The sequence below is a fragment of the Urocitellus parryii genome, chromosome 1 (genome assembly GCF_045843805.1).
Source record: "Urocitellus parryii isolate mUroPar1 chromosome 1, mUroPar1.hap1, whole genome shotgun sequence".
Lineage (NCBI taxonomy): Eukaryota > Metazoa > Chordata > Mammalia > Rodentia > Sciuridae > Urocitellus > Urocitellus parryii.
Window position 1 is genome coordinate 36945801 of NC_135531.1, and position 72089 is coordinate 37017889.

The following is a 72089-nucleotide window of genomic DNA, read 5'->3' on the forward strand; positions in this document are numbered from 1 at the left end:
AACAGGAAAAGTATTTGGTTTTTTGTCTTTGCTTCCTGACACAGAGCTTCTAAAACCCTTAGATTTTCCTGAAGAATCAGGGTGATAGGATCATCTTTTGTTCTAATAAGGCGACTCTTGGTGGCCCCTAGAAATATTCAGAATGTTCTTAATGTTACCAGGAACACTAAGCCTTGATTAGTAGCTTGGAACTTTCAGTGCCTCAAACTTCAGTCTCTGGGAAAGAGAAAAGGGGCTGGAGAATGAGTTAATTACCAATGGCCACAATCAGGCCTATGTAATGAAACCTCCATAAAAACCCTTAAATGATGGGTTTTGGGAGTTTCTGAATTGGCAAACACATCCAAGTGCCAGGAGGCTAATGCAAGCTAATTCCATAGAGACAGAGAGTCATGTGTGTGGGATTGTTCTGGACCTTATCCTATGTACTTTATTTTTGGTGCTGGGGATTGAACCCAAGGCCTTGTGCATGCAGAGGCAAGCACTCTACCAACTGAGCTATATCCCCAGCCCACCCTATGTACTTTTTAATCTGACTATTCATTTGCATCATTTATAACAAAATCTAAGTACAACATTTTCCAGAATCCTGTGTGTCTTGTAGCAGATATTTTTTTCCTCAAAGACTGGGGTTGGAACCCAGGGCCTCATGTATACCAGGAAAGCACTCCACCTCTGCACTACAGCACTAACCCTGAAAGATTTTTTTGAAGGGTGAGTGTGTGTGTGTGTGTGTGTGTGTGTGTGTGTGTGTGTGGGTATTATGTGGGGGGCATGTGTTGTGGGAGTTTCTGACCTTATGGTCAAATTAGACAAAAATATGAGTTACATACAACTGGTATCTGAAGTGAGGGCAGTCTTTTGGGACTGAGCCCTCAGATCTGTGGAGTCTGACACTGGCTATGGGCAGTTTCTATCAGAATTGAATTCCAATTTTAGGACATCTAGTTGGTATTGGAGAGTTGATGGGCATGAGAAAAAACTATTCACTGTGCTTGCCCAACCTCTAAATACGGTGTTTCATGATTCAGTCTTGGATCTCCTCTATTCCTCCCATCTATTAGCGATTGCATCCTCTTTTGTGGATTTAAATATCTGGACTCCAAGATATGGATTACTGGCCTGAATTTTACTTTCAATTCCAGATTCTTTTGTCCAGGTACTTTTTATATACCTCTACTTGGATTGTACTAGGTTTCTCAAACTGAGTATGGATGAAACCAAACTTATGTTCTTACTTCTTACACTTCTCAAAGTTTTTCTTTGTATAAGGTAAGTTCAGCCTTCTATCTGCCACAGCCAAAAGGCTTGTCTCTTCTTTTTCGTGATCTCACATCCCACATCCAGTCAGTTAACAAATCTCATGAACTCAGAATTAGACGACTTCTTATCCTTCCCACTGTTGCCATCCTGGTCAAAGTATCTTTTATCTTGAATATTGCAAAATACATAATATAAGCCACCTTTCCACTCTTGACAGAATCAGGTTGATTCTCCTATGCTTCCTGTTTAACTCAGAATAAAATTTGAACTCTTGAGATGTTCCATAAAGCCTTGATGTTCTAGCCTGTTTGTCCCACCAGTCTCCCACCCACACATCCAAGCCACTCCGTCTCCAGCCTTCTTGCTGCTTTTTCACAGGCTTGTCTAAGGCGTGTACCCTGGTTCTCTCCTCTCTATGGAATGTTATTCCCCTAGTTATCCCAAGGGGTCTTCTCACATTTTGTTGAAATATTTTCAGAAATATATCCTATTCTGAACATCCAATTTCAAAGTGCATTCAGAATCAACCCCATTGTTTTCTGTCAACCTTTCTTGCTTTGCTTTTCTCTACAGCAGTTATCCCCAGATGTTAAGTATATATTTTACTTTTTTAAAGATTTACATTCCTCTATGAACATATAGGCTTCATCTATATTTTTTTTGACTGTTTTGTTTACTATTGCATCTCTAGCGCCTCTAGCAGTAGCACATAGTAGATATGTGACAAATAAGAATAAGGAAATTGTAACTGGATATCATTCTAAACATTCAGAGATGCAAAGTCTGGCTGCTTTAAGAAAGTGCCTTAAGTGGCAGTATTCAGGGATATAATGTTTCAGTGAAAAATAGTGGGGAGTTCAGAAAAAGGCACCAACAGCTGTTGGCTATTTACTCTGTCCCAAGCCTTATGCTGGTTTCTTATATATAGCATCAAATTAAATATGCAATATTTCCTGTGATATAGGTATAAATCACTTTATAGAAATAGTAACAGGGCCTTATAAAAATCAATAGTTGAAGGTCACACAATTAGGAGGTGGAAGAAATGCTTTTCAAAGCAAATACTAATTCTAAATGTTATAAAATTTTCAGCTTTATACATAATGCACAGGAGACAGTGAGATGGGTTATTTATGCTATACTTTCCTCTGATAAACATTATGTAGTTTTGATCTTTTTTCTTTACTTAAAATATTCATATCTTAAAATAATCATATTATAGGATTTAGATACTATCCATAGAAAATAATGATCACGTATTTCAACAATAGTAAGTGTGCTATTAATTGCATCATATTCTTTATCATACATACTCCACTGGGAAAATCACCTTAAGGTTATTTTGATATACAGAGTGAAATCACATTGAAATATTAATTATAACTTGGCAACATCTTTTTTTGAAAGCTGTAGAAAAACTTTTCCTGAAATACTTTTCTCAGATTGTATCATGTTACATCCTGAGATAACTTCTGTTTTCTGTCCTACTGCAACTGTGCACTACACCAAATGTAGTGTAACAATATTCACTTTCTTTTGAATTTGTTGTGGGGCTCATGGAGATGTTTCCTAACCCCTTCCCTCAAAAACTCCAAAGGGGATTATGTGTATCTTTTAACAAGGAAAGTGAAGAGTAGATCATTTTTAATGAATTCAGTTAATTATTCAGTTTCACATGGGAACATGTAAAAGGGAGAAATTTGGTAAGCCTTGTAATACATAGATTTATTTTAACTGATAAATAAAATTATATATATTTGTGGGTTATCATGTGATTTTTGTAGAATATCTATCTATCTATATATATATATATATATATATATATAAATAATGCTCAAATCAGTGTAAACATATCTGCTTCCTTAATTTATCATTTCTTTATGGCGACTACATTAAAAATCCTTTCTCATAGATTTATAAAACTATATAGTACATTATTGTTATCTATAGACACACAATTGTGCTTAATATAACATAAAACACTTTTCTCCTATCTAACTGTAACACAGTACCCATTGATTAGCCTTGCCTCCTCCCTGCCTTTCCCCTACTCTCCCACCTCTGGTAACCAAACTCTATGGGATCAATTTTTCTATTCCACATATGAGTGAGATCATGAGGTGCTTGTCTTCCCATGCCTGGCTTATTTTGCTTAGCATAATGATCTCCAGTCATTATTGCATGATCAGTTTACATTTCAACCCACAATGTGAAAGTATTCCCTTTTCTTCATATCCTCTATAGCACTTGCTATTTTTAGGTTTTTTGATATTGTCCGTTCTTACTGGATTGTGGTTGGTATCTTGTTGTGGTTTTGATTTGCATTTGCCTGATGATTAGTGGTGTTGGGCTTTTTATTTTAATATACTTATTGGTTATATATATATATACTTTTTTGAGAATTGTCTAGTTTGGTCTATTGACTGTTTTTTTAATCAGTTTTTTTTGGGGGGCTATTGAGTTGTTTGAGTTTTGTATATATTTTGGATATTAAACCTTTGTTAGATGTATATTGGCCAATGTTTTCTCTCATTCTCTAGGTATATATTGTTTTGGACTTTATCATCAATAAACCCGTTTTGTATGCTAATAGAGGTCACAGAGTGGTTATGTTTGATGATTCACACTGGTCCTTTTATTTTGTAACATTTTAAAGGATATTTATTAACTTTCACACAATATATTTCTATTGGTTGTGAGAAAGGTTTATAAAATGTAACAAACTCAAAGAAAGATTAACTCATGTTAATCACACAATCAGTGGTCCGTTTCTTTGAATAGCAGCTGTAGGTCAACAAATAACTATGATGAAGAAATGATCCTTTTCCTACAATAGGATCACAGAGCTCTTTGGGTCATACACAATCTGATCTTTTAGAAATGAAGGCCATATAAAATAAAAACATGAATGTAGTATAACCACAACAGGGGACACTAAAGAGTCATTAAAAATTGCAATCTTGAAAGATTCCATGAACGTGGAAAATAGTTCATGATATAGTGCCAAGTAAAAAGGCCACAAGAAAATGTGCACCTAGGATTTATTTTCTGGAAATACTATGTTAGAAGTATTTATCCTTGAGAAGTGGTGTATTCATTAATGTTGTCATAGTAACTCCAGTCATTTTACTGAATCTGGTACTGGCTGGAGAGTAGCAGGATGCGATGGAACTATTCCACTTAATCATTCAAGCACTCAAGACTGACAAATGCTTCACCATCTTTACTTCTGGGTTTCCAGTGTCATCTGAGCATCAACAATCAACTGGTAGATTGGATAAAGAGAAAAGTAGAAGATCTCTGGAGGGTATGGGCCAGCTAAAAGTGGAGAAAGTCACTTCACCACAGTAGCCAGAACTCTGTTGATGCCCATGTGTATTGATTATAAGAGGGATAGAAGGTGTGGTCTGTTTACCCAGGAGAAAAAAGTGATGGGTTTTGTGAACATACCTACATCTAGAAGGCTGATCTCCATGGAATATTTTTTTGGCAGGCACCTTTGACCTATAGGTTAGGCCATATGGGTTTTGGTACTTCTAGTTGAGGAAATACCAAAAGAGATTGTATGGTGGGAGGAAAAAAAAAACATGAGATATTTATTCCATAATTTCTTCTCTGCTGGTTTTGGCAGTGGCTGTGTTCCTCTACCACAGGATGTAACTTCGGTTTGGGAAGTCTTCCCTACAGTAATTGTTTTCTCCTATAATGGATCCCTTCCTTTGCCCTTTCAAGCCTAAGGATGGTAGTGGTCTCAGGGTTGTTAATCCCTGGGTGTTTATATCATCTCTTGCACTTGCCTTTAACCCTATTCACACCTTTGTAAATGGTCCCCTCACTAAAACTCAGATCAATAACCCCTGAATGTGTCATCTGTATCTCATTCAGATTCTGACCTATACTTAATCCATTTGTGCTGCATTGCCACACTTAAGAAAATTATGGTGGTTAATTCATGAACCATAACAAGAGAGATTTCTTCAGAGATGAGAGGGGACTTCATATTTGCTATGTGTGTTATGTTGTGGGAACATACATTAAGCCTGTATACAGGAAACCGAGCAAAATTCCTGACATTTAAGGCATTAAAATTTCACAGACAGCAACTTAGAAAACTTAATAAAAGGGCATATAAACATTGAGAAATTCCAGATGCAAATTATTTACAAGTTGTGTAAATATTGTGCATGCTCAATAATATAGGACATTATGCATGCAACCATGTAATCCAGGTCAGCTCCTAAACAGAAGGTTCTCTAGTTCTCTCCAGCATGGGTAACTTTTGGTCAAACCCTCAAAGAAGTTGTGTTATTCCTCTGAAGACTTCACTTTTGGTGTTCTTTCTTCAAAATGTCTCTTTTGCATAATAGAGGTTTAATATATAATTAGGTTGATCCCACATCCTAATCTGACTGAGTCATTTTTAATTTAATTAAGTACTGGTTTAGTTATTAGTAGTATCCCCTTACACTCTTTAAAGTTTCTCAGTTAGGATGATGTCCTAATCTGTTTTCAGTTTTTAATAACACAATACCACAGATTATATAACTTATAAACAAAAGAGGTTTATTTTGGCTTCTGGTTCTGGTCAAGGTTGAGGGGCTATATGTGGTGAAAGCCTTCTTGTTGGCAAAGTCCTGAGATAGCACAGGGAATCATGTGGCAAGAGATAGGAGTGCAAGAGAGATCTAACTAAACAAGCATTTGTAGTAGACCCACTCTTGAGATAACACATTAATTCATTAATCATAAAAATGGATTAGTCCATGAAGAAGAGCTGTGTCCTAATCACCATGTAATGATCTCACTTTGTCCCACCTTTTAATATCACAACAGGGATGAGATTTCAATATGAGTTTCAGAGGGGAAAACCATATTCACACCACAGTAGATGATAAATTATATGATTTTTTATATATAACCATCCTTTATTATTATTTGTTAACTCTTGGTATATAAGCCACATGTAACTGGGGGCAAGTTTCAAATACAGTCTAATTCTTCTGTACCACTTAGTTTATATAAACTCTTCTACGGCCACCTGTGGCTGTTGATTTGTTTCTGATTGGCTACCAAAGCAAGGTAGATTTAATTATTTGGTCACTTCATTTTTACTTCTTGGCCCCAGATTTAGAATTCAATTCCAAGTCAAAACAGCCTTCTTTGTGGGCATTTCAATTTTATAAGTTCTGTGCTCATTCCTTTTTTTTTTGGAGGGGGTAGGAAGGGATACCAGGGATTGAACTCAGGGGCATTCGACCACTGAGCCACATTCCCAGCCCTATTTTGTATTTTATTTAGAGAAAGGTTCTCACTGAGTTGCTTAGTACCTGCTTTTGTGAGGCTGGCTTTGATCTCGCCATCCTTCTGCCTCAGCCTCTTGAGCCACTGGGATTATAGGAGTGCGCCAAGGTGCCCAGCTGTGCTCATTCTTAAAGCAGCAAAGTTCTTTGTCTTTTTAACTCCAAATGTTGTCTCATAATTTGAATAGCAATTGTTCTTCCACTTGCAGAAGTCATTCTTCATTAGTATTTTTTCTTTCACTGTCTCATTTTGTTCTCCAGTTTTAAATGTATAATTAGATTTCTCTATGTACCATAAAGAATTTCAGTTTCATATTCTCTAAATTCTTCATGATTTTAAACTCTAAAAATCCTATATTTTATTATTATACTCCCTATTTCAAATCATAAATATAGTTCTCCCATATTTTGCTAATTATAAACATTCATAAATTTAAAGCCCATTCATCAACCTTGGAGGCAGTAGAATTTTGATCTCTTATGGGAGTTTGGGAAGAGATTCTTTCCCCATGATATATCATTGAAGATTTCTGAACTATGAAATCGTGGGCACAATTTTATCTTTTGTAGTCATGCAGAGATAAAAAGCTTATTCCAAGATATAATGTATAGAAGTTAAACAATCTGGCAAGTGCATGGAATTTTTTCTTTAGCAAATAATATTTGTTAAATAACCATCTAGTCATGAAACACACATCATTAAAATATTAAACACTAAAATGATTGCTTCCATCATTTCCTCTAGTTTCTATGTATTTAAAAGGTAAATAAATAATAAAAGATTTTAAATAATAAAAGATTTGTTATTTATTTATCCATTTGCTCATTCAGTCAAAAAGCTTTTATTGAGTCCTTACTGTACATCTGGCACTGTGCCAGGCAATTGGGAATAAAATGGCAAATGAGAAAGACATAATCACTGCTCTCAGGGAGCTTACAGATGCATGCAAATCAAACTTAAAGAATAACGTGATGAGGAAATACATGTAAAAGTGCATCTAACAGAGATCTAGGAATCAGATAAGCCTTCTTTAGAAGGGTCCAATAAATGAGTATGAGTTATTTAGGGAAGGAATGGAGGAACTGGGAGAGGAAAAAGTCAGAAAGTATTAGGGGAAGACAAGCTAGCATGTGGATAGGCTCATTGGTCAAGAGGGTATGACATATTTAGGAAATGAAAGGAAGAGTGTAAAGGATGGAGAGAGGTGAAATCAAGGCTGGAGTGTAAGCAAGTTGAAAGTTAAGGTAAGGAGTGGGGACATAATGGTGAGGGTAACATGGACATATGAATAATCTTATTCAGAGCCTTCTAAGCTTTGGTCAAACCTACTGGAATATAGTCCAGCCATTTACCAGTATGTGCTCAAGGGTTCAAAGTAGACCAGGCGCTGTTGTTCTTCAGGAGTTTGCCATCCTCCCCTGAAGACTGTACACCTCTCTTATGTGACTTAACACAGAGCTTCATGTATGTGACACATATAGCTACTGCTAGAGAGTGTCTTGAGGACCAGGGTTTGTCTTATTCATCCACTTTACCTCCCATAGTGAGCACCTAAGAATTTATATGATTTTGTTTGGTTCATGTCTCCAATAAATCTATTTCACTTTGGAAGCATTTAACTTCATGCAATGAATATGTGGACTTTTAAGATCTTCTTCATTTTCTCTATCTTAAATGTAGTTGTAGTATTTGTTGCAGACAGTTAATAAGAACATTGAACCTCTGTGATCTCACTGCAAATAAGGACAGACATTAGTGACCAGCTGTGCTTTTGGGGACCAATGGTGGCAGCTGCTCTTTTGCTATTGCAGTGACTAAACATGTCACCATCTTGAACTGGTGTAGGAGAAAACTTGATGCTAAGGACTGGTAGACAGCTCATTAGACAAGGTTTGTGGACTCCTATATCCATTTGGGAGGAATTAGAAGAAAAGTGTTTTTGTGAGCAAAATGCAAATTAATGTAGAGAAAAAAATCTTAAGGCAGCCTTCATATATCAGATTCTACCCTTGTATGGGTGTGTATAACACACATAAAAGATCTACATTATATTTCATTTATTCCCTCAGTGCACACAAAAATGATGTACAGTAGAGGGATCCTTAATCAATGGGACTTTGGAGCTGCATGGTTAGGAAGCACAGGTTCATTCCCTGGTGTGATTAGGAGTTGGAGTTCAATACATATGAGATTGCAGAACCTTTCTCCTGCTCTATACTGCCAGCTGTGGTGGTTGCCAGTCCCCAAGAGTGACCTGGATTCTTATGTACAAGTCATGTAGTCACAATTCTATGAAGTGACAAACTCATAGCCAGATTAATGTCATTAGAATTGAAGGGAGTACCAGGTCTTTTTTGACATGATAGGGGTCTGGGCTCCAAGTTTTGTTACTAGCTAGTTTTGATTGTTTTAGCATTTGGCCATGGAACTTGGCAGACCAACTTGTCTCTGGGAGGTTAGCTTACAGGAGACAGATCTTGGACAAGTTATTTCTAGCCCTCTATCATTATGAGCATGTGAGGTCAAAGATGTTGAAATTGTTTAATAAGGACTGGGAATATGGATCAGGTTTAGGGCACCTGCCTGGCATGTGTGAGGCTCTGAGTTCAATCCCCAGTACTGAAAAAAAAAATCATTACCTTTTATATTTTAGTATTTTATTCTGCCTGTTTAAAGCTTAGCTCTATAGTAGGCACAAATTAATTCTTAGTTTTTTTTTAACTTTAAATATTTTTAGTATGAGCTGTAGAAACATCAGAAATTTCAGATAAAAGAAGAAATTAAAACAGATAATAATCTCCTATGCTTTTTCTCTTTCTTGCTGAAGCAAGTATCCACATATACACGCAAATTATACATATACACACTGATGTATACATTTCACATTTTCATTGATAGATTATGGATTTCTTATAAAAATAGTGACACCAGATGTTTGAATATGCATGGTGCATGTGGACATTTTATTAACATAGATGGACAGATATGGACAACTTTGGATAATATTAAGAATTAGATGATTGAATTAGATTAGTTTTAGAATTAAATTAAAAATTTATAACTCAAAATAAAGAAGCCCCGTGTAAATTATAAAACAATTTTGGTCAAACAAATGTTAACAGCATTGTAATGAACTCTAGAAAATTCTATGAAGTGGTTAAATTTATGAATTAGAAAATGGTGTTTAATTATCTAGAAAGCCCATACCAGCTGAGAAGCAATCGTGACCAGGATCACCATGTGATAATGACATAAGTCATGTTTATATTTTCGTTGGTGCAGTGCTTGCCCTTTTCTATGTTGACTAAGGCTTTTAGATAGGTCAGAAAAACTGAAAAGAGTCATAATCTGGGATTTCACTGTTCTGTTTGGGGAGAAAACACTTCACTGGGAAGACCATTGAAAGTCGTCTTAAGTTTTAATACTATTAATTAATGCTCTAAGCAGTGTTTAATTTGCTTCTTCAAAGCAAGGAGTTGGAATCAATTTGTATCAGATTCAGGGATATTGCTTGAGAAAGCAAAAGTAAAATGGATTTTTATTATTCTTTATCAGCATTAAGGGTTTTTGAGAAAACTCTTAAGTCTCAAAAAAAAAAAATGATTCCCAGCTCTCTGAAAAGAAAATCACATGAATGTGTGGAAGAAATAATTTGTTGGAAGATGAGGCAATTCTATACACAGAGATCATCAAAGTACTATTCTTGGATGGTAAAATTTCTTGGTGGCTTCCAAACTCATATGGCATATCATTGATATTTAACATTTATTATTGCTGACAAGGCATGAGGTCTGGACAAAAGCATTGAGAACTTCAATCTAAATTAAACTATTTGCTAACACCGAGGAGATTGTGGCTTTAAGAGCCAAAATGATTCAAGATGAGATGCCTACACACAGCTTACAATCATCAATTTCTCAATTGCCTTCAGGATAAAATTTTGTAGCATAAGTAAGATATTTTAGATAAAATGTTCATTTTCTGACAGCTGGTATGTGAATAGCTTGTGTATATGGAATGCAATATGTAGAATTCAGTCAATGTTCCATATAAGATAATTTAACATATCAAGACTTTTAACTCTAGACATTTTTATTATTCTGGATTATATACCTAACCAGGGATTTCAAATACAAAACATTTTAATGATGATTTAATTCTTTTTTGATCACTTGGAGTCACAAATGTTAATAGCTATTATGCTATATAAAAACAATACCTTTAGAAACTATTTAAAAAAAAATTTTTTTTGGTACTGGATATTGAACTCAGTGGCACTTTACCACTGAGTCATATCCCCAGCCCTTTAATTTTTATTTTGGGACAGAGTCTCACTCAATTGCTGAGGGCCTCAATAAGTTGCTGAGGCTGGCTTTGAACTTGTGATCCTCCAGCCTGTCCTGTGATTATGGGCATGCACCACTGTGCCCAGTAGAAACTATAGCAGTAGCTAGTTTGTTTTTTAATTCTTTACTATAAATGACTACAGATCCTTTCTATCTTGTCTTTGTTATCAGTATGATTTCTCAATGTTGTCATGGTAATTCCACTTCTAAAATAAAATTTTTATGAATTCATTTTTTTTTCTGAATGGAACTGAAAGTAATTTTATCTCTTTAAAAGAAAAAAAAATACCAAAATAGTGAAATGTTTGGGGTTTTGCATTTTTTTTTTGCTGTTTGAAGACTTACAAGTTCATGAGTATGTTCTAGTTAACTAAAGATTTAGAGTTAGGACACAAAAATAAATAGCTTTGAAATTATTTATGTTTTCTAGGAAAACTTCTGTGTAATGCATAGAAAATCATCAGAGATAAAAGGTAAGCACTGATGATTTTGAGCCATCATTGGATATAACCACAGGTAAATGAGGCTATTTAATTTACTAAACTAAAATTTATTTCCAGCTTATTCACATTGGTAACTAGAAAGACAGTTTATTTGGGGTTTTGATGAATTAATGATACAAGCAAATAAAACATAATTAAATGTTCTTAAATTTTAACTTGTTTGAATTATATTCTATAAATTACTGTATTTGTGGTTTATACATGAGGTGTCTCCAAAGCTCATGTGTGAGAAAATGAATGAATATTCAAGAGTGAAATCATTAGGTTATGAGAACTTTAACCTAATCAGTGCATTAATCCACTGGATTAACTAGGTGGTAAATGTAGGCAGGGAGGGTGTGGCTGGAGGAAGTAGGTCACTAGAGGTGTGCCTTTGGGGTTTATATTTTGCCCCTGGTGAATGGAGCTCTCTCTTTCCTTCCTGGTTACCATGTCCTGAGCTGCCTTCCTCCATCAAGCCCTTCTGCTATGATGTTCTGCCTCACCTTGGGCACAGAGCTATGGACTTGGCTGACCAAGAACTGAACCTCTGAAAGTATAAGCCAAATAAGCTTTTCCTTCTTTAAGTTGGGCTTGTCAGATCTTTTGGTCACAGTAACAAAAAAGCTGACTAAAGCAACTGCACATTATTGCCACTGTATAATATTAGATATTACTCATACGTGTTTCATCTATGGTATTTGAATAAAACTAGCTGTGACATATCATGGTCAGATTTGTCCTTTCTCTCCTTTTTTATTAGAGCATTACAATTACATAAAGTATTTGGGTTCATTTTGACAAAATCATACCTGTAAAGAACTTGATTTCAATCCCCAAACCCTCCCTTTCCCTTCCTTCCTCTTTCCGCTTATTCTCTCTCATCTCCTCTATTGATCTTCATTTCACTCCTTTATTTATTTATTTTTGATTTTTTTCTTCATATAGATTTAGGTGAAATTTTTTTGGTACATCTTTATATGTATATAACATGTCATTTTTAAAGTCATTACATATTTCTACCATTTTACCTTCTTTCCTCCCTCTTTGTACTTCTTCTATTACTCTACTGATCTAATAGCTTTATGATATCCAATCTCCTCCCCTGCCATCTTCTTTCCCTTACTTTGCTGTAGCTTTCACATATGAGAGGAAACCATTCATATCTTGATTTTCTGAATCTGGCTTATTTTGCTTAGCATGCTTTTCTCCATTTCCATCCATTTACCAGTGAATGCCATTATTTCATTATTTTTTATGGCTGAGTAAAACTTTATTGTGTATATATATCACATTTTCTTGATCCATTAATCTGTTGATGGGCATCTGGGTTAATTCCATAATTTGGCTATTGAGAATTGGGATGCTGTAAACGTTGAAGTGACTGTATTGGTATAGTATGCTGATGTATATCGAGGAGTGGTGTAGCTGGGTCTTATGGTGGTTCCATTCCTAGCTTTTTGAGGAGTCTCCACACTACTTTTCATAGTGGTTGTATGAATTTCCAGTCCCACAAGCAATGTATGAGTGTACCTTTTCCCTCACATCCTTGCCAGCATTTATTAGTGTTTGTGTTCGTGATAATTGCCATTTTGATTGGGGTAAGATGAAATCTTAATGTATTTTTTATTTTAATTTTGCTGATTTCTAAGAGAACTTTTTTTTCACATATTTATTGTCTATTTGTATTTTTTGGTGAAATTTCTGTTTAGTTTTTTAGCCCACATATTAATTGGACTATTTGATTTTTTTGGTGTTGTTTTTTAAGTTCTTTATAAATTCTGGATATTAATCCCCTATCAGAGAAGCGGCTAGCAGAGATTTATTTTCCATTCTGTAAGCTTGCTCTTCACTCTCTTAATCATTTCCTTTGATGTGAAAAAGCTTTTTAATGATGGCATCCTGCTTATTGATTTTTGGTTTTATTTATTGCGCTTTAGGGGATTTGATGAGGAAGTCAGTGCCTATGTCTATATCAAGGAGTGTTGACCCTACATTTTCTTCTAACAGTTTTAAGGTTTCTGATCAAATTCCTAAGTCTTTGATCCATTTTGATCTAACTTATGTGAAGGGTGAAAGATAGGGATCTAATTTCATTTTTCTATGTATTCATATTCAGTTTTCCCAGAACCATCTGTTAAAATGTTGTCTTTTCTCCAACATATTCTTTTTTATACATAGCAGATATTTGATTAAATGTGTTTGAATTCCAATCCTTTGTTTCTGATTCCTCTTAATATCTGATGAATTTATTCTGGGTCCTGTGTATTAGGTGATCTCTATAGGATAAAGTTTGCTGACTATGTCACAGAATTACCTATTCTGGTGCATCTTTCCTGCTGACATTTGCCAAATCTCTACCAGTAGGTACTCTAATTTCAAGTGTCATTATCAACTCAGTTTGATGTCTCTGCATTATAAATATTATACCTCTGGGGCATAAAACTCATATTTCTGAATAGTGCCAGTTTTATTATTGAGCACAGCTCTAAGGCAATGGATGGGAGGAAAACCACATTTAGATAGAGATTGGAGTTGGGAAATAATTTGAGCATAAGTGATTGCCCTGAAGAGCTGTCCAAGATGGTACATATGCATTGGCACATGATCTATTTGTGTCCTTTTATAACTTAAGTCTCTTTATTCTCCATCTCTTCTCAGAGCTAATTTTTATGTTGAAATTTGCACTTTTTATTTCCATAAGAATTATAGTTTAGTTTTGTGTGCTTTTGGACCTTGTGTAAATGAAGTTATACTTTCATAGCTGACTTTTACCACTTGACATTATCTTCTTGAGATTCATTCATGATGATGTATGTAACTGTAGTTGTTTCCTTCCTTCCTTCCTTCCTCCCTATTTTCTTTTCTTTTCCAGGAATTGAGCCCAAGGGTTCTCAACCATTGACCCACATCCCCAGCCCTTTTTATTTTTTTGAGAGAGCATCTCACTAAATCCTTAGAGCCTAGCTAAGTTGCTGAGGTTGGTCTTGAACTGGAAATCCTCTTGCCTCATTCTCCCGAGTCACTGAGATCACAGGTGTGTGTCACCACATCTGGCAGTTTGTTCACTTTTAATGCTATGTATTATCGTACTTATGAATACATAATAATTCATTTATGAGTAAACTTAAGCTTTATCTATGAATATAAAATTGGATTGTTTTCTGCAATTATAACTAGTACTTCTATGAGTATTCCTGTACATATCTTTTGGTGCATATATAGTGATGCTTTACTTGGGTGGTGTTTTCCAGACTGGTTTCTGACACATTGCTGGATTATGAGACCAATTTAGTAGGTTATGATTGGCACTAAAAAATTTTCTTAGAGTAGTTTAGAACAGAATAGAAAATGGCAAAGTGCATTATACAAAGAGTGTCCTTTATATGTACATTCTATACATAAGGGTGAGGATTGTTTCATAAAATTTTGCTATAGTTTGTGTGACTATATATGTATGTGTCACATATATACATGAGGGGATTGTGATGTAAAATATATTATTTGTTGTGAATCATGCCCCCAAATGTTGAAAGCTCCTGCTCTATTACAGATATTTAGGAATGGATTATGGGAATCATTACTGGAACAATTTTTTAAAAAATATTTTTTAGTTGTAGATGGACACAATACATTTATTTATTTTATCTTTATGTGGTGCTGAGGATTGAACCCAGGGTCTCACACATGCTAGGTAAGCGCTCTACCAATGAGCCACAACCCCAGCCCCTACTGGAGCAATTTTAACAAATAATATCAAATAGTTTTCCAAAATGGTGCTACCAGTTTGCTCTTATTAGCAGTGTGTAAGAATTCCAGTTATAGTACATATTAGCTAAGCTTTAATATTTTGAACTTCAACATTTTTGATAGTTTGATGCATGAAATATTACCTCAGGGTAGCTTAAATATTCAGTTCTCTGATTATAGTTAATATTGTGCTCTTTTCATGTTATTGTTAGGCTGTAATTTTCCACATCCTTCATAAACAGCAACTTTTGCTTCCTTTATAAAGAAATAGTTTTCTAAAATAAGACTGATTCTGAAAAATTCTTTTTTATAAACTTATGCTTTTTATAGAAAAGTTTCTTTGAGCAGCTTGATGGATTCTAGCTTAAAAATACAGTGAATGTGATGAAAGTTTTAGATATTTTCTAGCAACTTGGTAATTTTAATTTATGTTCACTTTCAAAGAAGTACGCATGTGGATTAAAGAGAAAAATTTCAAGTTGAAGTTGTTCTTATAAGTTTTTTGAGATGGTGCATTGCTGCATTTATTTTGTGAGATATAACTTTGATATGGGAAGTGGTTTTATCATATTAGCAACTATAATTCTTTTTTTAAAAATTTTTATTAGTTATTGATGGACCTTTATTTATTTAGTTGTTTATACATGGTGCTGAAAATCGAACCCAGTGCCTCACGAATGCTAGGCAAGTGCTCTACCACTGAGCCACAACCCCAGCCCCAGCAACTATAATTCTTATAGACTGCTTTTCCTCTCTGTAACATGAATTAAAAAGTAGCTTTTGTTTCAATGTGATATAAATATGTAACCAAGGATTATTTGTCACCTTTCTGATTATTAAATATGTCAGATTAAGGAGACATATTTTTGTGGACAGCTGAGTGATGTCCTCAGTATTTCTACATGTCAGTCTCAATTTGCACTGAGATGTGAACCACTTACTGCACCATATGCTGCTGTTCACACCATTTTTTCCTCTAATAGTGGGAGGTCCTCACATGAGAAATTCTAGTTCAATATGCTTTAATTTGTCACTCATCATCTCCATAAATAAAATTATTTCATTTTAAATTTCCCAAATCCAAGTCAGTTAAGCAAATTATTTTTGGTCTTTGGTTATGCTTTATTAGTCCTGAATTGCTAGGCTCCCCTCACGTATATTCCATCTCTTAGAAGGACAGGGTGAAAGAGAGATAGATAATTCTTCTTGTATAAAAATGCCTTTCAATTCTGATATGGTTTGTCAGCCAGCTTCCATATATATGCTTAAAAAACCCTTCTTATATCTACCCCTTCCAATTGTCACCATTGTTTTCTTATAATGTGTTTCATCATCTTAAAAAAATATTCCAAATTTCTATAAATTCTTTTCAGCATTCATTTTATTAAAAAAAATCAATATTTAATGTAAATTCCTCATGTGGAGTCAGGGCACGTATATTTTTAATAGTCTCAGATTTAGAATCACTAAGAAATCACTATTTCTTATGTGAAATATGCAAGGCTATTAAGTGAAGGAATTTCATCTGGTATATGGTGTGGCGTCTGGAGGATCTAAACCATAGCATCTCCTAACAACTTTATAAAAGTTTGAGATAGTTTGGATCAAATTGATTTCTTGCTTTCAAACTTCAGACTCGAGAAATAGATTTTAAAAGTAAGAAAACATTCACTGTAAATATAGAAATAAAGGAATAATAATAATAATAATAATAATAATAATAATAATAATAAGCCAGGCAGCTGGCATGGTACCTCACCTGGCCCTTCTTGGGAAATACAGGAAAAAGAAAAATGAGAGATCAGGGCAGCCTGGACACAGCCGTAGGCTAGGATTTGCTAGTAAGTAAACAGCTTCTGACCTGAACTTGAAATTCTAGCATCTGTCTCTCAGAGAACATATTGGAGTTCTGTAACATTTCCTTAGAGTCTCCTCAAACACGCAGGCCCTATCCCGTTTCAGTATCTACACAAGCTCAAGTCTCAATTACTCTTTATGTCACAGTTCAAACACTGCTTCCTCACTGAGGCAGTCTCTGATTACTGAAGGAAGGCTCAGACATCCCTTCTTTTCAACTCCCTGTGCATGTTTTATATACATTTAATGATCAAAGAGACTATCCCCGTAGTCTTTTTCCAATTTCTACTTTCCTTGAGTTTTTCTCCCAAACAACATAATAAACAACCCCAAAACCTATTTTGTGATCAATAATTTGGGAAAACTGTATTCTAAACTCTTAGATATTTCTTACACACATTTGAGTATTCAAGGTCCTAAGAAATAATTCAGAAAAAAAAACAACTTGTTTTACTCAATGTTTCCAGAATTAATTGACCAGGAAACATCTCTTTTGAGAACATCTGCCTGCAGATTTCTCTGAAACACAGTTGGGAAATGCTGTCTTATTGTATTATGATTTGTTTTCTTTGCACTGACCCTCTAAGACTATAATTGTGTCAGCAGTGCTTGGTACAGTGCCTGGCACATAGTAGGCCCATAATGAAATTATTCATTGAATAAAAACATGGGAGAGAAAAAGGTAATAATTTCCATGTTTGAAGTTTGAGCAATAAATGTAGTTATTTATTGTTGCATAATAAAAACTTAGTGGCAAAACAACTTTTTTTTCATGCTTATAGTGGTAGGTTTGTAATTTATAAAAGGTATATTGGGGACAATACCCCTCTACTTCATTACATCTGGAATCTGTTCTGGGAAGATGCAAATAGCAGGAGGTGCCTGGAATGACTGATGGCTGAAAGTTCTGAGGCTGGAGGACCCTCTTCCCAGATGGGCTCTTCACTCAAGTGGTTGGAGCACCTACATGTGACTTCTCTAATATTGTTGGATATTTTGCATCAAGTCTTAGGGTTCCAAGAGCAAGTGTTTCCTGAAACCAGAGCAGATGCTAAAAGTTCTTTCCTTTTCCCCTTTCCTTCCCCTTCTCCTTTTCCTTTGTCTTCTATTTTAATGGGCAAACCTCAGAAATCTCAGATATCTCAACAAATTTCTAGCCATGGTTCAAATTGTTACAGAAACTATGAGGGTGGTGATGCCATCAATTGATACAAGAGATTCTGGAGAAGAGAGTTTGCTGAGCAGGAGAGAGTGATGAAATAATGTGTTTAAGTATGGCAGTCAGGAGGGTGCATCTGGATATTAGGAGAGGGTGGGAGCTGAAGGTGAGGGAGAGGGTTGATACTAAAAGCACATATGACATCTTTGAAGGAGAATCTGCAGAGAAGAAGAAAGAAGGTTGGACATAGACTCAGGTAATGCGAATGTTGAAGGGGAAACTGGAGGAAAATAAGCAGTAAAGAGAACTGGGAAGCTGTAGCTTTGTGGCTACAGTGGGCATGGAGGGAAGACTTGGGCAGAGTCCTGGGAAGTTCAGACAAGAGTTTCAAGGGCAGGGTGGTCTATAGTATCTATCACATACCTCAGAGAAGTCAAGTAAGGGTACCTGAGAAGTGTTCATCAGATATGGGGGATGCAGAGATTTTTAGTAGGGCTATTTCAGTGAAGAAAAATGGAGCCAGAGCCAACAGTGGGGAATAGCTGTTGGGATGATATTGGTGGTTAAAGCTGCAGTGTGGGTACCTGGGAAGGAAGCAGGTTGAGTGAAGATGACCTTTGCTTTCACAGTTGGGCTGAATTTGAATGGTGAGGGAGCTCCCTTTCTCTATCCACAAAAGCCTTTCATTGCAATTGCACTGGAGAGTCACATGGCACCTCATTCACAACTGTTAGAAATGTGTAAAAGTCATTGAATGGAAAAAGCTTTTAGGAGCACAAGGCAGCCAGGGTAGATCATATAGCAGCCCAAGCATGTGACACATCCCAGATAAGTCTGAAACCACAGCCAGTAACAGCTCTGGAATCTGCCAGGGAGTAGCCGTTGTGAAGAGTATATACACTTCCTCTGTTTGGCATCTGCTGGCTGCCAAACAGTTAGCAAAGTCAGATTTCCTGAAGGGTTAAGAGTTATGGAGATATGTCTACATATGTGGAGTGAATAGGAACTGTTGGGACAGGGAACTGAATGTCATTTTACACTTCCTACTAGTCCTCCTGACAGACCCCTCTCAGAAAAGGCAAATGGAATTTTATAGGAAAAACTGTATCAGTGTTCAGTATCTTTCATTCTGAGAGATTTGAATGTGGCTCTTGGAAAATGTTGGAAGTTGACAAATTATGATAAAAATAAATTAATATATGCAAAGCTTTTAGAATAGTGCTTGTTCTAAGAATGAGCACCACATATGTGCAAAGCATTATTATCTTTATCATTTTATAATTTTGTTCTAGTTTTAAGTATAGGATTGCTGTTTCATTTGAAGGAAATTTGTATTTTCCCTCATCTTGCATTTTAAAGAGAAGATCAACTTCATACTTTGGATCTTTTCAGATACCATGCTAAAGATGGGTGTAAAATTTGATTAGCTGTAAATAAGAGCCATTACCAGAAAACAGCGACAATGATCCAAGTGTACTCAAAATAGAGTCCCAACTTGAAAACTAAATGGATACATCTAACCTAAGTGGATGTCTTTTGTGACTGGTGAGCTTTGATTCCAGAGATTTTTTTTTCTTTTTTTACTCTGAATATTCAGTTTGAGAGTGCATCCCTTTGGGAAGGATGGTGTGCTCAAATGATAAAAAGTAGGATGTAAAGTGATCTGACTCAAAGGCCTCCTGAAAATTAGGAGCTCCTTTGTATGATCCCATCTCTTTAGCATTAGAGAGAGAGAGAGAGAGAGAGAGAGAGAGAGAGAGAGAGAAAGCCAGCATGAGCATGCGCATGCTAGCAAGTTCAGGACAGAAGCTGTTTACTTACTAGCAAATCCTAGCCTACGGCTGTGTCCAGTCTGCCCTGATCTCTCATTTTTCTTTTTCCTGTGTTTCCCAAGAGGATCCAGGTGAGGCGTCACTGCAGCTGCCCGGGGAGGTCTAGAGTTGAATCTAAGGGGATTATCTTATTCCTTTATTCCTACTCTGACAATAAAATCTTGTCTGCTAAAATCTTCATCCCATGCCTGCACTTTGAAAGTAGGATTCTAGTTTGATTCAATGCCTGCAAAAGTTTGATATAAATCCACATCAGGCTGTGGACTAGAGAGTAAGGAAAAAGTAGAGGATGTGATGCTTTACTTCAAGAAGTTCACAATGTATTTCAGATAGAAATGAACACCACAGCTGTATACAGGCATGTGAAATATATGTACTGTTAGAAGCATGGAGTACTTGTTTTGAAACACAAGTTTTCTGGTTAGAGAAAATGTGGGAATATGTACGGAAGCTTGGGAGGATATTTTAGGAATATGGAATAGACTTTGGTGAAGTAAATGTGATGAATTAGAGACAAAGACTGGTTTTAATTTTTTTTTCCACCAGATGAAAGTAGACTTTCAAACTATTTTAGACATAAGTAATTTGGGGCAGACTAAACAGGAGCATAGGTGTGATTAGCCAAACCCATGAACACTGCCACTGGGCTTTTGTAGCATTGTTCTGAGCTGAGGAACAGCTGAAAGGGTCATTGACTATAGTGGACAGGGATGTTTGGGCCTGATAGACTATGGACTTGCAGATCTAGGATATATAATAAGTAGAGTGGTCTTTGATTCTTAAGTATAGGAGATTTAATTTAATCTCAGGGAAAAGCAGTGTGTTTTGCACACAGCAGGTGTTCAGTAAGTGCTCCTTGTTCATGTTACCTGTTTGAATCTGTGAGGGTTTCATTGATCCTAAATTCTTGAAATGCCTTTTTCTTCTCTTGATGTTAGTGCTCTCACACATTGTATCTTCTTCAGGCTGCATGTGTATGTTTCAAAACTCCTGGAAGCTATCACATTGTCTATACTGGGAAAATGTCATAGGTATGTCTATTTCCTTCAGCTGCCTAGGAAAATAAAGTCTATAACAAAATACAGTTTTTTAAAAAATTCTTAAATATCATTTCAGGTGATAGTTCTGTGAATATTGGTCATCAGCAATTTTCAAGATGAGGATGTTTTACATTATAAAATAGTGTATTTTAATGTAACAACTTCAATTTTGTGGGACTTGGAATAGAGTTAGTTTCTCTGGAATCTTATGTATCTTAAACTCATATTCCTCTTTGTCTAAAGATGAGGATTTGCGGTCTTGGAAAAAGAGGTAAGATTACTGGTGAACTGTAAACATTAACATTGAACCCAAGGGCTCAAGTCAGTATCTATCTATATAGATAGATAGATACTGACTTGAGCCCTTGGAGGTATATATATATATATATATATATATATATATATATATATATATATATCTTGATATATATATATATCAAGAACAAATGGAGTACCAGATTATTTCCAATTTTGGTTTTTGATTACCTGAATATAATTGATGGAAATGCAACAAGAGGACAAAGAATAAAACAGGGGGAAATAAGCTTGCTCTCTCTCTCTCCCTATCTTCTGTATACATATGCTTATATCCCAAGCATTTGCGTATGTATATATAGATATTCTTATAATTTGAGTGACTCAAAATTCATGATACAGAATTTCAATAGTTAAAAAATTCGGTACAAGCTTGGCAAAGACTTGGAAATAACTGAAGATTTTAGTTACTCAAAGGAGAACAAACATTACTAATGGAAAATAAGCTACCATTATTGGACTTTACATCTAAAATACTCATTTATATTAGCCATCCCTAATGATATATTTTATATGGTACAACAAGTTGTTTGGTGACCATCGAGGTAATTTTCATCATCAATGTGAACTGTATATAAGATAGTGATATAAGATACTCAATTAATGGTCTAAATAAAAGTATAAATCTTTGCTGTTCTGTATGATTGTCACTAATTACTTGTGGCTCCTAGGCACTTAAAAAGTGACTAGTGCAATAATGGAACTGAATTTTTAATTTCATTTAATTTTACTTATTTTAAATTTAAAAAGTGATATTTCAGTTATTTGAAAACTTATTGTGGGGGCTGGGGCTGGGGCTGGGGCTGTGGTTCAGTGGTAGTCCACTTGCCTTATGTGAGGCACTGGGTTTGATTCTCAGCACCACATATAAATAAATAAAATAAAAGTCTATCAACAACTAAAAAAATAAAAAAGAAAACTGATGTGTGTTCAAAAACTTCAGCATATCACTCAATTTTTGACTGTAAATTTTATGTAGTCTGAATATAGAATGAATATGTCCCATGAAAATTTAGTATCTGAATTAAGATGTACTATTATGTAAAATGTGTAATGGTGGAAACAATACAAAATAAAGCTTATCTCATTAATAATTTTTATACATTGATTACATGTTAAAACAATATTTTGGTTAGATAAGGTTAATAAAAACTTTATTTTAGCTACTGTCACCTTTCCTTTGGAGTTTTATAATGTGGCTATTGGTAAATTTAAAATTATGTATATATCATTATATTTATGTTGGATAGCATTGGAATAGACAATACATGATACAGAATTTCAATAATGTTTATACATGACTGTATGACTAATGTGATTCTGCAACCTGTACAATCAAAAAAATGAGAAATTATACCCCATTTGATTCAAATGTATGAAATGTCAAGAACATTGTACTGTCATGTGTAACTAATAAAAATAAATAAATAAATTAAGAAAATTCAATACAAGCTTGGGGAAGACTTGGAAATAACTGAAGATTTTAGATACTCAAAGGAGAACAAACATTACCAATAGAAGAAAAATAGAAGGCAAAGTGTGATGTACCGTGAGGATCAGTGGGAGGTTGTGTTGCAGAGGTAAGTAGGGCTTATTGTGCAGGAAGCATAATGCTAGGCTAAAGATCTTGGATCTTATTCTTTAGACAATGAAGGAGCAACTGGATGTCTTTGAGAGAGAAGAATATTTTATGAAGGTTAATGTTATTTTATTTGAAAGAAGAAATATTAAACAGGCAACAAATTCAGAGATACTATGATATTCATATGGTGAAGAGAGCCTGATTTCAACTGGGTGATGATATTGGAAATAGACCTAATGACAAGAAGGAGGATAATGGCAGCTAATACTTCTTATTAAGTGCTTATTTTGTGTGAAGGATTGTGTTAAGTATTTTGCACAAGTCATCTTATGTGATCCTCATAACTCTGTTTTGAGGTAGGTGCTATTGTTGCTTTATCACTGAGGAAACAGAAGAATATGAAAGTCAAAAGGCTTGTCTAAGATGATGCAGGTAATAAAATGTAAAGTTGGAATTTGACCGAACTAATGAGATTGACTAGAAATGATTAGGTTCAATTTTGGGAAGTAGAGTCTTTCTCCTGTTTCTCTCATCTTTCTTGGAGGGCCATTGGTGCTCAGGAGTCTGGGGGAAGGAAAACTTCTTCTGGTCTGTCACCTGTTCTGTGGAGTTTAAGGAAGCTCTGAATTGTATATCCAAACATACCAGTCCACATGTAATACTAATAAAATATTAAAATGCATCGGTGAATTTAGCATCCCTGAATGATTTTAATCCTTATTTTCCAGATTTTGAGTTTTTTTTTTTTTACAAATTATTTATCTAGATGTCTAGATGGATAGATGTATAATTCCATTTTTGTTGCAATTGTATGGAAAACAGTTTATACAGTTATGTGAAGAAAATGTAGTGTAATTCTTTTGGATTCACTTGCATTTCTTTCATATTCTGGGCTATTGAAATCTGGATTTGTTCTATATATTTTACCTACACCAATACATAGAAACTATGGCCATTTTGTTTTCCTTTCCATTACATAAATTTGCCCTTAGTTTTTGTCCTTTTTTTTTTTTTGGTCTGGGGAACAGAGACTTTATTTACAATGTAATGAGTATGTCATAACAAATGCATGTTGAAATCATACCTGAAAATAATCCTTTTAGATTTCTTAAAATAATATCAAATTAACCTATGCTAAATACACATTTTAGAATGTAGGAGTCTGATTTTTCGTGTTATTCATTACTCTTTAAAGTACCACTTGTCACATAAACTCATTTGTTGGAGTTAAAAAAGGTGTTAATTTCAAGATTTCTAACATATGGTCTTGAAATACTATAATGATATCTTTTGTCAGAACAAAGTACTAGCTGACAATTCAAAGACATACCTTTTTCTGAATGGTGTATTGTTAAGAGGAAATACTTGTGAACAAAAGGTGGAAATAACTGAACTAGGAATCAGATATCACAGGTTGAGAAGAAGAATAGTGGATAGAATATATGGGTAAATCTAATGACTTGAATGACAGCTCAAAGACAAGATGGGATTTCACCCATTTCCAAAACATTACCTTTGTGCTCTACTTTGAAGCACCTGGCTGGCTTTCTTTAATTTGAATAATAGTAAATATTCAATGCTAGTGCATACATAAGGGCTGCCATTTACTCAAGAATGGTAAAAATATTTGTATTTTATAGGATTTGGTTTAGTAACTAGACCCTTTAAAAATTTGCATTCTAAGGTTAGTGTATAGATTAATTCTTTACACGTATGCTTTAAAAGCTTTGTTTTTGCTCATGAAAATTGATTGTGAAATAGAGAGGAAATATTATGGTCAGATCTCATTTGATCAAATTATTAATCTTCCCCTAAAACATCATGAAATACAAATGTTTTTTAATTTGTTAAAGAAAGTAAATTATTCTAGTTCATTAATTTTGAAAATTCTCCTTTGATGATGGTGCTCTTCAAATAAACTTATCTGTGATCATCTAAGTGATGCTAATCTGGGCAGTTCTAGGAACCATGCAATATTACTATTGGAAAAATCATGAGACATTATGACATGTATTATTCTGGGTGCTGCTTTTGTGAATGAAAGATAAACATCACATTACCAGGAAGCAAATACTTGGGGGTAAAGAAGAGGTAAGATAATGCAAAATAGGGCAGAAGATTTCAAGTTGGAAAAATAGCTTAAGGACACAATTTGAGGCAACTGTATCTTTACATTTTTTTTGAAGAGTGACAAATCAAACTAATACATGATCAAAGTAAGCAAAATGAAATTAACATAGGTTTAGGCTGGAATCTGAGATAGGATCTTAGAACTAAAGATTACTTTTATAATAGAAATTTTGTGAATATAATATCAATTATGAGAATATTCAATCTACTCATGCTATGTTTCTTTCTTATTAAAGCTGAGTCAATTTGATTTGTTAAAAATCTTTTGAAGAGGGGTTACTAATTTGGGTGTAAGTATTTTGGTGTTTTAGCAAAAAACTAGAAGAAAAATTGGATTAAATATAAATATGCTGCAAAGTTTTCAACAGAACATTTTTTAGACATTTAGTTTTTAGTTGTAGGTTGACACAATACTTTTATTGATTTATTTTTTTAATGTGGTGCTGAGGATCAAACCCAGTGCCTCATGCATGCTAGACAAGCGCTCAACCCCAGGCCAGTCAACAGAGCAAATTAAACATTAATGCAATCAAGAATGTCATCTTCAAAATATTAAACAAAGAACCTTTTGGAGTTTTGTGTTAGTTTCCTGTCACTGAAATATTAACTTAATAGGGGACAATGTTTACTTTGATTTATAGTTTCAGAAATTCAGTCCATGGTTGGTCGGTTCCATTGCTTTTGGCCTTGTGGCAGGGCAGTATGTCATGGAGTGAACGTATGGCAGAGTTTGTTGCACATGAAACTGCTCCCATGTCAGCAGGCAGGAAGCAAAGAGAGACAGGAAGCAGGTAGGGTCCCAATGTCCCCTTCACTGACATACCTGGTGATCCATCTTCCTCCCAGTAAGTCCCCCCCATTTAAGGTTTCACTGCCTCCCAATAGCACCAACTGGATTGGAACCAATCCTTCATCATATGGGCTTTGGGGGACATTCACGATCCAAACTATAGCAGATTTCCTTTAAGGTAGATTAAGATAAAGGCAACAAAAGCAAAATAAATTTGTGATGAATTAAAAAAAAAAAAAACAACCAGCCATTATTTTCTCTAAGTGAAATTCCATTTCAGTGTCTGAAATTCATGAATGGAAGTAGAGTGGAACCAGAACATGGCACTAATTTGAAAAGAGAAAACCATCTTCTATGTATAGGTTTACTTAAAAAAAGAATATTATTCTCTTGCATCTTGAAAGAAGTGATTTTTTATACATATGTTCTTATGAATTTTGGAGTAAAAAGGAGGAAACCTTGAGATCTTAGAGTCATTGGCTGTTAGAAGTGATCCTGGTAAATATATCTTATTTTGATAAAAGCAGTAAATGAGGTTCAGAGGGATTGAATAATTTGCTCGTGGTCATGTGTCTAGTTAATGTACTGCTTAATTCTAATCTGGATCTCTGAACTGCCTTCTGAGGTGGTGGCTCCTTCAGGGTGGAACCTATCACTGTGTCATCAGTATCCTTGCAGTCATGTTGAGGTCACCACCCTGCCCACACCCTCACCATCTTACGCCTGATCTGCTGACACAATGCAAATTTTAGGTGTGCCCTATGCACACCAGCAAGAGGATAGTGAGAGGGTAGGATGAAGACAGATAATCTTCCTGTTACCCACCCATCTGTAAGACAGAGTTCTTCCATCCTGCTTTTATACTCATTCCTCCAGTGGCATGGTTTGCATGCTTTCTATGTTTTTAAGATTGCCTCTATTCTTCATTTAAATTTGATTTCTCCTAGCAAAATCTCTGCTTTTTTTCGGTTGGCATGGAGTGAAGGTGGATTTAATCATAGTGGAAACATGCCCTAGAATCCCATTTTTCATTTTTTCCCCCACCTATGATATCAATGTGTGTTCATGCCCTATTTAAAAAATATCCCATTCACTGTCAGACTAATCTTATACTATAGACTTTCGGGACATCACTCTTACCCTTAAAAATATGATCTTACTCTTGATACTTATAGAAATAATTTCTTAATTGGATCTTTGAGATTTTCCATGATTTTCTCTCAAAGTTTTCTGTCATCTCTGGCTACTTATCTCAATGAAAACTCTCTTCCAGTACTGGTGGTATTATTACTCACTGTCCAGTCAATGAACTATTTTTCCTGTCTGTTCTATTAGGCCAAATGGAACCTTATGTTGAGAATGTCATGCCAGGTGAATGTTGCTTACTACTGTGGGCAACTAAGAGGCCAACCCAGTCAATTTTACTAACAATATTGCGTTTACCATGGAAGATCATAAGTTTAACTCATAACTTACATGTGCAGAGAAATAGAATTTATTAGTTTTATCTATAATTAATCTCATCTACCTCCTGAGAGCTACCCTTTAGATAGCCAAAAACTCATTCTCTGAGGTTCCATCTCTCCTAAGTAACTAGAATAAATGTCCAATGGTTTTTGAACATTAGTCCAGTTCTATGATTTAGATACTCCACTTAGGTAATGTTTAATCTCTGTAGACGCAAATTCTCAGTGTCCAAGAAGTTGCAATCATCTACTCTTCATCTTGGTTCCTTTGAAAGATGATGACTGCTATATAGGTGAGGTCGGGGACTTTGGAGTCCAAGGTGTCTCTTGTTTCTCTGGTCTCTGGGTCAAAAGAGTGCTCCTGCAGAGGACATGGTACTTGTAAAGGCTTAGAAGTGAGTGGGGAAGTGTGACTCATGGAAGCAATTAAAGAGAACCCACTATGGCTAACATGCAGAGTTGGACTGAGAATCAAACCAGACTTGTCTGAAGAGGCAGGGAAGTGCATTGCCCACATGGTGCTTATCCTGCTCACATTTGCATGTGAAGTCATGGCAGGTGTACCTCTTGGTACACCTCAGGTAATTTCAGTGCATCCATATAGTAATGGTGCCATGGGTTCTACTTGGCCCTTTCTGGGTGTTACCCTTTGCCTCCCCAACAGAGAGCCTTCCCACTCCCCAACCTTTGCACATTGCTTGATTCATCTAAGCTACATGAAATCTAGAAGGAATACAGCACTTCAGTATTTTCCTCTGTCTGATCAAAAGGTATCATCAATTTAAAATATTTGCTGAACTGCCTTCTTGTTGTGGGATTACTTGTACTGAGTCCCAGTAGTGCAAGTGTGAAGTGTGGACAGGAGAACTGCTGAATTTCTCATGCTGACTCCCTTATCTAATCAGTCTTCTCTGGCTAGGGCAAATTTGAGAGCATGTCTTGTCTATTGCTGTGTCTGTCCTACTGCTCTCTCTTTTCCATACCATACATTTGTGCAAAAAGAGACTAGCTTTCCCACATCTTCTACCTCATATGTTTTTGTTGTCAACCACAGAGCAGCATACCTAGTTCTCTGCATTGTCTTAAGCTCCTCTCCAAGTTTGGGTCTGATATGGGACAAATGGAAGCCAGAAGAAATAAACAGATACTTTGTTAAGGCAATGACTTGCTTGCAAGATTCTTTTCTTATTAAAAAAATTCTATTTCAGAACATCAGAAGCTAAGCATTACACAATTCTTTCTTTTCACATCCCTTCCATAACAAACCAAATCTCCCCCTAGGCAAAAAGGATGCTTTAGGCCCAATAAGGGAGATGGTTACAGACTCAGACAAAAGAAACAAGCACATTATCACTCAAAAGTAATGTACTTGTGTTTCATTATTGCTTTGCTGTTAGTGGATCTAAGTTTTATGGATTGCTTGCTAGTCAATTTATTTTCATTGTTCTCTGCAACAAAGTTTTTTTAAATTAGTTTTTCTTCTGAGGTCATGGTGCCGTCTTATGGACCCTTGCTTTAGCCCATGTTCTCCAGAAAACAGCTCAAGGCAAACGTTTAAATATCTCTTTTGGGAGGTATATATGCGTAAAGAGAGGGGGAAAGAAATGATGGAAGTTAGAAAGTTGGAATTTGCCAAGGAAGAGAAAAAGTCTGTTCCTGTAGAGCAGATGGTGCATGTAATCACTTAGAAGTGAGAGGGGAAGTGTGACTCATGAAAGCAATTTAGGAGAGCCCACTATGGCTAACACGCAGAGTTGGATTGAGAATCAAACAAGACTTCTGAAGAGGCAAGCAAAGACTGCTGCTTGTGGGGCCTTGGGGTTTTGGGAGTTTATCCCAAGGGAATTGGAGAGTTCTTAAGTAATAAGTAAAATAGTGACAAGATTATATGTTATTTGTAAAGGATTATTCTTTGTGCTATTTGGAAGAATGGATTCGAGATGAGCAAGGGGAAAAAAGAGAGGCCAGAAAGGAGGAGGATGGGGTTGTAATCTAGGCAACAGATAAGGGTAGCTTCAACTTGGGTAGCTGTGGTAAGGACAGATAGAGACTACAGCTTTGCTAGTATTGAAAAAGTAGCTGTTGTATTGCCAGCACCTGGTTGTGAAGGAAGAGAGTTGTGGGTGACTTTCAGTTTAATATTTAGCAGGATTCTCTAGACTCACTCAATCAGATTTCAAACTTCTATTCCAGGCACATTTCCTCTGAGACCACTCATTGCGCTCACACTCTACACCCTGCCTCTCTCTATTACCCACAGCTCCTCAGTTAACACTAAGAACTTTTTCATGCCACCTTTGGTTTATTCACTGATCCTGGAATGCCCTTCTAATCACCACTGTCAAATTCAAGCTCATATTTTAAAGTTTCTAAGAAACATTAATTTTTTCCTAGGCTTTCCTCTTCTTATGAGTTGAAATAAATCCGTTTTTCATTTGTGGCTTGTAGTGTCTCAAACAAATGAACAAACCAGATTTAGGGAAATACATATGCTAGGTTGTGCTATGGTTAGACTGAAAGACTGTATCTTGCTCTAAATTGAAAGTTCAATTATTAAGGAAATATATTGTATCTTTCTATGTATCCTCATCAAACCCCAGTTCCCACTTGCATGTGATAAAGCTCAATGTTTGTCGTTTTTCTCTATATGACTTATTATAAGGACCAGGCATTTCATAATGGTAGCTAGATGGCCCAGTATGTTGAGATCATCAACTTTCTGGGTTATAATGGTAAATGGTGATAGAGGTTTTCAAATAAATGTTTGTCTTCTCATTTGCTATTTTTTTTTCTCTTGGACTTTTTCACTTTAAGGAAAGATCCATTAATACAGATTCAGCAGCTTGGGAGGCTGAGGCAGGAGGATCCTGAGTTTAAAGTCAGTTTTAGCAAAAGCGAGGTGCTAAGCAATTCAGTGAGACCCTGTCTATTTCTAAATAAAATGCAAAATAGGGCTGGAGATGTGGCTCAGTGACCCAATGCCCCTGAGTTAAATCCTCAATACCCACCCACTACAGAAAAAAGATTCATCAGCTCATTTCTCTGGAAAAAAAAAGATGGAAGAGTTAGATAATGCAAGTTTATGGTTGCTGATTATCAAAAATAGTTTGAATGGTTTTGGAAAATGTATTTCTTTTAATTTTCATGATACTTTATAAAAATATTGTATAACATAACTTACTTAATTAGACATTTTTAGAAATGAATAATTTTATTGATTTATGGTGACTTCTATTCCTCTGCCTTGGCTTTTAAAGCTCTAAAAGGAAATCCAAGAAGATATCCAATTAGAACAGGAGCTCAATGAAGTAGTGTGATTTTAGGAGTGTGCAAGGCCTCCATTTTCATTGTGGTGTCTGAAATGGTTCATAAGTTTAAGTCAAGTTTTTTGAAATGCAAAAGTTTCATAGTCATTGACATTTGGAAATTAGCTTTCTAGAACTAATAGCCAGTTCTTCATAACTTAAGAAAATATGATAGAGACAAATAAATGAAATTTTGAAGAGCAGGGAAGCAAAATGAGACTATTATCCAAAACGAATTTACATCACTTTGTATGAGACCAACAGAAGATGGGGAAAGACACTGCTGAAGCAGAAGCCTAAATAAAAGAAAGAGAAAAAGCAGAGGAGGGAACACAGGAAATGTGATATTTACATAGTGCTTACAATAGGCCAAACTTTGTAGACTTTTCTTTGTTTGTTAGATCATGTGTCCATCAAAGGAGTCATAGAGAGTAATTAATTGCCTAATTTATTATTTTATCCACTCTTCCCATGAATAAATCTATCCCCTGTATATAGCCCTTTACTCATTTAATAAAAATTTGTTGATAATTTACTATAGTAAATCACTTTCACTATTGGCCTTAATTTATTAATAGATATATTTTTAGTTGTAGTTGGACACAGTACCTTTATTTTATGTATTTATTTTTATGTGGTGCTGAGGATTGAAACCTGTGCCTCGCATGTGCTAGGTGAGCTCTACCGCTGAGCCACAACCTCAGCCCCTGATCTTAATTTTTCTTACCTTCTTGTATTCATGCTGTCTGCTAGTGACCTCTCACATTGACTCTGACCTTGGCCATGAGCTTATTTTGGTCAATAAACAATAGCACATGAAACAGAGGCTTAAGAAGCATTAGTGAATTTTCATTTGCCCTCTTGCAACACTGAGCTTGCTTGCTTTGTATTTCTGCCTGGTCATGGGTAAGTGACTGAACTAACCAGCTGAATGGATGTGAGGTGCACATGGAGAAAAACTGAGACCAGCTGACCCTGAAGATGAGCCAAACAGGAGAGAACAGCAAAGTCTACTTTGCCCACTGTTCTCTGTAGAGGTATGAATGAATCTAAAAGCCCACCAGTTGACCTGCAGACTTCTGAGCAATAATAAATGGTTAAGTCACTGAGTTTTGGGAAGATTTGTTAAAAAGAATTGTTGGGGTGATAGATGAACTGTGCATACCAGATATCATGATATGTGCTAGGAATTCAAAGATAAAGATAAATAATAAATGCCCTGATTTCAAGGTGTCCATTTTCTGGTAAGACAGCCAGTAATGCTGGATCACAGCTTTAATAATAATAATAATAATAATAATAATAATAATAATAATAATACTCTGGGAGCCAAGAGGAAGATGCATTCCACCACTTGAGAAAATGTAGGAAAAGGAGGTGGCATTTAAACAGGTTCTTGAAGAATGGAGAATTATCTTTATGCAGAAGAGAAGAATAATTGAGATAGAAGGACAAATGTGTTCAAAGAGAGGGAAGTATATCAAAGAAAAAGTCGAGGGGAATTGTAGGAAGTGGATCTAGAATAGTTAGTTGAGAAATGGGAAAGTATGCACATTTTTGTTATTCAGTTTACTTTTGGAGTACTCAAATCACATTTGTTTTAGTCATTCATGTAGACTCACTATGTATGTCATAAACCGTTCAATTTGTTCTTCTATGAAACCATAATTATTGATAGTAATAGTAACAAAAATGCAGCATTTCAATAAAAAATTAATAGTATTAGGGGTACAGATTTATAAATGGAGAAGAGATGATCCTTTGTGATTGGTAGTATTATTACACACTAAATACTTAGAATGTTTTCTTTGAAAATTCACTAATTGATTAATTATAATTATAATATAGGAAAATATAATTAATCATAGTAATATACAATTTATGATAATTTATAATTACAATAATGACATAATTATAATGTGATTATAACGTATAACAATATAGTTGTTAATAATTATAATTATTGATGATCACCAAGGAGCAATGGTTCATTAAATATATTCAAAATCTTTGTTAACCACTGTTCTTCACAAGGTACATCTTTGCTTTTAAAGAAGTCATTTTCTCCTGGTCTTGCTCTTTTTGGCATCTATTTGAACATCCTTTTTTTTTTCTTTATCTGCTGTAGCTATTAACATTGATATTGTCTTTTTCTTTTATTCCTATAACCGAATACCACAGACTGAGTAATTTATAAAGCATAGAAACTTATTTAGCTCATCATTCTGGGGTTGTAAAGTTCAATATTGAGGTGCAAGCCTCTGACAAAGGTCTTCATACTGAGTCTTAAGAGGTGGAGGGCATCATATGGCAAGAGAGAGCAAGTGACAGAGCCAGGGTGCTGACTCGGGTCTCCCTTCCTCATCTCATTTTTTTTTTCTTTTTCTTTTTTGGTATGGGGATTGAATTGGGACACTTAACCACTGAGCCATGAGTCACATCCCCAGCCCTTTATTGTTTTTTATTTTGAGCCAGGTTCTCCCTAAGTTGCTTAGGACCTTGCTAAGTTTCTGAGGCTGGCTTTGAACTCAGGATCCTCCTTCCTCAGCCTCCCTAGCTGCTGGGATTACAGGCATATGTCACTATACCAAGCCCCTTCTCCATCTCCTAAAGTCACTAATGCCATCATGGTTCCTCATCCTTATGACCTCATCTGATCTTAACTACTTCCCAAAGGCCTCATCTTCAAATGCCGGTAACATTTAACTTTGAGGATAAAGTTCCCAATATTAGAATTTAAGACACATGCCCAAACCTCAGCTGATATTTATCTTTATTACCCAGTGTGTATGAGCACCTTGAAACATTTCTCATAAAGGAGTTAAGAAGAATATTAACTGGAATGTTAATAAAATGGAAGTACATAGTGACAGGCCTTGTAAGGATGTGGATTCTTATAAAGTCACTGGTTTTGGATTAGGGATATAGCTCAGTGGTAGAGCACTTGCCTATCATGTGGGAAGAACAAACAAACAAACAAACAAACAAAAAATCACTGGTTTTGATGATGTCTGTTCTAATGGTTAGTCAGTGCTTCTCTTATGGGTTTTAGGCCTCTAAATTCCTAGAAACTTGTATCTTGATAATTTCCCAAGTACCTGTGACATAAGGGGGAGAAAAAAAGGGAAATTCAGAGGCCATATAGCGGAGACAGACATTAATGCTTCTGAGGGTAGTCGGACAACTTCTATTAGATGTCTTTTCCACCAATTTGGATTGAAAAGTTCTACATAAAGAAGAAGGTGAAGATTCTGTTTCATAGTTGATGTATTTTTTTTGTGTGTGTGATAAAATGTGATGAAATTCTTTAGGAAGCAGGTGATAGAGAAACAATTTATTGTATGTTTTCTTAGAAATAGAACATCTCCTGTGAATTCTTCTTAAAAAGTTACAGCAAAACAATTCCAGTATAGCTTGAATGGTGGGAAGATACGAAATGTAAAGATTAGGCTGCTTGTATCTTAAGTAAGTGATCTCATGCTCTTTAAATTCAGATATTAAACAAATGAATTCTAAAGGAGGGTTGAAAATTAAAGTGACTTTAAAGTAAATTTAAAATAAACCTATATTTCTTCCTTATAGATTATAAATGCTAGTCTTTTGAAGGCAGTAGTTAATTTTTGAATTTTATTCAAATTTTGTGCCTTTACTTAAAAAAAAAACTCCATAAGTTTATAATCTTATCTCTTCTACTTCTATGCATTTCTTCTTTAATTTTTCTTTTTTCCTCTTAAAATTGGCATAAGATTTTTTTTCTTTTTAGCTTTTGATGTCCTGGATTTACATTTTTATAGACAGGCTTTTTGTTCAGTGGCTTGATGTGGTAGTAGTGTTTTAGTCTAGGAGACATATTTATTAGTTTTATCTATCTCTGTGTTTTTCAATGAGCCCAGAACACAAAGAATTTAAACACACTGCACTACTTTAACACAACAAACAGTAGCAACGGAAGCAGGACTGGGGAAATGAAGGAAGAGGGAGGATATTTTCTATTTTTTCATGGCTCTTTGTTATATTTTTCATGGTAGCTGTTTAATTCTATGGAGAGTTGAAAAATACAGTCTATCTGGAGAATGCAGAGCAGTTCAAGTTGTGCAATATTATTTATGTCTATTTAAAAAGAATGATAGCTACCATGTATTTTGGATTCAAATGCTGACTGTATTATGTGGAATACATTTTAAACTCATTGCTTTGCTTCCTTTCAAAAAGCTTTACGTACACACATATATTTTATTTTAAAGGAAACTTTTGGAGCAGCATATCAACAATAGAACCTAATAAAATCTTACCTCTGGGCAAGCCTCTTGTGTATAAAATCAGAGTCTGTAGTGCCAGGGCTTTCTATTAGTACCATCCGTTTTGTTAGCATTTTTCCAATTTATCTTGCGTTACTAACTCTCAGCATACTATGCCTATTGTAAATATTTAAGCATTACTGTTGACATAAAGATAATACTGACAAATTGAGTTAACATTTCTGCTGAGGATTACCGACCATGTGTAGCCCAGAACAACTTTGACACCATCACCAAACCCTATACTCGGGCCAAATTATGTTTAGTCTACAATACAGTGCTGTTCTTCAAATTAATTTTTAGCTTTGATTTACACAAAACATGAAACAACCTTTCTTGCATCAATTAATTGTTTGACTTTCCTAATACATTTCCATTTTAACTAGATTATGTATCTATCAAAGGAAAGGAGCGTGTGCAAGATGTCAGTGTCCTGGGTGCACCCACCATCCATCCTGGGGCATCGCAACTTTGTGTGATCTGAGTAAAAGTGATCTGTTCTGCTTCTTTGCAGTCTTACCTGAGACTGCTGTCTTTTCTTTGCTCTTACTCAAGTTATGTAGAAGTTTCATGTTGTGATCATCTTTGACATTATTTAACCACAAGAAAGAAAAATAATTTGGAGAATTTTATCTCATGGAACAATCCCACACACAACAACAAAAAAATGACCAAGTGAGAAAGATTATCAAAAGGCAAATCTGCACACCTACTGTGATGTGTTTCTGATAGCCTATTTGGAGATTTATTTCTCATATTGTCCAAAGAAACCAGAAAATGGGCATTTTGATCTTTAATTGAGTCCATCATATCAATCTTGGCTCTGTGTTTATAATATAGTCATCACTGTAAGTATATTTAGAGGGAAAATTTTATAAAAAAATTACCATGAAATTCCCACATATCATTTAATGGTGGAGGCATTTTAGAATTCTGGTCTTTTCAGACTTCAATATGCTAATAAATTAGTATGAGCAATCTCTTTGCTGTTTTGATTAAATTCATCTTCCATAGAAAAATTTAAAACTGTCAGATTGATGGAGTTCAAAACACATTAATTTGAGTTATTTCCTTTTTCTTAGTTCATTGACTTATTTGGAAAAGCAGTAACAAAAGCCTGTGTTACATCAGGAAGGCAAAATTATATTTTGGTTAAATTGCATCTTTCTTAATTACTTTGCAATTTAATTTCCCTCATTGCTTCAGTTCAGAGCCCCAGGACTCTATTTACAATTGTAGCTTGCTCTAAGAAGAAGAAAGCTATATTCTTCAGCTTATTCTTATGGAATGATTTCTGCATCTACTCGTGCACTTCTTTGAAATTTCTAAAATGTTTATTTAGGCAAAGGAAGTCATTACTGTTACCTTTTTTTTCTCTAAATGTTATAAGATAATCTTCTCAGGCTGGAGTTGTGGCTCAGTGGTAGCGCGCTTGCCTAGCATGTGTGAGGCACTGGGTTTGATTCTCAGCACCACATTAAAATAAATAAAATAAAGGTCCATCAACAACTAAAAAAACAATATTTTAAAAAAATGATATTATTCTCTATAGCCTGTCTTCAGACCTGTTATATGAAGTTGCTATTTTTTCCTTTGAAAATGTCATAATACAGGATTAAAATAGGAAATTTAGATACCCATTGCAAGAGTTTATTTCCTCATGTAGAATGTTACCTATTTTCGACAGAAGGATCAAAATTAAAAGGTACCGAAAAGATAAATATGAGCTGGATGTTTCCTTGTGAAGTGTCTGGCTAAGGAGGCTGTCCTGGAACATCTTCCTTTGTAGGTGCTCTTCTAAAAAGGAAATTGAAGCTGGGAGAAATTTGTGAGGTCTAAGATGCCTGAGGTTCTAGTTTCATTAATTCCTTGGAGAGATCTATAGCCTTCTGTTGGGAATCAAATGGCTTTGTTGAGACTCATCAGGCTTTGTGACACCAAATAGCTCTTACAAAACAACAGTGTTTTGAAGAATCTGAAACAGATGGATTGAATTTCCCTTGAAACACAATAGGATTTGAAAATGATGGGGAGAATAATGCCAAATTCCCAGCTTTTGGAAAAAGGCCTGAAATATTTTTCAGCTTCAGATTGCTGTTGGGCTCACTTATCACAGCACACTGACAAAAGATCATGCAGAGCCTCCCTCACCTGTCCCCTCAAACCATAATTGAATAAGTTATTTAGATTTCATGATATGGCATTTACTGCTTGATCAAGCCATAAACATAATATTCTAAAAGAAATTATTCTTGCACCTGATACTGAACTCCAGGCTTTCAAAATCAAAAGCGAATGATGAGCAGAGTTTTTAAGGACTTCGTTTAAGAACAAAATATGCTAATATTGTTTCCTTTTTTGGTTTTGATTTAGAAGAAGGACCAAAAAAGGGTAATTTCTCAAGCCCTGTGATTAATGACAAAGTAAGGAGGCATCTTGTTTAGTGTTTCAATACCATCATAATGAAAGAAATATTTTCTATGAAAATAGTACATGGTCCAGGACAGAAAAGTTTAGATAAATAAATTCTGATGATTTAGATGGTAGATGAATGGAATTTGAACAAGAGAATGTCATGATCTAAATTTAATTAAATTGGCTACAATACATGATGCATTGGATTTGGGTGAGGAAATGATGATACCAGCAGCTAAATTTGACTAACTTCTTAAAAGTTACAGTGTATAATGTTATGCCTTTTTACAGTGTTGTCTTCTCATCCTCTTGGCAACCCTTTGAAGCAATTTCTACAGGTTGAATATCCCTTATCTGAAATACTTGGGACTGGAAGTGTTTCAGATTTCACATTTTTTCAGATTTTAGAATATTTGCATACACACATACACATATCTGTCTATCTATGTATGTATCTTGGGGATAGGATCCAAGTCTAATCACAAATTTGAATCTTTTATACAAACACGTATATGCACACACACAGTTTCTTTCTGAAGGTAATTTTATAAAATATTTTTAGTGCACCTGTGGTTTGACTGTAACTAGTCATATGAGGTCAGGTATGCAATTTTTCACTTGTGGTATAAAGTGGATGGTCAAAAGTTTTAGATTTTGGAACATTTCAGATTTCAGATTTTGGAAATGAGATGCTCAACACATATACTCATTCCCATTTTACAGATGAAGAGACTGGAATTTGAGAATTTGCCTAAAGCTACAGTCAAAGTTGATCTTGTAATTAAAGGGAATGCTTTTCAACACTTTTCTATTGAAATATATGTATATACAAAACCTGAAAGTATCATAGCTATTAGTCCAGATATGAAGATACTAGAGATAAAGAATAATTTACATCTGGAAGGGAACAGTTATAAGAATGAATGAAATAGAGAAGTGGGACAGCATGATGTCAAGATTTCAATATTTGATGACTGGGGGAAACTTGTTTTTTGAATATACTGTTGATAGAGGGATGAATTGATTCAGAGGCAGAGGAGTGAAGGTGAGGGATTCTGTTTTAGACATGTTGAGTTGGGGCAACTACAAGACAACTACATGCATGTGTCCAGTAGATAGGAAAGAAAAGAGGCTTCAGTTAAGGACAGGTGGCACACCTGGAACTGTAGAATATTGAGATAATAATGGAAAATGGGAATAGATGAGTTATTAGATGGAGTAATCATAAAAAAGGATGGAATACAGGACTAAATATTAAGCCTCAAGGGATGCTGAAAGTTAAGAGAATGGATTTTATCTTAGACTGCTTCTCTAAAACATTTAATATGGAGGAACAAATGGAAGAGGAAAAATTTAAGAATTGCTTAATTGCATGTAGGTGATGTGCTTGAATAGAAATATGTTGGCTGTTCAAACTGTCTTTAATATTTTTGCTTTTAACAATATAATCATAATGATCTCTTCCATATGATTTTGATCCATTTCATGCTTTCATAGTTGTTATGTTCTATTCTCTTCTTTTAAAAGCAGAAAGACCCTTTCTTACTTGTTTTCCATTCATTTCCAAAGTTAATTTATATAGAAAGTGAAACGTGATGGAATCATGTTTGAGCCATGATTATAGCTTCAGTTTTTCATTGCAAAGCTTCCAACTCTTTCTTTATTATCTGATGTAATACAGTAAAACCACACCACATTCTTTCTAATGGAATGATGACCACCATGCTGTTTTATTGAAACAGATGCATTGAAGAAACTTTTCTAAAATGGAGCAATAGTGGGGCAAATTGACATTTTGGTTAATTATTTCTGAGTGGAAAATATGCCAGTAATTAACACAGAGCAGTAGTATGGCTTAGAAGAAAAATCAGTAAATCTTGACCCGAGACAAAAGATATCTGGATTAATAATTATGTTAACATAAAGCAATTTACCCCCAATTTTTTATTCTGTAATATTTCTGCTAGAATGAATAAGTTGTCTGCATTTGTTTTTCAAATTCTGTAGTCTTTTGTGTTTCTTTTTTGAGGCCTATTCTTTCAGTCTATTCCTGGGATCATTATCTAGGTTTTATACCTAGCTTTCTTCCTTATCTTTTCACTATTCTTCAAGTCATTGGTTTATATGGTAGGTTAGTACTCCTAAAATTTGACCTCATCCTCCTATTTCTTAACAAATCACACTCAAATTAATTGATAGTATTCTTTATTACCTGGTTTCTACTAAATCTCCAGTCTTGTCTTTCCACTGCTTTGCTAAGTGTGCCTGAATTCCTCTTATAAAGCTCTCCAAATGCTACTATTTGCAAGTTCTGGGCTGTTACTATTGCAGAGCCAGCCTTTTGTTACTTCCTTCTTCACATATGGGCTGGTTTTCTGTGGGAGAAGGATTCTTGGATGTTTTTAGCTTTGAGAAGGCACCAAATAGAATGTGATATCCCTGAGGATGGAAGCAATATATTCTATATTTCTGTATTTCCATTTCTTAGCATAGCTTCTGGCACAGTAAATTCTTAAGAAATACCATTTTTATACAAATGGGATGTGTGTGTGTGTGTGTGTGTGTGTGTGTGTGTGTGTGTGTGTTTGTTTTACTAGCTCTGAGTCCCCAGAATCAGTATGAAAATATAATAACAGCAAAGGTAATGAGGAACAAAGGTCTAATGAGGACCAATGATGGTTCTGATATTTCAGAAAGATCATAAGAGGCTGTTTTTTCAACAGGATTCTCATTTATTTCTGAGTAGAGGTCAAGTACAACATCATTCAGAATCCCAGCAGATAATACATGGCATAGTCAAGGTGGTTTAATTGGAGAGAATTTAATAAGAGGACTATGAATAGAAGTGTGGACAGGGTTAAGGGAATCAGCAAGGGATGGTGATGTGCCCAAAGACCAGCTATAGCAGGAAGCTATTTTTGACCTTTCAAGTTTTCAGAAGAAAGAATATTCCACAATGAGACCTGCCAGCATAATCCTTTGCTATCAAATGACACTTGAGCAGCACAGGGACTCTCACATTAAGGTTTTGCCCTTGATAATTTTTTTCTTTTTTAATTTGAGCTTTGTAGTTGTACGTAGTAGTTAGGTTCATTCCTACAAACTACATGCATGGAAATCAATTTCAGTTCATGACACCCTCCCCCATTTTCTATTTCCCATTTCCTTTTTGTCCTCCTTCTCCTCTCCAATTCTCCTTCTTCTACTCTACTATACTTACTTTCACTGTCTATTAATTTATATTTTATTGGTTCTTTTTTATCCCATCCTTCCTTCTCCCTTTGCTTTGTTTTACTCTAGTTTCTGCATATGAGAGAAAATATTTGCCTTTGAATTTCTGAATTTGGCTTACTTCATTTAGCATGATATTCTCCATTTCTATCCATTTACAGGCAAATGACATAATTTTATTCTTCTTTATGGCTGAGTAAAACCCCATTTACATATATATATATATACATATATATTTATGTCTAGTTATAATTTATTAATGCAATCATTTATTTATAGGCATCTGGGTTGATTCCATAATTTAGCTATTGTGAATTGTGCTGCTATAAACAGTGATGTGGCTATATTGTTGTAGTATCCAAATTTTAGATCTTTTGGAAAAATACCAAGGAGTAGGTAGGATAGCTTGGGTACCCGGTGAAAATTTTAAGGAAGACATTCCTTTTAAAATCATCCAGATGCTTTTATTATGCAAACACATCATTTGAATGAAAATTGTGTCAACTTATTTTGCATAAATATTATTAAAAAGCATAGATACAGCAGAGTCTAGCTGAAATATTAAGGAAAAACATTCATTGGCCTGCGAAAAAGTTTCTATGATCTTCAAATTTTCACTAAATCTACTAACCCCACTTTAACATCCCCTAAGACAAGTCAAGTCCACTGAGCTCTTCTTGAGATTATAAGGTTTAAGAAGCTGTAGTTGTACAGAAGTTTCTCTAAAGTCTAACATAAGATAATGGAGAGGCAGAGGTTAATGGGTTGGCTTTCAAGATTGACTTCTTTTAAGCTTCTGATCTCTGGGCTGAAAAACTGGAAGATGGTGTTTATTTGACTTGTCTGTCCTGTGAGGTCAGTAAAACACCCCAAATACCATCTTATTTTTATTTATGAATTCTGCTTCCTAAAAGCAATAAGACACTCATTCCTTACAGACTGTTGTTAGGAGATGACTGAATACTTAAGTGACTAAAGCAAGTTGGTTTGGAACTTAGTGACTCATGACACTCATACCATTCATCAATTAAGGCAAGACTGCCTGTCTGCTTGTAATTTGGCAGGCAGCATTTTGTCTTCCAGAAGCTCTCAGGAATTCTTCCATGTAAAGTGAAGGATGAGAAAGTCTTCTCAATGAAATCAGCAAGGCAAGATACTTGCCTTTTTCCATGGTGAAATTAATTCTTAGGCATAAGGAATGGAAATTAATTAATCTTACTGAGTCTCAGTCCCTAGCTGTAAAATAAGTAATGATATCTATGTTGGAAGAGAAAAATAGATGGAGATTTATAAATAAAATCTATGAAAGAAAACATCTCTTTTATAGATGCTTTTTTCATCCAAGTCAGGGAATATATTTGTTGCCATTCTATTTTGGTACTTAAGATTAAACTGTTTAAATGTCATAATAATATTCTGGGACCTAATTTCTTCTGAAATGTAAGTTAGTTCATGCCATTCACATGCTGATACCATTGCTTCCTGTTGGAATTCACATTAAACGCCTTCATGTGGTCAGTAAGGCTCTGAGTTGGCTCTTCCTTCCCTTTCCAGTCCTGTCTACCCTACTGCTTCCCTCTAATTATAACACCCTGGTCACACTGATCTTCTTCCTTTTCTTTTAACTAGTTAAGATTCCTCCCATCATAGAGCCTTTGCATGCCTTTCTCCCTACATCTGGAATCTTCTTCCAGAGGCCTTCATGGGCCTTGCTCTTTATTTTCATTCAGCTGTTTGTTCCGAGGCCACTGTCTCAAAGTAATTTTCCCAAGTCGCTGATTTTATGTTATCATGCACAGTGTGATTTCTCGGCAAATTTTCTGAATGCTTTGACCTATACAATCTTCAAAGACAAACTGAGATCCTTCCTTCTGCACCAGGTCTTTTCCAATAATTCTGGTCCATACTGTACTCTCTATTATTTAAATGTTTAAAAAAAATCAGTCTATTTCTCTGTGACTATATATGCTATTATATAACTCTTTGGGCATGTGGCAGACATACTCCAGAATTCCTGCCTCCCATGATGTATGTTTCCTGGTGTTCACGCCCTTGTATAATTTCATCCTCTTGAATGTGGGTGGCAACTGTGTTTTGGTCTCACCAATAGGATATGGTAAAGATAATGGGCTGTTATTCCTTTGATTATGTTAGGTTGTATCAAATCCCATCTGGGTTGCAGACTCATCCTTACAGCTACAAGAAAATGAATTTTGCCAACAGCCTGAGTAAGCTTGGGAATGGATTCTTCCTCAGTTGAGCTTCCAAATGAAAGGATCTTGGCTAACATCTTGTTTGTACTTTTCTGGGTCCCTAATCAGTGGCCAGCTTAGCCATTATGGGACTCCATTTTTTGCAGAAACTGAGAAATAAATGAGTGTTGTTTTAACTGCTTAGTTTGTGGTAATTTGTTATATAGCAATAGATAACTAATACATGCATGTCTTATTTTCCACAATGTTGGGCAGGACTGAAAGCCTGAAGTTGCTGGCATCTCAGGCAATATTATCCCACAAATACTTGTTAAATTTTTATCACAGGAAACTGTTGAATGTGTGCCAACTTTTGAGGACAGAGAGTCTGAAATATTCATCTTTGAATGTCCTTTAACTGGCAAGAGTCTGACACATAATTGGCACTGAAGTTATGTTGTGTCAACCAAGGCTCAGTCAGGGAGATGTAACCACTATCAGTTACTACCAGGTCAGAAAATAATGATCCACCAATCAAATTTAACCCATTGCCTGTTTTAGTACAGCTCTCTGTGTGTGTGTGTGTGTGTGTGTGTGTGCGCTTATGCGTATTGGGATTGAGCCTAGGGCTTTGTATGTGCTAGGCAAGCACTCTGCCACTTAGCATTATCACCAGCCTATACAGCTTTTAGCCAAGAGATACATTTACATTTTTAATGGTGGAAAATAAAAATAATAATATTTTATGATTTTAAAATTATGTGAAATTCAAATTTATCCACAACTATAGCAATGGATGTACACATTTTTGATGAGTGTGTTCATGCTATAATGACTGAGTTTTAGCAAGAGAGATGGTGTGTGGTGCTTCCTTTCTTTGCTCTGCTGCTTGGCACACTGCCAATGTCAGTGATGCAGTTCTAACTGTACAGTTTGAATTGCCCTGCATATTGCCAGGCTACAGACTTTCCTCTGTTTTCACTTACCAGTTCATAATCATCATGCCTAAAGAAGGAAAATAGATTTTGAGTATTTTCCCTTTAAGGCACAATCAAATGTATACATTTATCAAGTTAAATGGCTAAGTATTGTAATTATTGTGCAATAACAATGTAGCTGTGCTAAAAGAAATGGGCTAAGGAACTGGACAGACACTTCACAGAAGAAGAAATACAAAATAGTCAACCAATATATGAAAAAATGTTCAACATCTCCAGCAATTAGAGAAATGAAAATCAAAACTATTCTGAGATTTCTAATCCAGTCAGAATAGAAATTATCAAGAATACAAGCAATAATAAATGTTACAAGGAGGTGGAGAAAAAGGTACACTCCATACATTGCTGGTGGGACTGCAAATTGGTGCAACCCTTATGGAAAACGGTATGAAGATTCCTCAGAAAACTTGGAATGGAACCACTGTTTGACCCAGTTATTCCCACTCTTTGGTTTATACCCAAAGGACTTAAAATCAGCATACTATGGTGATGCAACCACATAAATGTTTATAGCAGCTGATCTCATAATAGCTAAACTATGAAACCAACCTAGATGTCTTTCAACAGATGAATGGATAGAGAAAATGAGATACACACACACACACACACACACACACACACACACAATGTAATATTACTCAGCCATATAATTACTCAGCCATATAGAAGAATGAAATTATGGCATTTGCCAGTAAATGAATGGAGCTGGAGAATATCATGCTGAGCAAAATAAGCCAATCCCCCAAAACCAAAGGTCGAATGTTTTCTCTGATATGCAATGCAAACTCACAATGAGGTTTGGGAGGAAGTTAGGAAAAAATAGAATTACTTTGTATTAGGTAGAGGGAAGTGGATGGAGGGGAGCTGGTATGGGTGTAGAAAGGATAGTAGAATGAATCTGACATTATTACTCTGTGTACATATATAACTACATGACTTGTATCATTCTATATTATGTATAACCAGAAGAATGAGAAATTATACTCCATTAAAGTATGATGTGTGCATTCTACTGTCATATATAACTAATTAGAACAAATTTAAAAAAGACTATGATGTATGTTGGCATTCTCAGACTATATACTCATTATTATACAGTTGTCTCTTAGTATTTGTGGGGATTGGTTCTAGGACTGCTACCTGTAAACATGCAAATCTACAGATGCTGAAATTCCCTTACAAAAAAATGAAGCAGTATTTACATATAGCCTATGCATACACTTTCATATGTTTAAACAATTTCTGAATTACTTGTAATATCTAATACAATGCAAATGCTCTGTAAATTGTTGTTTTATTGTATTGGTTATGGGAGAATGGTAAGAAAAAAAAAACTGAACATGTCCAGTACAGATACAGTTTTTTTTTACTGAATAATTTCAATTTATGGGTGGTTGAATCTATGAATGCATAACTCATGGATACAGAGGGCCAACTGTATTTTCAATGCAATGGATAGAAAGATTAGACAATTTAAAATGGAATATGTCATCACATAAGAATATGTTCACAAAAATAAAAAAAATGAAAATGAGACTAAAATCAAAGTAAGTTTCTGGGAGTTTCATTTGTAAGCAAAGCAAGGGGGCTGCTACGTAGCTCAGGGGCAAAGTGTTTGCCTCACATTTGCAAAGCCCTGGGTTTGATCCCCAGTTCCAAAAAAGAAAAGACCTTGATGCAAACGCAAAGGAAATTTCTACATTTCAAAAATGCAATCAACTCTGCAGCTGAGGGGCTGTCACCTATGCTTCAATATATTATGATACGCCAAAAGTCAAATATTAAGAGAATTCTATTAGGACTCTATTATATTAATAAACTTGCATAATGCCATAAGTGATGAATATCTTAAATATTATGTGCTTATGAAGATAGGCATATTACTTTCGTCTTCCATCAAAAAAATTCTGTTCTTCTCATTAGTAGGTATGAACTACAAGAAATGTACTTACTTTTGATTCTTTCATTTTGAATTATACTAGTAAAAATCTGTAGAAATTTATTTCTCCCTTGTTGGTTATACAGGTATTATATAATATCCTCGAAAAGCTGAAAATTTTTGCTATCATTTGGCCTTTTACAAAACAACTTTTCTCTACTGATCAGGTATTTCTTAAATACCTGAAATAAACTACTTAAAAAGAGAAAATGTTTATTTTGGCTCCTGGTTTCATTTCATGGTTGCCTATCCCCATTGCTTTGGGGCCAATGGAGGAAACCTGCTGTTTTCATGTCTCCAGAGACCTAACTTCCTCCAACTAGACCATAACTCTTCAAGTTTCTACCACCTCCCAACAGGTCTACAGACTGGCAACTAAGCCTTCAACACATGGTCTTTGGGAGATATTTAAGACCCAAACTGTGACATTCACCACCCCTGGCATAACAGATTTATTATGGAAATTAAATTATTATAGAAATTAAATCTCACATAACTGTAAAAGGAGCCAGGACAATTAAGGTCAAGGAGAGAGATAAGATAGAAAAAATATCACCACTTAATCAGAGAAACCAAATATATTCAGATGCTGAAATGGTGTTGCAGAGGGAAGGTTAAAGTTTGTGGGAGAGAATGGTGGTCTGGACAGCTTCCATTTATGTGGTCCCACACCAAGTAACTGGTGGGTCTGAGCTCTCATAAGTCAACAGGATCCGTTAACAATAGGGGCTAACTATGTAGAAGGCAGCAAAGACAATTTGGAACCAAATGAGCACCTTAGGGACCATCATTATATCTAGCCAAGCAATCTTTGGAAAATAAGGGTACTGTCTCACTTATGCTGTCAAAGTCTCATACAGATTCGTATTTTAGTCAATATAGGATCATACAATACAAATAATTCTGAAGAATAAGTTCCAGCTTAATCAAATCAAAATATACAAATATGTAACATAACGTTGAGAAAATTATAGATATAGAGAATGATCTATTCTTAGCTAATCTTTTGGTTTTGAGCTAATTTCATATTCCCTTAAATCAGTCTTTTTTTTGGTGGGGGGTACTAGGGATTGAACTCAGGAGCACTCAACCACTGAGCCATTTCCCTATCCCTCTTTTGTATTTTATTTAGAGACAGGGTATCACTGAGTTGCTTAGCACCCCGCCTTTGCTGAGGCTGGCTTTGAATTCAGCCTCCTGAGCAACTGGGTTTACAAGAGTGTGCCATTGTGCCTGATAAAATTCAGTATTTTTAAATTTTTATAATGTATTCATGGAATAAATACTTTTTTATAAAATTAGCTTTATTGATTAGATATACAATAAAATTATTTATTTAAAAATATTTTTAGTTGTAGATAGACATAATACCTTTGTTTAATTTATTTTTATGTGATCCCGAGGATCCAGTCGAGTGCCTCACACATGCTAGGCAAGCGCTCTATCACTGAGCTACAATGCAGCCCCAAATTATTTTTTACATGTACATTCATATGAATTTGACCAGTTATACCATTCTACTCAAAATATATAATATTTCCATTGCTCCAAAGTTTTTCTCATGCTCTTTGCAGTCACCACTATCCACTAATCCCATACAACTACTGATACACTTTATGGCCATGCAGATGAGATTTCCCTCTTTTAACATTTCATTACAATAGAATCATAAAATATTTACTCATTTGTTTCTGTCTTCTTTTGGTAAGCATTCTGCCTTTAAAATTTATCTGTGTTGTATTTATCAGTAGTTTGTTTCCTTTTATGACTAATATTCCACTGTTTCAACAGACCACATTTTGTCCATCTATTTACATGTTGGATATTTGGGCTTGTTTCCAGATTTGGGTGATTAGAAATAAAGCTGCTATGGATAGTTGTTTTCAAGCCTCTTTGCAGATACATATCTTAATTTCTCCTGGTAAATTTGTAAGAGTAAAATTTTTAATTCAGGAGATGTGTTTATAAGAAACTGCCAAATGATTCTCTAAAGAGAATGTACCATTTTCTGTTTCAACATCAATATATGAGAATTCCAGGTTCTCCACTCCTTTGGCAACATTTCTTATCAGTCTGTTAAATTTTAATCTTCTAATGATAGCTCATTGTAATTTTGATGTGCATTTTCCTGATGACTAATGAATCTGATGCATCTTTTCCTATGTGTATTAATTATTTGCATATTCTGTATGGTAAAAGTTTTAAAAAATTGTTTTCCTATTTAAAAATTTTTGGTTATTTCTATTTTTATTATTATTAGAAGATTTATAGTTTAAGATATTATTCTTAGGCCTATAATCTATTTTTTTAAATTTAATATTTGTATATGATGTGAGGTAAAGATAAAGGTTGTTTTTCCCCTGTTATATGAATGTTTAAGCTCCAATTGTTGAAGTACATTGTGTTCATTGAATTATATTACCACATTTTTTTAAAATTCATTAGCTGCAATTGTAGGTCTGTACCTGGAATCTTTATTCTCTTTTGTTGCCATCTATGTCTTCCCTTAAGCCAATATTTCATTGACTTAACTAGTATAGCTTCTTTGTAAATCTTGAAGTCAAGTTAATATAAGCCCTCAAACTTTGTTGTTCTTCAAAAAAATACTTCAATTAATCTAAGTAAATTGCATTTCTATATACATTTTACTACCAGAAACAAGCGAGTTAATCTCCCTCTCTTGCACAATCTACAACACGCACACAAAAATTCTTCTGGGATTTTTGAATGAAGTTGCATTGAATTTATACATCAGTTTGTGTACTGACATCTTTAAAATCTTCACAACTTCAATTTCATTAATATGGTTTATCTCTCCACCTATTCAAGTTTTCTTTAAGTTCTCTGAGGAATGTTTTGTAGTTTAAAGTGTAAAGAGATTGCATGTGTTTTACTAAATTTATTTATAAATATTTCATGCATATGGATACAAATATATATATATATATATATATATATATATATATATATATATATTTCTTGTCCCAGTTTTCTTTGTTAGTGTATCAAAATAAAATTGATTTTCTAGATTGACCATATGTTCTGTAACCTTGCTAATTTCACTTATTAAAACCAGTGAACCTTTCATAGATGTCATATAAATTTCAATGTGTATGATTATATTGTCACTAAATAGTTATTATTATCAAATTATTTACTTATCAAATTAATTACACCAGAAACATGCAAGTTAATCTCCCTCTCCTACCAGTCTATAACACATGCACACAATTCTTCTGGGATTTTAATTATTAATTAAATTATTGATTATTAATTATTAATCAAATTACTAATTTAATAAGTAATTATGCAAATATTCACATTATTTACATGCAATAAAATTTCTATATCGTTGGATCTAAACCTACTGTTTTCTTAATTTTTATTTTGTTGTCTGTGTTTTTTGTTCTTTGTTATGCTCTTTTCCTTCTATTGTTTTTTTAATTTTTTTTTTTTAGTTGTAGATGGACAAAATACTTTTATTTGTTTATTTATTTATTTTTATGTGGTGCTGAGGATCAACCTCAGGGCCCCTGCTAGGTGAGCGCTCTACCACTGAGCCATAACTCCAGCCCCTCCTTTTTTTTAAATGTTATTTTTTAAATGGATCAGGTATGTGTTCAGTGCTGCATTTGATCTCCTCTATTACTTTAATAATGTAAATATTTGTTCTGTCAATTTAGTGATTATTCTAGCATTTTCAATGTGCATTCCTAAGTTATCACAACAATGAAAATAATATGAAAATAATATTGTAGTACTTCTTAGGCATATTTTCACAAACATTTCTCTTAATCTTGTATTTTACTTAACCATTTATCATTATTTAGTTATTATGATTAATATTTAAACTATTAATTCTCTTTTTAAAATACATTTCTCAATCTTAATTGTTCTGCCTTGTTTTCACTTGGTCTTTGTATGTGTGTACTGTACACACAATCTTTTCTTGCTGTAGGTCTCATTATTTTCCAGAATGAGTCACCATCGTTTGTAATTGGGCTTTATCTAATATCTTCCTGAAGTTTTTTAGATTTTAAGTTGACCATCTTCTTTAGAAAACCTACTTTTTTTAGTATTTATTTTTTTAGTTGTAGTTGAACACAATACCTTTATTTTATTTATTTCATGTGGTGTTGAGGATTGAATCCAGGGCCTCACACGTGCTAGGTATGTACTCCACCACTGAGCCACATTCCCAGCCCCTAGAAAGTTTACTTTAAGCAGAGGTATTGCTAAGGGAAATCTTCAACCACATCATTTGTTTTTTCCAGAAGAGGGTTTTATGCATTTTTATATTACTTTATTCTCTATTTATTAGGTTATTAACAAAACTGCTACTGGTTTCTTTATGAGAAAGAAGACTTTTACACCTTTTTCTTTCATTGACCTTGCCCTCCATGATATGAGTTTTTAACATATTCACTTCTGCTTAGGAGAAACTTTCTGCTAATATAGGCTTCCGAAGATAATGATCCAATTGTCTTCCAAGGTATCAATATAGTTCAGAAGAGGATAGTTTTGAGCTAAATAATTCAACATTCTTGAGAAAGTTTTTTTCCTACAGACATAACTTTTAAATATCTGTATTTTACATGATCATTTTCTCATCTGATGAATAATTAACTTGCAATCCCTTAGGTATGACCTATGGAATTTGAATCTGAACACATTAGCTGGATAACCCTAGAATATAATATAAATGCTCTGTGTCTTAGTTTCTTCATCTTTACAATGTGATGATGGTAGCACCTACCCCACCAGGTTATTTTGAGAGCTAAATAAACTATTTTATGTAACATACCTGGAACAGTGCATGACCTTTAGTTACCAATCAATTTGTTAACTGTTTTTATATCCCCTACTATTTCAGAATTATTATTTGGTAAGTAAGAGAAAATAAAATAGAAAAAAAAAAAAAAACAGGGCTTGGGATGTGGCTCAAGCGGTAGCGCGCTCGACTGGCATGCTTGTGGCCCTGGTTCGATCCTCAGCACCACATACCAACAAAGATGTTGTGTCCGCAGAAAACTAAAAAATAAATATTAAAAAAAATTATCTCTCTTAAAAAAAAAGAAAAAGAAAAAAAAAACCCAAAACTTAAGGGAATAAATAAAATCAATAAAGGAATTTGGTAGTGTATTTACCAGAAAGGGCAGAAAACAAAACATAAGATTGTTCTATTTAATGGAGAAAGTCTGTCACAGTATTTTTCAAACAAGAACTATGACAATAACAACACCACCACCAACAACACCACCAACAAGAACTAAAACAAAATAATTCCTCTGGGAAACTCAAGTTATTAATAGTTGAAAGTTGATTTGAATTTTCTTTTTGAATGAACCTATTTCCAAATATTTGATGTTTGCTTATTTTCATGATAGTTACACAACTTGACATTTATTTGCTTTTTACAAACAATAGGAAAACAAGGGCTATTCAGCGTATACTTATCTCTGCTCCCCATCAGTTCTTTCCCATTCTTCTTTACTTGGAGTTTATAGTAAACTCATCAAATAATGTCTTTATTGGTTTGCCACCACTTGAATTGTTACATTTGTTTTTATTTTTCATATAATGAGAGTTTGGGGTTACATATCCAAGTTTATTTATTATAGTAATTTTCTTCTTCTCTGGAGGATGTTTTTGTATGTTTTGTAATGTTAATCTTTCATAATGAAAATGATGTAAACTTTCCTCTCTTCTCCACTAAATAAGAGATAGGCTCAATCTGAGGTAGTCCAGTGTCATGGTCAGATGGTTGGTAGACTCTGTGGATTTAATATTTGTATTTAAAACATGAGGAATATTTAGCTAGTTATATGATTGGCAGTTTTTTGCTTAAGAATTATTAACAGCATTGGAGCAGTGTAAAGAGTATACTGAAAATTAAATAAATTCTTAGATCCACATTTATAATTGGAGATAATTTTTAATCACTAATCTATGTTCACTAATTGCAATTATTTATTTACTTATTTTTAAAGTTTTTATTATTCATTTATTTTTACGTGGTGTTATGAATCAAAACTGTTGCCTCGCATGTGCTAGGTGAGCACTCTACCACTGAGCCACAACCACAGCCCCCTCAATTATTTATTTTTTACTTATTTGTGCACTTATATTTGTAGCACTGGGAACTGAGCCAAGTATTTATTTTTATATTTTGACTAACTCCAGAAAGGTTTTGCAGATTCTAGCTGCTTAAATAGATGTGAATATGATAGATTTATTCACAAATGGGTTAAAGGACAAAACCTAAATGTTGAATTGGAGATTTAAAATGCTGGAAATTGGGCTGGGGTTGCAGCTCAGTGGTAGAGTGCTTGCTTAGCATGTGTGGGACACTGGGTTTGATCCTCAGCACCACATAAAAATAAATAAAATAATAATAAAGGTCCATCAACAACTAAAAAACCATTTTAAAATATGCTGGAAATTTTTGGTTAATGTTTGTTTCTTGCTTTTTCTTCTGCTTTTTAACAATCCTATATATGGATAAATGACAAATCTGAACTTTCTAATAAATGAACCATAAAGGTATTTAGAAGAGACAACCATTTTCTTATGACATATTCTAAGAGGAATTTACTGGGTGGGTGGAACTTAAATTCAGAGGTATATATGGTAGCAGTAATTTTGCAGAAGGCAGATATATTTACCATACAGCCCTTCCCACCTTCTGCTTACTAGGAATAAGTTTTACTGAAATGTAAGATACATAGGGAAAAGACACTCATGTACAAATAATAAGTATAAAGGTCAAAGAATTTTCACAAAGTGAAGACAGCAATGTAACTAATTCCTGGCATCATCAAAAAAAAAACAAACAAACAAACAAACAGAACATTAACAAGGTAGTTTTGAAAACCTCCCCAATGTGTCCCCTTACAGTCATAACCCACCTTCCCAAGGTAACTAGTATCTTGAATTCTAACAGTATATTCCAATTTGGCTGTGTTTGAACTTTATATAAAAGGAGTCAGGTAGTATGTATCTTTGTGAAATTCATTAATAATTTTTTAGTGTAGTTATAGATCATTTTCATTGTTGTGCTATTTTCTATTATGTAACAGTTAAGCAATTTATTTATGCATTTAATCACTGGTGGACATTTTAGTAGTTTCTAGTTGTTGAGTGTTGTGAGTAGTGCTGCTATGGACATTTTTGTAAGTATCATTTTGTGCATGTGTATATACTTTTATGTTGAGTATATACATAAGAGTAGAATTATTACACTACAGAATACACACATTAAGTTTTAATAGGTACTGCTAAGCAGTTTTTTAATACTACTCATTCCAGCAGTGTTTAAAACATGAGGATTCCTTTTGCTTCACATCATTGCTGACAATTGGTATTAACAGTCTTTTTCATTTTAACTATTCTGGAAGGTATATGGTGGTTTTGTTTTTTATTTCCCTGATGACCAACGAACTTGAGTATTTTTCCATGTATTTACTAGTCTTTTGGATATTATCTTTTGTTAAGTGTATGTTTGAATTTGAGGCTAGGGCCACTGAGGTAACCTAAAGTAGAATTCTCTATAGTGTAAAATAAAAACATATAATTAAGATATGTGGTATCTATATAAAAAAGTTTATATTTTCAATATTAAAAAGTCTAACATAAATTACTGTCTAGCTGTTGAATCATGTTACCCTGGCACAGGTTTGACCTGAGGGAATAACTAAACCTAAGAATACCTTCATTCCAACAAATATTGGTTGATGGTGGAAAAGATATCTTCAAAGGACCTTTCAAGATGAGTTGGCTGCAAAATATGCCCTTGATAATAAATTGGCTGTTGAGTGTAGTTATTTCTGTTTTCACTTTATTGTTTGTCTCGATATTGAAAATTATCTTTCAAAATGATAACTTCAGCACAGATGATATAGAGATATTGAAATAGATTGAGACAAGGCCTGCAGTCTACTGAGTTTAAAAATGGCATGTAAATTTGATGAGTTACTATTATTTGATTCAATGTCACCTCCTGCTCTTAGCCTCCAACTTGTTCTTTCTGGGTAGGGAACGAGTTTGTCTCTTAGAGAGTACACTGGATACCACATTTAGAATATTTCAAATACTCTTTGATCATTGTCTGGGACTCCTGAATCTAGATCTGAGGGTGGGAGAATAAATTCCAATCCTTCTTCCTACTTTTACTCTCCTGGAGTTAGTTTCCTCCCTCCCTCTCTCTTCTCCACTCACTTCCTTCCTTCCTTCCTTCCTTCCTTCCTTCCTTCCTTCCTTCCTTCCTTCCTTCCTTCCTTCCTTCCTTCCCCTTCTGCTTTTTAACAATCCTACACATGGATAAACCTGCTTTCAACTAGCAGAATGGTGAGAAAAAATTTAGTAATGTTTATTTTTAGGTGTTTTGCCCATAGAAACTCTAATGAGGTAGAAACATATTACATTCACTTTTGCCAAATCATTTAAAATTTTTTTTTCTTTTGGTATGAATATAACTGAAACTTTCTATTTTAAGTTGGTCTAAATAGTCATTTTAAGCCAGAAAACAATGCTCACTCAATGGCTTCCCAAAAGCTAGTTAAACAGTGTAAAGTCCTTTCCTGCCTGAGGCATCAGTCTGTGACAGCCTCAAGCTGTTCTTCTGTTTTTCACAGTTCCACTGTGCTACACAGTCAGCCAGCAGTGGAGGGAAGAATGATATTATATCACAAAGGAGGGAAAATGCTAAGCAGACTGCTTAACTTCCAGATTCCATTGCAAACTATGTGTTGATGTCTTCAGGCTTAAAATACCTTCTTAGAACCTGGGGACATCCAAGTAGTCTCCAAAATGATGGTGACAGTAAATGGCCTCCATGTGGTGGACCCCCCAGTTTGTCTCTGTATAAAATTAGTCCAGAGGCCACCATAGTTGGGTGGCTTGAAAATGTAGGGGATTTTGTGGAGGATGTGCTGTTTATATTGTGGCCCTAATATGGGCTTTTCAGGGTGCTCAGAATCTTAGATGTGATAATTAATTAGTCTGATTTAAATGTCACATTCTGGAGTTACAAAATGCAAATATTTTATATTTTATTTATTTTATAAATTCTAGAAGATAGTACTAGAATAAGAAATGTATATTTCTCACAACATCATTCTTTTAATGAGTAGTTTAGGTAATGGCACTTGGGAAAGACTCTTCCATCATCTCTTCCTTCACCAATTCAAGATTTTTAGGGGCTTCTATATGTCATAAAAAGGCAATACACTTTGGAGGGACTTTGCATTCTACATGCGACAGTGATTTTATTAAAATCATGGTGATTTTATTAAAAATAATGAAAAATAATTTTACTAGTGGCATGAAGGAACTATTTTCTCTATTTGTTTTAAAAAAGATTTGCCATATTAAATATGTGTATTTAAAACTTCTCAGACTTCTATAACTCTTTAACCAAGCATTTGGTTAGACAATACCTGACTGATCAGAATCTAATCTAGGCAGAAGAACTGAGTAGCTTATATTGTAGTAGAAGAAAATGAGAACACAGTTTGGTGAAACAGATTTCACAGGACTATGAAAGACACCTCCAAGCCTGGAAGTTTTGGAGGCATATACCAGGGATAGCCAATCCATCCAAGAGAATGTGTTAGTCACACTTTAAAATGAAGTCTAAAATGGGATGGCATTGCAATGAAAAATGTATCCAGTTGTGTAACAGAATTCTAAGATGGATGCAGAGTATTTATTCTAGTTTGTGCTTGCAGCATCACAACCTATGTGTTATTTAGCTACTGCAGAATGAAAATTTAGAAAAATTGTCTTTTGTAAAACATAAAAATATATTGCATTATGACCACCCCCTTTCCTTGGAATTTTAATCATCACTGGCTATGCTTACAGTGTAGCTCTTTAATTGTAGGGAGTATGTTGTCTCTGAGAGCTAATAAAAACAGAGCCACCTAGTGGCAACTGACCTAACTCATAGTCATGTGACTTCATTCTGTAGAATCTGTGGCCAAGGAGTTCTACTCATTCTTCAGTGACTTGAATATAATAGAAAATAGCAAATTAACATGGTGTTCAAACCCTGTAAAAGAAGACATGAAGGCAATAAAAACACTGCTATTGTGGCATGCATAATTACTCTATAGACCGTGGGGAAATATTTGTTCAGGTTGCTTATTTTGGAAATATTCGTTTCAGTTAAAGGTTATGTACTTATTCACTGTTGTGTTTGAATTTTTTTCTTCTTGATGTAATAAGCCATTAGGCTTAATGAAGTTTATTCTTAATTTAAGCAGACAAGAAACTTCAAAGAAAATAGGGTGGGGTTGCAAGTGAGTTAGTGAGATGGCCAAGTAGATACAAAAAAAAAAAATAGCTGCACAGTGTAGGAAAATATCAACACATCTTGCACAATCAATCACTGAAAATGTGTCAATAAGAGTGAAGCCATCTTGAATAGGTACAAACATAGCTGAAATGAATAAGAAAATTAGGTAAAACTCCCAAAGGTAACCGACAGACACATATCTTGAAAGAAAATATTAAATGGTAAGACCTCTGGTAATTGAAAATTTACAAAATATAATAAACCAAAAAATATTTCTTGTAGTGGGATATTTTCAGTGCTAAAATTTAACCATCTGGAATTATTTTTAAAGGACCATACTATTAAATCTTTTGAAATAGAGAATTTTCCTTTTTAATGGGAAATCTGTATTTGATTGCAAATATGGAACACTATGTCCTTGGCCTGGCTATTCTCGAATTGTAGGCTTAACATATAGTAGAGGCCAGGATTCTGGTAAATTTATTTCAGGTGTGAAAGCCTGGAGAAATAAATGCATAGATGTGAACAGAGGAGTATAACAATGTGATATCCACTTCTATCATAATGAATTCCATATAAGTGACACTGCCAGAGTTTGTGTTTTAGTATTTGGATTCTGTGAGAATAGAATAAGTCAATGATGGCTGTAATTAGCCATTGGCAAACAAGAAGCAAAATAGTGCAGTGGCAAGTGTATACAATAAAACAGTCTGCCAAAGATAGTATTTTGCATTTTTTAAGAAAAAGGAAATCATGTTGCACTCTAAGACAACATGTGTCTATAAGGCATAGAGCAAATTTTAAAGGAGAACTGATTTTTAAAGGGGATTGTTTTACTTTTCCTTTTAGAAACTTATTTGAGACGTTAGTAAGTGATGATCAGTACTGCCGCAGTCCGGCTGCAGCAAAATCCGGGGGCTGACGAACAACTTGTGTACATTGATACAGCAGGAGTGGGAGCCATTTATTGTAGGACAACAGAGGTATTTATACATTCCACACAGCTTATCTTAATTAACATAAACTAGATACAGCAGTCAACCAAAAAGGAATCTCCACACTTAATGGCTCACTGGCCTTACTTCACAAACCACTCCCTCTGGCAAAATGCCAGGCGCCATCCTGACTTGTTTACAGACTCTAACACACTACTAGTATATTTTCAGTAAAAATGCACAGTTTTCAAGACAAATCAGAGAGGTGGCATAAGATGCCGGAGAACTGAGAACAAGATTAAGATTTGGTCTCTGGTTATTGTGTGTGAACTTTCCCAGGTGTGCCCATAGGAGGTGTTCATCTTCCTAGTGAATTACAGATGCAGATAATGTTGAAGACTTTAAATAAGATGAAAGATTGGGAAGGGGAGACAAAACTTTGTAGGAAGAGAATAGCTCTTGTAGATTTTTTTTTGTGGTAAATATCTTTAGAAATTTCTGGCCTGGCCACTTTATTTTATTTTTTTCTCCTAGGATCCTTAGCCTTTTAAATTATATTTCTAAAATTGAAAAAAAAAATCAGAAACATTAACTCAAAGTCCTGGGGTGGCAATTGAGAGAATAGGAGAAAGTAAGGCATGGTATTTTAAGACTTATTCGTATGTATGGTGTTTATACAATTGAAGTTGAACATTTCCTAGTGACAGCCTGATTGTTATTGGTAGTTAATTGTTTTTTTAATATTTATTTTTTAGTTGTAGTTGAACACAATATCTTTATTTTCTTTATTTATTTTTATGTGGTACCGAAGATGGAACCCAGGGCCTCGCAAGTGCTAGGCGGAGTGTTCTACTGCTGAACCACAACCCCAGCTGGGTAGTTAATTTTTGATAGTTTTCTTTCTAAGATCAATAGTTGTTTCAAGCTTTTCCATGGTTTGTAATGTTTTTCTTGTCTTCACCTTCCTTATAAAACACTGGTGGACATTTCAGAGTCACAGTATCATGGAATCTTAATAATCTTGTCAGGCACTTAAAGTGCAGTAATTTGTCCAAAACCACTCATATACAAAATATAAATATTTCTCATATAAAGAATAAAAGTAGAAAAATAGTCACAAAGTTCCAAAAAATATATAACATTTAAATAGTGATTTTCTCAGAGACTTTACCTAAAAAGATTTTAAAGCTTCATTCACATATATCCAGATATTACTGACTTTACTTTAGAAGTTTTCTTGCATGAAATCTAGCCTGAAATTTCAGAAACTCAAGTATCTTATTCAGGGTTAAAAATAATTCATGCAAAAGAATACAAGGCAAAATTAGAAAAGTGACTATCAAGGTCATTAAAAATGTTTAAATGAAGTAAAAAACCTACAGTAATTGTTTAGAAATTTCAATGCTTATGATCATAGTTCCTTATATAATGAATCTAGACAATGCCTCTCTAAGTAATATTCAAAATATTTTTCATTAAAAGATTTTTAAATCTAATTTTTGCTGTAAGAAATATCACATCAAATTTCAGGAACAGACTGTCTAGGGTAATAAAGCCCACTTTTAAATTTAAGAATTTAAATTGCACAATTTAAAAATCAGTAGTATCTCTTTTGTACGCTGACTTTAAATTTTTGACAACTGTTTTAGAATGATCGTAGTGAATCTATTTATAGCATTCATTATTGTGTTAGTGTTCTATTGCTGCTATAACAAATTGTCACAGATTCAGTGGCTTCAAACAATACAAATTTATTGCCCTTTAGTTCTGGAGATCAGAAGTCTGAAAATGGATTTGCATGAGCTCAAACATCAGGGGGACTGTGTTTCTTCTGGAAACTCTCGCAGAGATTGTTTCCTTGCCTTTTCCAGCTTCTAGAGCCTACCTGTATTCCTTCACTTGTAGTTTCTTTCTCTTTCTTTTTAAAAATTTATTTATTTTTATTTGGTGGTCCTGGGGATTGAATTCAGGGCCTAGTGCATGTTAAACAAGCACCCTACCTTTGAGCTACATCCCCAGTCTTCTGCTTCTCTTGGTAAATTCAGAATGGTAGGCTGAATCCTCACTTGGAGTCAATCAGATTCTGGTTCTTCTGCTTCCCTCCTCCTGTCTCCTTCCAGAATCCTTGTAATTTCACTGGATTCATTTGGATAATCCAGGGTTAACTCCCTGTTTTATGGTCAGCTAATTAGCATCCCTAATGCATAGGCAGCCTAATTTTCCTTTGCTATGTAAGATAACTTCTTCACAGGTTCCAGGGAGATTAGGATGTAAACATTTTTGGGGTGTCATTATTCTGGCTGCCAAAATTATTATCAATTTAACTTTCCCTGTTTATGAGACATTATTAATTTTATTGAAGAAGTTGAGATTGTTATCAATATGATGAAAATATTTATTAATTGAGTCAGTTATGATATTAGAGAAATGTTAAAAAAAGAGACACTAATAAGGTTTATGAGATGAGTTGGGATAGGATCTACTTGCTGCTGCAAAGTGGCTAATTGATCTGTTTGATCCATTGGGCCATCACTGATGTGCTGGCAGTATGTTGCAGACCAGTCAAAGCCTTTCTCCCCTTTTTCTTACATCCATAGTTGTATAAAACGACACTTAAAAATCATCTAGTAGTTATATCATAGAGGTAAAAATTTTCTGTGACAGACAAGTTCTTTACTAAAATTGGTGCCAATTCTATTATTTTCCTTAGATGTAGAGAAAATGTAGAATGAAATTGTGCAATGGTAACATTTCAGTATTTCTTGATTTTAATTCAGTGGGTAACTTGAGATCCTAGACTTGGATGTCTCTTCCACCTTTTCAGGTCAGTTCACATGATTATTTAACAAATTTACAGAGTGGACAAGGCTTGATCACATTATGAAAGAATATTACCATTACCATTATAGTTATATTTCAAAATGGCTTAAGACCTGTATTTATCAGGGCAGGAGAGAACAAGGAAATTTTAAAAGTGATGGAACAAAAAGAGGAAAAGAAAAAAGAAAAAAAAAGAACAAAGAATTTTTAGAAGTCAGTGAAAACAAAAAAAATATATGTAAAGATATAGTATCATGATATATGTCAGTAAAAACAATGGAGTAGGAGAAAGACATAGGAGGAAAATGGTAATCATACAGAAAATGCAGAAACTTAAGGGAATTAGAGGAAAAACAGATGTAGGCGAAAAAAAGACAAACGCCCAACATTGGACAATGCAATAGAAAGTCCAGTAAAATGGTGGAGTAAATGTGAGCCAGAAATATAATGAAGGTTAAAACAATGTTTGTTTTGCTTAGCCTCAATAACAGGAAAGGACCTTAGTGCCTTCTTATAGTTTCCCATCCAAAAATGAAAATTTATGGCCAGTTCTACAATGCTTTGGACAACACTAACTCCTAAAAATTTCTACATTTGTATATTCATTGGAAGTTTTTTTTTTTTCAAATTCATTATTCTTATTTTTTTAGTGATTAGAGATGAAATGTTTTCAGATATATAAAATTGGTTTAAAACTTGGCTAAGAACATGGATGAACATGGACTTGAAACAATGAGGCCTGTCTGCTTGGCTGTGGTGAAGATGTGTCCCTGCCTACAGGCGAGAGATGGATTAAATGACATTTTGGGTCTCTTATAGTCTTAAACTGACCATTATGATTACAATCTGAAAATGCCCCATTTCCTAGAGGGTGGGCCAACTGGCTATTCTCTGCTTTGGAAAGAAATTTAACTTTTAATTATATGCACTAATTAGGGGCGAAGTTGCATGTATAAATAAACCAAATGATGGAAAATTCAAAAGTAATTGTACTTTTCTTTGAAGAGGTTTTGTAGTGACAAAGTAGTACTTAGGATGTTCTGAATATATGCAATTTCTTAGATAAATTAAACTTCTTAACATCAATGAACTTATCTTAATTTGTCCTCATTTGGAGGCTAGTGTAGAGACTTGCATATATTCAAAAATGCTTATTGAAGAGAGATTGAAAATGTAATGACAGACCTGAGCATAGAGCTTCCCAAACTTTCATCCTATTCTGTCCCCTTTCAAACTTGCCACTATAGGTGGGAAATAACTATGGCATGGTCCATTTTGGAGCAATGGTGCTTGAAAATACAGTAAAATTCATCACCAGTGGTTGGGCTCAAATTTTCACTGAAAATTAGTTGGTAAAGATTCGTTTTAATGAGGCTGTCCAGCTTCCACTGAGTGAGAGAGGTCAATTTATTCAATAAAATAGAGTCACCCTTGAAAAGTTTAAAGGAAGAATTTCATAGTGATTATTTACTTTAGATATATTTAACCAAGCATATATTCTTTTTTCATATTTTTTATGTTTTGAAAACTTTCTAATTGAATGGAAATATTACTAAGAATTGACATGGCATTGCACTGCAAGCAGAATATGATTTTGGGAAATAAATATATTAAAATATCTTGTAGGAGTCATGTTAATAGATTAAAAATCTTATCCAACAATAGAACATGGAGTTTATTGCTTGATAGTTGAATAAGGCAGTAAAACTTGGCTATATTGTCATTCAGCTAGATGGCATCGATGGCTCTAATTATTCAGGCTTCCCTATATCTAGATTATGATAGCCAAAGAGATATTTTAATATATCAGATCATTCCTTTGCTTAAAATGACTTTCTACCTCATTCAAGTACAAGCCCAAGTTCTTTTTTTAAAAAATATTTTTTAGTTGTTGATGGACCTTTATTTTATTTATTTTTATGTGGTGCTGAGATCAAACCCAGTGCCTTACACATGCTAGGCAAGCACTCTTCCACTGAGCTAGAACCCAGCCCCCAAGTTCTTGAATGATTGGCAAAAACAAAAATAATCTGGTCATTCTATTTCACTGATACCATCTGTTCTCTGCTTACTCTGTTCTGATTGCACTGGGTGTTCTTCTGTTTCTCTAATATGCCAAGCATGTCCCTATGTCAGTGCTGTTTTACTTATTATTCTTTCTGAAAAGACACACACACACACACACACACACACACACACATCTTTCTTGTTCAGTTTCTTTTGGAATCCATTAAAAAGTCATTTTCCTTGATTCTACTCTAGGAAGAGTTGCACACACCCCATGTACTATCTTTCTTACTCTCTTTGAACTTTCTAGAGAATAATTATCATCATATGATTATCTGACATGCTTTGTGCAGGTTTACTTGTTTATACTCTGTCTCCACATGTTAGTGCAAGTTTTCTGAGGGCAGGCATTCTATTGTGTTTATCTGTTGTATGTAGGACAATATAAGCATGTAATAGATAATAAACCTTTATACATGAAGCACAGGTGAAAATACTGCTTTAAATATGCTGTCTGCTTCTCATTTTCAAGGGACAGGGGGAGTTACTTAGGAAGTGTGAGTATCAGAGAAGTCAAAGGTAAGGAAGGCCATTTAGCTGACCTAGGAACCTAAAGTCATACCTCTTTGGCTTCCAGGTGCTGTGCTATATGAGACACACTTCTTATTTTCTTGAGGGCTTTGAAAAATCAAAAATTCCAACAAGAAATCAAAGCAGCAGATTGGGTTATGGCAGACTGTCCCAGGTTGACTCAAGGCAGCATGATGAAAAGGAGAATCTTAGTAAAGCAGAGATACGAACATCAAAGCCCAGGACAAGTGACATTGCATATTTTAGCAGCCTGAAGACAGAAGCGAAGACATAAAAATCAAAATAATTGTAATGGCTATGAATCAAAGTAATTTTAGATAGTTCCCCCATTAATCTCAAACTTCTTTGAATGCCAATGATAAGCTGTAATTATTAGTGAAATAAATATTATCCATTAGTAGAAAATGATCTAAATGAAAACATTATTTTCTTAGTGTTATTCTTTTGGGTTTTACCAAATGATTGTTGTTGGTTCCTTGGGGGTGATGTTGTGGGAGTATCTGCCTTTCAATTAGTGCTTTTAGTGACTAAATCTTCAAGGATGGTCCTCAGAATAGGAGTCAGGGTGTTGGACATGGGATGCCATGTATAATTTGGGAAGTCAGCAACTGGAATAATAGTGAGTAAATAGTTCATATCAGGAAGTTCCATGGAACACCATATATGATACAATCCCACTGGACAACACTGTAATGTTTACTGCATGAATAAATAACCTGGGAATGAGGTTTGCTGTGGTTTTTATTAGCTCTGATAAGTCATTGGCCTGACTTTAAAATGTTAGTTCACCCTCCCTTAGCTTCATTTCTCCCTAAGAATTTCAATTGGTCCTATGATATTTCAGCCATCCAGTTAGGTCAAAGCATCCAGAAATCATACCAATTTATGAGAAGACTGTTAGTGGGACCACAGAATCTCTTCTGTGTTTTCAAGAGTGATTACAATTAAGAATAAACTGTAGTCTAACCTGATGACTTAGGTCTACCTGCTTTAAAACTTTGTTTATGAAATTGGGTTGCACTTGGGCACAAAAATGGCTGTGCCTTGTTGCTCTCTATCCCTGTCATTTCAAGAATGGTAACTGGGTACTTGGGGATTGTTCTTCAGTTAGAACCAATAGGTGTAGTAATACTGATTTACCACTTCCTCTCATTCTACTCCCTCATTATTGCTGTCACTGTGTGACCACTGTGAAATTTCTTAAATTCTTCTTTGGAAGCTCCACCTATTTTCAGTGACAACCTGACCTGAATGTTTGGTTTTCCTGAATGAAGACATTTACTGTCTAGGATAAATTTTCTCTTTTTCTAGGCATTATTCGGATCACTTTTGTGTTCTCATTGAAGGACTTTGAATAGTGGACCCTGTGCCTCAGTGTGTGTCATTCACATTTCCTGTGACAACTTTCATCTATTTCAGTTGTTTCATGGCCTGTCTTTGTTGATTTTAATATTATTTATGTATTAATGCATTCCTTAGAATAAGAGGTCATACTAAAACCCTGGTTTTGTTTTAATGGACCTGAGCAAATTAAGCCAGAAAATCTGGTGATGGGGGTGCTTGCAAAGTCTTTGAATAATCTGTGTCCCCTTATCTAGAGAATGTGACTCTGACTTTAAGAAGTTTTAATTTTTGTTGCTTTTTGGCAATTTTTTTTATACTCTGCAAGCCATGAATTTGTCCCTAAAATTGAGAAAGCATATAAGAACAATGGTACCCAATGCATAAAATCAAAAAAGAAATATATACTGAATATAAGAATCAGTAATTCTTTGAAAGAAATTTGCTTTCAAAGTGATTCTTTGAAAGGGCTTTTAAAGAAGACCACAAGCTACAAAGACAAATGATTAATGAAATGATCCTTTAACTGTTAAAGCTATGTGCTCATTAAAAAAAGTCAGATACAGGTAGAAGAGGATTCTCAAGGCAGTTTCTGGGCCCTAAATTTTAGACTTCAGAACCATGAGCCAAATAAACGACTATTGTTTAAAAAAATGGCTAAATTCTCAAGAACAGTAGAAAATGGACTAATGCAAATATATACAATGATAAAAAGGTTAATTGACATTTGCATGGAACATATTTTTCTATCCTTTCACTTTCAGCCTATGTGTTCCTTTAAATTTAAAGAGTATCCTGTGAACATCATATTGCTGGGTTATTTAAAACAATCTCTCAGTCACTCTAATCCTTTTTTTTTTGGAGGGGGGATTCAATCAATTTTCATTTGAAGTAATTATTTTTGCATAGTGTTTTATTATAAATTTTGTCAATTGCTTTCTTTCCCCTCCCTCCCTCCCTCCCTCCCTCCCTCCCTCCCTTCCTCTTTCTTTCTTTCTTTCTTTCTTTCTTTCTTTCTTTCTTTCTTTCTTTCTTTCTTTCTTTCTTTCTTTCTTTCTTTTTTCTTTCTTTCTCTCTCTCTCTCTCTCTCTCTCTCTCTCTCTCTCTCTCTCTCTTTCTTTCTTTCTTTCTTTCTTTCTTTCTTAACTCAGGGGCACTCAACCACTGAGCCACATCCCAAGCCCTATTTTGTATTTTATTTAGATACAAGGTCTCACTGTTTAGTGCCTCACATGTGGGAGGCAAGCACTTTATGGCTGTGCTATAATTTCAGCCCCTAGTTTTAAAATTTTTGTGACAGGTTCTCCCTAAGTTGCTAGGCTGGCTTTGAATTTGTGATCCTTCTTCTCAGCGTTTCAAGTTGCTGGAATTACAGATGTGGGCCACCATGTCAGGCTGGATATATTATCCTTGACAGGCAGTGGTTTGTTTGTTTGTTTGTTTTCTTTTCTTTTCTGTTTTTTTTTTTTTTAGCATTTTGTGAATATATCTTCTCACCCACTTCTGGCCTGTATGGTTTCTGATGAGAAATCTACTGATAGTCACCATGATTGCTCCCTTGTACATGATAAGTGGCTATTCTCTTACTGCTTTCAAAATTGTCTCATTGTCTTGTACTTTTAACAGTTTGATTATAATGTATTTTGGTATGGAGTTCTTTGAATTCCTTTTATTTGGGTCTGTTAAACTTCTAAATTTTGATGTTCATTTCCATTCAGAGATTCAGAAAGGTTTTGGCTATTATTATTATTATTATTATTATTATTATTATTATTATTATTTTCCTGCTGTACTGGGACTTAAGTTCAGGGGCACTCTACCACTGAACTACATCTTGGGTCCATTTTATGCTTTATTTTTGAGAAATGGTCTTGCTAAGTTGCTGAGGCTGGCCCTGAACTTGCAATCCTCTTGTCTCAGCCTGCAGAGATGCTGGAATTACAGGAGTGCACTTCCATACCTGGCTATTGGCCATTATTTTTTAGGATAGGCTTTCTGGCCTCTTCTCTTTCCTCTCCCTCTAAACGTCCTACAGTGTGCATATTGGTCCTCTTGATGACATCTCATAAGTATTTTAGAATTTTTTCCTTTTTTCCATCTTTTTTCTCTTTGACTTTCTACATGGATAAATTCTATCGACTTGGCTTCATGTTCACTAGTTCTTTCTGCTTCATCAGGTCTGCTGTTGAACCCCTCTAATACTTTTGTTTTGTAAGTTCTTTTATTGAATTCTTCAATTTCCAAATTTCTGTTTAATTCCTTTCTATACCTACTACTTACGTGCTAAAGTTCTCATTTTGTTCAGGCATAGGTTTCCTGTGCTTGTGAAACTTCATTATGAGGGTTATTTGGATTCTTTGTCAAGTCATACATATAGCTCCATTTCTTTTAGATTGTTTATATGAACTCGTTTAGTTCCTTTGGTTGACCCCACCCCACACACACCTTGTTTTTAAAATTTTCCTTGTAACTTTATGGTAATATCCCTGAATCTTAAATAAGCATACACAAAACAAGAACAATAAAGATAAAACAAAATCCAGCAACAACAACAACAACAACAACAAAAAACCCAGCCACCTTTCCTAGTCTGTATTAGCTGGCTTTGTGTAGACAAAGATCTTTGGCCATTAATCAGGCTAGATTCTAAAACCCTCAAACCTTTTATATTAATGTGTCATGACTGCTGCACTTGTGTGTAGAAACTAGTTAGAGGAATTTTTTCCCCTTCCTCTCTTCTCTTTTTCTTCTCTCCCTTTTTTCCTCCCTCCCTCCTTCTCCTTCTCTTCCTCCTTCCTTCCTTCTTTGGAACCTGTCATTTCACACTCTTTTGTGTTTGTCGGCTGTACCACCCCAGGCATCTAGATCGTACCAAGCCTTGTCAGTGCTCTGAGACAGGCAAGACAGGAGCCAGTACCTTGAGAAGCTCATCTGCAAAGTCAGAATCCTGGATGAATAGACCAGTTTTTCTCTCTCCAGGGGCAGTAGGGAGCTGGGAGTGTCCTTTAGATGATGTGATTCTGTACCTGTGGTGAGAAGGTGCCATCAATCTTCCTACTGCCTTTCACGTACTGGTTTTGTGTTAGAGTGGAAATTAGGAGCTTCTTAGTTGATTTCTAGATTGCTTATAAAGGGAATCGGTATAGGTATTCTTGAATCTATTGTTTCCATGGGAGAAGGAAGGGTCTGGATCTTTCTATTCTGTAATCCTCTGATTGCATAATTTTAAAAGCAACTTGTTTATAACTGTACTTGAAGGTCTTAGGAAGGGCTATTTTATTATACCTTTAAGGCCAGTATTGTAGTCACTAAAAGAAAATTCTATTAAGAAATGTAGAATTCAGTTTTCAATTCAGTTATCAGATTTGTACCTGAGTCAGAAACCTCTCAGATACATCCTCTTTCCCTCACCTTTGTTTTCAGCATAGAAGATGATCATAAACCACCTTGCACAGGTTCCCAACTCATCCTACACTAGTATTTCTCGCCCCAAGTATATACCATGGTTCTTTCATTTTCTGTACTAATGTCCATTGCTGCAAACTTCAGTGTGTGTGTGTGTGTGTGTATGCTCGTCTGAAATGTAGAGCCGTAAAATATTCTCATGAGACAAGTCCTCAACTGATGAGGATAGGAGATGATGGATAAATACTTATTTGATCCTTGTGTTTTCAATTCTTAGAGGCATCCTATAAGCTCCTTAGAAGGTCCAAGATGGGAGCAAGCTATGCTACTCCATTATCAGCAGTAACTTTGATAATGAATCTTGTATTAGCCTTTTCTCCTTCGCAGGGCAGTTAGGTAAACAAGGAGGGAATGAGTCCTCTCTTCTTCTCCTCTTTGTTCCATTCAGGTTTTCAGTGGATTAGATGATACCCATTCACATTGGGGAGGCCAGTCTACTTTACTAAGCCCACCAACTCAAATGCTAATCTTGTTCAGAAACATTCTCGAAGACACACCTAGAAATGATGGGAACATATAAAATTAGCCATCATAAATCCATCATTTTTCATTTTGGTACTCAAATGCATCACCTTTAACCACACTTAACTCCCCAATACAGCTAACAACAAGGTTATAAAATCTGCTTAACATGATAGAGCTCCCTTGCATATGCCTAGAAATGCATAACTCCTTCTCCAGAAGAGGCAATGAAGTCCTTGAGCAATATTTACTCTTCTCCTTGATACCTTTAAATTCAAATACTGTGATGTAAAATTATACATAAATACTATGATTTAAAGCCAATGCATCTTATGTTACATGATAAGTAGTAATAGAGGGAGGAAAACAAAGGACACACAAACATATTCATAGTGAAATAGGAGGAAATACTCATGAAATTGTAGTTATCATTTGTATAACTGGACTCATGTTTATAACAAGTATTTGTAACTACCTTCTTCTGCTACCCTCGCTGTAGTTTATTCCTTCAGCATGAACCTTAGCTGGCTGCGGTCTTTATTTGATGGAGTAACCTAAAACTTCATTCCTGAAGGATGTGGAACATTAGTAACCCTTCCTGGACTCGTCTGTTATTTTCTTTTTTTAAATTTATTTTTTAAATACATGACAATAGTGGAATGCATTACACTCATTATTACCCATATACAGCACAATTTTTTGTAACTCTGTATATAAAGTATTTTCATGCCAAATTATGCCATTATACATGTACTCTTTCTTCTTAATACACATATATACCACAATTTTATATCTCTGTTTTTAATATAAGGTATGTTGACCCCAAATTCAAATCTTCATACATGTATTTTGTATAATGATGACCATCACATTCCACCATCCTTGCTATTCCCCTTCTCTCTCTCTCTTTCCCTCCTACTATCTAGAATTAATCTTCCTCCCATGCTCTCCCTCCCTGTCATTTTCTATTGACATTAATCACAGAGCATGGTAACGTAAGAGAAACCCTGCTTTAGTAAGTTTGAGCTCCAATAACAAAAGACCTTAGACTGAGTAATTTATTAGCAACAGAAATTTGGAATCCTTGCATTCCAGATCTATTCTTTCTTATCTACATTGTGGAGTAGTAGTCAGTTTTCCTCTTGGTTTTCAGAATGAATTATTCCAGTCAGCATTGTAACTTTTTTTTTTTTTTTGATTCAGAGAAGACTTAAGGAATCCCAAGTGGCTAGATAGCAATCTTGACTTCCAGCTCAGTGAAATCATGGTTGTTTCTTCAAGTGAAATATTCCTCCCTCCCTTGGGATTAAGACCACTAGGCCAAAAGAGCAGAGTCACAGAAATAAATATCCAAAATTGTGCAATTGGGTCATGGGGGTAAGTAGTAAGTGGTGCCACTCCACTTCCACTTCTGCGTTTTGGAGTCATGAATACTGGCCATGGGAGACAAGCACCATATATTGAGCACTGATTTCAGAACATATACAATTCTGTGGAGAAACATGCCCCAGCCCTAGAAGGTATTGACACTATCTATCTAGTGCTCTGAGTCTTCCAAGGTGACTTCACCAGTTCATCTTCACAGGCCAGCTGTTTCAGATAGTGGGGAACAAAGTAAGACCAATGCCTTCCATGAACATGGATCCATTGCTATACTTCTTTTGCTGTGAACTGAGTTCTTTGATTGGAAACAATGCTGTGTAGAATAGATGGTGAATAAGACATTTTATAAGTCCATGGCTGGTAGTTTAAGCAGAAGTATTGCATGCAAGGAAGGCAAATTCTTATCCAGAGTAAGAGCAAAATAGAATATCTATTGTAGTGAGACTAAAACACTTGTTCTATAAATAAGGGGTCCAATATAATTGATCTGCCACCAGTTTGCTGACAGATCACCCTAAATGCTGTCATACCAGGGATGTTAGTGCTGGTTTTAGTTGCTGGAAGTGGTGCCTATAACCAGGTCAGCCTTGATGAGCCTTGATGAGTAAAAGTGCATGCTACTGCAAGGCACCAATGTGACTTATTTTGTGAGCCTACTGGGTGATGACAGGGATGGCTAGTGAATGAGCTGATTGGTATCCACATTTGAATATTATGGTAAGTATTCATATGGAACACAAATATCTTTATATTCTTTTTGTTCAATCTCTCTCTCTCTCTCTCTCTCTCTCTCTCTCTCTCTATATATATATATATATATATATATATATATCTTTTACAAGTTTCTTTCTTCACTAAAATTTCCAATAATTTTCCTTCCAACTCCCTGAACATCCAGTAAAACTGTTGGCCACCACCCATGAACTGATATGCAATCACACATCTGGCCATTTCTCTTTCTAATCAACTAGGTGTACTATTTGCACTTCTGCCTACTGGGAGGATCTCTCTTCACCACTGTCTTTTACAACTTGGGCTATAGAACCGCAGTTGCACATTTCCAAATGGTTACTGTGTAGAACAATCTGTAAACAAGGCCCACATTTTCTCTTTCTCTGTTAACTGATCTAAAGAAACTCCTCATGAAGCTATGGGAGCAGACTGGGAGAAAGAAAGCAGCATCAAAGGTGTGGGAACCAAGAGTATTCAGGATACTTTTTCTTGTAACTTACTTATACCTTCAGAGTCTAATTGGGTCTAATCATGTATATACCACTTCCATTTATGATGATGTATTTCTGTATATAACCAAATTTATGGCTTGGATATTAGATAACACCATTCATGATGAGAAATTCAGGTTTCATGGTAACTTTGGTGGCCCATGGTTAAGAGTTCAATCTCTACTAAAATAATGTAGGAGATTAAGAGCTATTTCTCCAAAGGAGAGTAATTATCTGCAGAAGATGGAAGGACTTTGCTCAAAAATATTAAAGGGCATGCACTGCAGTTCGCCTATAGCGACCGAAGGCTCCCATCAGCATCCCTATATGCTGCTGACATTTCAGGCACCATTGGACCTCCTGAGTCTTCTGATTCAAGTGGCAGAGCAACTTGCCTAGCAGACTGGACCAGTTTCCAAGAGTTGGATAGTTCTGGGTCCCATTCAAAACTAACAGCATTTTAGTTTGCTTGATAAATAGGATTAACTAATACATCCAAGTGCTTCTAAAATCTAAAGAGGCCCATTAGGTATTGTGCTTCCTTTTTGGTGATAGGATAGATTCAACAACTTATTCTTCACTTTAAATATCATGGCATGCTCCACACCACTGGAACTAAGATATTTCATGAAGTAGAGGCCCCTGAATAATTTTAGTCTGATTTATTTTCTACCCCTAATACACAACTATCTTCCAAATAAGTTCAGAGTGGTTGCCACTTCTCATTCATTCAGTCCAGTAGCACAATGTCATCAGTGTACATGGACAATTAGAGTATCTTTTAGAAGAGAATGCGATCAAGATCCCCATGAATGAAGTTATGACATGGATGGAGAGTTGCTATACTGCTGAGGTAAGTCAGGAAGGTGTATTTTTTTGTGTTGCCAGCTGAAAGCAACATGCTTTTGATGGTCTTTATGATGAAGTATTGAGAAAAAAGATATTTATCAGATCAATAGCTACATGCTAGTGCCAGAGGGTAAGTTAATTTTCTGAAGTGAGGAGATCACATCTGCAGCTGCAATTGGAGTCACTACCTAGTTAAGTTTATGATAATCCACTTGAATGCAGATTTGGTGGGAATTACTACCCCCAACTCCTTTAAATCTTTGACGGTGGCAGTAATTTCTGAAATTCCTTCAGTAATGCAGTATTGCTTTTGGTTTAGTATTTTCCTGGTAGAGTCCTTTCTAATGATTTCCACTGGGTATCTGTAATCATTATAGCCCTTTCTCAACATTAGTAGATAAGATTAATGTGGAGAGTGGAGATTCTGCCAACTGATAAGTATGTCTATTCCAACTGTGCATTCTGGAACTTGGTAAATACCATAGGTTGAGTTTGGGGCCCCACTGGACCAAATGTGGGACAGGGCTGAGTCAAAATTCTGTTGATAACCTGTCCTCCATAAGCCCTTACTCTGACTGAGAGCACAGTGACATTTTGGGTCTCTTAGAATTACTGTCAGTTTAGAGTTCATTTTCAGTAGACCTTGAAAGCACTGATTATTTTCTTTCCCCCAATATACAGTTACCCTGGTAAAAGACTATAGATTACTTAAAGGATGGCAGATAGATTAACAGATAAATATTCCATAGCACATTGGGATTTTTCTCCAAGGAACTGAGACCCCTCTTCATTTAAGGAATTTCAGATCTATAAACTGGCTCAAGTCTGGTGTTGATTGAAGGGCCATGACTCTATTTTCATGACTTAGATTAAAGTTCTGTCCACTAGACCTAGAACCTTTTGGCTCCTACAGATTAAGTAAAAGATCCAACAGGCTTCCTATTTACTTTACATCTTAGAAGACCCTGATCAACTAGCCAGCACCATAGGGTCTGCTCCATTCGGAGTATTCTGATTGTTATGTT